At 40.3% G+C, this 71,377-nt stretch overlaps 4 protein-coding genes across 9 annotated transcripts; all 4 read right to left on the bottom strand.

The window, feature by feature from the left end:
* Nucleotides 1–23,132: 23,132 nt before the first annotated feature.
* On the bottom strand, nt 23,133–44,677 carry LOC309707447 (ras-related protein Rap-1A-like). Of its 5 annotated transcripts, none has more exons than XM_082534782.1 (8): nt 44,551–44,676; nt 37,281–37,369; nt 35,174–35,242; nt 34,806–34,862; nt 33,527–33,667; nt 29,239–29,382; nt 28,781–28,911; nt 23,133–24,155 (listed from the first exon to the last, which is right to left on the bottom strand). In XM_082534782.1, exons 2-7 carry the CDS (start codon nt 37,335–37,337, stop codon nt 28,822–28,824), a joined length of 558 nt encoding a protein of 185 aa, XP_082390908.1. In that variant the 5' UTR covers nt 37,338–37,369; nt 44,551–44,676; the 3' UTR covers nt 23,133–24,155; nt 28,781–28,821. The 5 variants fall into 5 exon arrangements, 4 of the variants coding, with proteins under 4 accessions (XP_082390908.1, XP_082390909.1, XP_082390910.1 ...); XM_082534783.1 differs by having other exon boundaries at nt 37,281–37,374; nt 44,551–44,651; XM_082534784.1 differs by lacking the exon at nt 44,551–44,676 and adding an exon at nt 44,314–44,510 and having other exon boundaries at nt 37,281–37,374.
* Nucleotides 44,678–45,765: 1,088 nt separating this feature from the next.
* Nucleotides 45,766–52,098, bottom strand: timm17a (translocase of inner mitochondrial membrane 17 homolog A (yeast)). Its single transcript, XM_082534786.1, has 6 exons — nt 51,998–52,098; nt 49,964–50,063; nt 48,598–48,661; nt 48,115–48,243; nt 47,338–47,448; nt 45,766–46,650 (listed from the first exon to the last, which is right to left on the bottom strand). The coding sequence occupies exons 1-6, from the start codon at nt 52,021–52,023 to the stop codon at nt 46,574–46,576; spliced, it is 507 nt and encodes a 168-aa protein (XP_082390912.1). The 5' UTR covers nt 52,024–52,098; the 3' UTR covers nt 45,766–46,573.
* Nucleotides 52,099–53,530: 1,432 nt separating this feature from the next.
* lmod1b (leiomodin 1b (smooth muscle)) lies at nt 53,531–58,877 on the bottom strand. 2 transcript variants are annotated; one of them, XM_082534779.1, is made up of 4 exons: nt 58,709–58,875; nt 58,341–58,616; nt 55,333–57,021; nt 53,531–55,254 (listed from the first exon to the last, which is right to left on the bottom strand). In XM_082534779.1, the coding sequence occupies exons 2-4, from the start codon at nt 58,614–58,616 to the stop codon at nt 55,228–55,230; spliced, it is 1,992 nt and encodes a 663-aa protein (XP_082390905.1). In that variant the 5' UTR covers nt 58,709–58,875; the 3' UTR covers nt 53,531–55,227. The 2 variants fall into 2 exon arrangements, with proteins under 2 accessions (XP_082390905.1, XP_082390906.1); XM_082534780.1 differs by having other exon boundaries at nt 58,341–58,877.
* A 1,959-nt stretch (nt 58,878–60,836) lies between these two features.
* Nucleotides 60,837–70,943, bottom strand: shisa4 (shisa family member 4). The gene is made up of 5 exons (XM_082534781.1): nt 70,662–70,943; nt 67,366–67,543; nt 64,789–64,925; nt 64,505–64,696; nt 60,837–63,696 (listed from the first exon to the last, which is right to left on the bottom strand). Exons 1-5 carry the CDS (start codon nt 70,738–70,740, stop codon nt 63,656–63,658), a joined length of 627 nt encoding a protein of 208 aa, XP_082390907.1. The 5' UTR covers nt 70,741–70,943; the 3' UTR covers nt 60,837–63,655.
* Nucleotides 70,944–71,377: the final 434 nt, after the last annotated feature.

Here is a 71,377-nt window from a genome sequence, read left to right as displayed (position 1 = left end):
TTCTTGTAGGGAAAATAACATACCAAAGTTTCTTGATGGTATTGAGGTGATGTTTATTTCACACAAAGAAGTGAATTCTTCAAATTGAGTGAAACAAACAACCTAGTCTTCTCTAAAAGTACAGACATAAGGCAAGAATCGAAAAAATCTTCCTGACAATCAGCAAATGGTAGCATAAACTCTGGCCCAGTGAAACACTTCACTCATACAGAGAGAAAGACAACCATTCACACTTCATCCTCGCCTACAGCAGGTTTAGCATCGCCAAATAACCTAACAAGCATGTCTTTGGAGTGTGGGAGGAAACTGAAACCCCCACGCAGGCACAGGCAGAATGTGCAAACTGTGCAACACCGGGAGGTCAGCTGGGGAACCTTCTAGCTGTGAACCATCACACCTCTCTATTTTTCATATTATATTTATTTGCTTGACAATTTATTCATCTGTCATAATGTATTGTCCAACTTTTCTAAATGTTAATTTCAAAAATGTTCAACTGGCAGGGTTAAACCTGGTGGAAAAATCACTTCTGTTATTCCAGGAAACATGCAGGGGTATACTTACCAGCACAGGCAAGGTGTATGCAGATACCTGGCATGCATGTCTGTACACCTTGTCTTCACTTTTCTTCTTGCAAAGGTAATGTCAAGCTTTTTGCCAACAATTAAAATGCAGTTAGAAAAACATCTTTTATGGCGATGATGACATTTCTGGGACTTTTTGAATTCTGTCAGTTAAGGTGAAGCTGTTAGCCTGCAGGTCTGAGAGACCGCTGCAGGGAAGATGGGGCAGGAAGTGTGGCCACGGTTGTAAACATAGAGATGCCTCAGGTAAAGAGAGAAGCTACTGTATATGAAACTATGCTGGACTTATTTGGCTGGTCTAGCTGGATTTTAATAGAAACATAATGAATTCATAATAACAAGCTAACTTGTAGCTAGAATGTATTGCTGGTTGTAGTCTTACATTAGGGTGATTGTAAACTCTATAATATACTGGGATACTTTCAATCCTTGTTGCACATAAGATGTCAAAAGAAGCAGGCAGATGGCCTGAGGAAGATAAATACAGTGACCATCATGTGGTTAGTACCATAAATGAAACATAGTAAGATTTTATCTTTGTTTTTATTGAATCCTGCTCTGAAAATGAGAAATACACCCTGTAAGAAGAAGCAAAGGTGAAAGAGGACTCAAGGGAAAGAAGGAGAAGCATATCTGCCCTTTATTTTAATCTAAATATGAGGTGGGAGAGCAAGAAGAAGAGGAGGAGGAGGAGGAGGAGGATGATGACAGGATGAGATGAGACATTCACTACTACCCCTGAGGAGGAACAGCAGTACATGCTGAAGCCTGATGAGAAGTGAGGGCAGAGGATGTGAGTGTGTCCCTGTATGTGCGTGTGTGTGGGTATGCAGCATGTGTGCAAAGCACAGGGTAATGAATGACCCCCAGTTTACCTCAACGCTGCCCAGCCCTGTGATCAACGTCCCCACATACTTCCCAAATTAAACATATGGCTTTTTAACTTTGTGGAGCGGTTCAGCACAGTGCGACAGAGCCCTGCCCAGAGCCAGTGCAGCTGCTGCGGGTAGCGATTACAGGGCACTTCAGTTTGATCTGGAGCAAACCCAGAGTGGTGAAGCTAAGACTAAAGTCAGAGGAGAATACAGCTGCCAAGGACCCCCAAAATATCCTCTCACACTCATGGTGACCCTCCCTGAAGAGTAGAGCTGTATCTTCACACAAAGAAAAGAAAAAGAGAAACTCAGAAAACACAATTTTAGGTGTGTTTAATCTCTTATCAAATTTACATCTTTTGTTATGAGTTTTAAATAAAAGTGTCCTTTTTTAATAATAATAAATAAATGTGTAAGAAAAAATAAGAATGTGGCCACTTTTAATTAGAAAGTCATTACGAGATGGTCTTAAGGACTAAACAGAAATGTTCACTAAAGGTCAGTTTGTCACACAGGATCATTTCTGACATTCACATTTTTTCTGGGGTGAGTTCTGATGTCCACACTGGGTGATGTTTGTCTGCTTATGGCTTATAAAACTAATGGAGTTTCAAAGTAAATGCTAAAGATAACCCATGTAAAGAATTTTCAAATGAAACCAGCTTTATTCTTATATCCTTAAATCACAATTTGTCACATAAGTTGTACAACTTGCACAGTTGTACCAAGTTGTACATGAATTTTTGATTAACTTAATTACCCAGAACTCATGTAACATGACATGAGCTACAAGTGCAATCCTCCGGGAAGCACTTGAAACAGGAAAAATGTGGATCAGGAGTTTAAAGGAATAATTTTAGCACTTCCTGTGGATGACATTCTGCCATTTGTCTCATCAGACAGCAGGGAACTCTGTCATGTTTCAAAGTGACAGGAACGAGAGCTTCCTTATTGCAAAATTGGGGACAGAAACATTATCTGTTTGTGGTGTTGTTGGGTATCTTACAAAGACTATTTGTGTCATGCTTTAGAGGAGGAAGGGGTTCCCTGGGGAAACTTGCACTTCTTCCATCTGGACCTTCATCTCCTCATGGTTCATCCTGAAAGTTCAGCAAAGCAGCAGCCATTAAACATTTAGCATCAGACTTTTACTATTTTCTCAGTGCAACAAAATCCTTTTCCCTCTGCACATGAATATGCAAGAAGGCTGTCTTTGCTGGAGCAATATGAAGGCAGACCAGGGCACTATTACACTGCTGGCTGAGAGCTGCTGTTGTGTAGCCTTACATCACATCATCTCCTGGTGCAGAAAGGCACATCACTGGAACACTAACCCATTAGGCTACAATCTCAGCTGGGGGGTTTTCTGTGTCATGGCTTTCTTTTCTGTGTCATCACAGCTGAAATTCATGTGGTTATCCCCAAATGGGGGAGTCTCTTGACTTGCACCCAGAGAAATTCATTTATGTGTCATGACTGTAGAAGAAGTCAAAAGTCCAACACTCTGCAACTGTGACAGGATTTTCCAAACAGCTCCTCTAAGTAGGTGACCCAGTGACCGATAGATGTATTTTACCATATTTATTTTCCTGCCTTCTCAGAATATTTTTGTAACGTCAAAAAATATTTGCTTTAAGTGAAATGTAGATCTAACGTTGCCCTGCTTGTCTGAAACCATTTCTCTGCATTTAAATAGTTAATCCACATTGCTCACATCTCACTGCTGTAAGCATGTAAGAAGAGAACGGCCATGCTAATGGCTCTGTGGAGTTGTCAGCAGGTTTGCCGTGTCTGTGGTTTCTCCAGAGTGTTGCAGGGGTTGAATTTTTTGTTGGGTAGGACTATGAAAGTTAAATGAATGTCTATAAATAAAAATCCACATTTTCTAAGAGGGGTCTCATAGGGATGACCCCGCCCACCTCCCTCCCCACTCTTGTTTGCTAGTTTTGTATAGGAGGTGGGCAGAGTGGTAGCAATGGATCCAAACAGGAGCTACATCTGAAATGCATTCACCTACATTCTCCACGATAGGCTGTATAGATGCTTTTGTCCACCACTGAAAGAAAAACAGATTTGACTTACATAAGTCAAACTTTTGGGTCATTATCTCAAAATTTAGATTTACTCACTCAAACATCCGAGAAAATTATTTGAAATTTTGAGAAAATAACTCTATATTATGCACAAAAAAGGCAGGGGTTTGGTCGGCTTGGTTTTTGGATTTCTTTGTTTGATTTTAATTCAATTCACAATTCTCTATGTGGTATAATTTTTTTTAATTTTTTTTAGCTGTAGCTGTAGGATACTTAGACGTATGTTGTTCCTTATTAATAGACTACAAAAGTAATTCTTCATAGCCATTGTTGGATGGATATTTACTGCTCAAGAATCTATTCATGGCTATTTAGCAAATCTAAAATATGACATGTTGATGTAAAAAAATAAAAAGACAACCGGTTCCAGGAATTCATTAAATTAATCAATAAATTTAATTAATTTAACTAATTTATGACAAACAATCAAATTGTGATTGAATTGCAGACTTTTAGCTTTAATTTAATATGTTTACCAAAGCATTGCAGTAACTCTTAAACATTTTCAGAGAATTATTTAACAACTAACATAATCTTTAAAAAACAGAATTGCTTTTAATACTTGGGTGTAATTCCTTTGCAGTCAATCTGAAGCCTATAGAACCCAAATACTGCATTTCCTCTTTTCAGATGCTCTGCAAGACCTTTACAGCAGCTACCCTCAGTGGCTAATTATTTGCGGATCTCTCTGTTCTTAGTTTTATCCTGAGTAACTGACCAGCACGAACTGATGATCTGAGATCAGGTGACTGACTTGGTAATCCAGTTTCACTGCCTTAAGAAACTCTGGTTGCTTTTGCAGAAAGCTTTGGATCATTATAATTTGTACTGTGAATCACTGCCTGATCAGTTCAGCAGCATTTTTCAGATTCTGAGCAAACTTTGCCCTTGAACACTTCAGATTTCATGCGGCTACTTCAATCAGCAGGCACATCGTCACTAAACACGAGTCATGGATCATGACTTGTTTTTATCCTTCTCCATATTTTTTTCTTTCCTTCATTCTGATACAAGCTAGTTTTGGTTCTTTAGAAGATTATATCATCATGCTAACATAATCAGTGCTGTGGACAGCAACTGCAGCTGGCGTAATGCAGCTGGCAGAAACACACTGTATACACTGCATAGTTAAGTGATTTATGTGCTTGACATCGACAAAGTGAAAACCCTGCAGTTTATCAAATGGTGTGTATGGTCTGTATAGCAGAGGATCAATACCTCAACTGATCCTTGAAAAACATCAGCCACAATCCTGTAATGAGTACAAATGAGTGAAAAACAACAAACAACTCTAATAGAAATCCACAAAACTCCAGAGGTGGGACCAAGTCATTGTTTTGCAAGTCTCAAGTAAGTCTCAAGTCTTTATCCTCAAGTCTCAAGTCAAGTCTCAAGTAATGTCAGGCAAGTCAGAGTCGAGTCTCAAGTCACTGGTGTAAAAGTCCAAGTAAAGTCACAAGTCTGAAATTTTGAATTTCAAGTCCTTTCGAGTCTTTAAAAAAAAAACGAAAAAAAGCATGTTGCAGTTATATGCTAAATGTAAATATTAGACCATGTAATTTTTAAATCTGTGTTTTTCTCAACACATGACAAAATAGTGAACTTAGAAAATATACACAAATTGTGAAATTGCACCTCTTTAAAATGCAGCTCAATTAAACCTAGCTCCAAGAATAATTTTCACCGATAGTTCTGAGATAAGCTGCATGTTATTCTTGGATGCGCTTGTAGGACCGGCTTTAAAATCGCATGACAAAAATATCATACATAAATAAATGATATTTTAAAAAATATATAATTTAAAAAAAAACTGCATCACCAACGTAGCCTGGAAAACATTTGCTAGTTAGATGAAGTCAGCTATCTCATTGTAGCATATTTATATGCATATTTATAATTATATGCTTCTTGGAGTGAGTGCATACACTCATGAAGTTTAGTAACTTCCGGTCACTGCAACAAGCCCAGGTACAGTTTACCGACGGATGGGTGCAGGACCTTGAAATGCACCGTGTAGAAAGTAAAGACCATCGTACGTATCATAAGTTTACCAGTCTCACAAATCATCGTCATAAATACACATTCGTTAACCGTTTATTAATAGGACCTTTGAGCTCAACGGTAGTTAATTAGCAGTGGAAATAATTTCTGGTAGCATCACAGAAATGTAGCAGTGACAATAATATTGTATGCTGTAATCGCACTGGACAATTAGTGATACAAAACAACTGTTTTACCCTGTGAATAAAAGTATATGTTTTTGTCAATGTACCATAATAACAGAAGCGAAACGCAATATTGTGTCAGGACAATTCACTATTTATGCACAATAAATAAAGGAGCATAGCGCGACAATTTCTGTTCAGCGCCAGACTTGCTTGTAACCTATATCACCAATTATGTTAAGAAAAATTAACTACAACAGCAGACTGACCTTTGTGGAAATGCTTGGAGCAGACTAACCTGTGAGCTGGAGGGTTCTGGGACGTTATAATTGGTCTTTGAATGGCTGCAATCCAGTCGCATCTTTGTTACTTCGGAAACATGGCTCGAACAATTTCTCTTCAACGACGTAATCCGATAACAACCGATCTCTTTACCCGTCGGCTTCCCGTGGCTGTCATGCGACCAGCTATTGCAGTTAATAATACAACAGCTTCTTGACATTTTTGTGTTTCTTTTTATCGCTGTGTGACTGGTTTCAATTGAAAGCCTGCGTGCGCTAGTACCGCTTGCCACGAGTTTCCAGAATCCTTTGCGGTTCTACCCGTGAATGACGTCACATTTTCAATCTCTATATAATATGCATGTTAAATTTTATATTTGGGGTAAAATATCAAGTCTTTTCAAGTAAACCGGTTCAAGTCCAATTCAAGTCCCAAGTCATTGGTGTAAAAGTCCAAGTCAAGTCACAAGTCTTAGAACATTTTTTCAAGTCAAGTCTAAAGTCATAAAATTAATGACTCGAGTCTGACTCGAGTCCAAGTCATGTGACTCGAGTCCACACCTCTGCAAAACTCTACTAAAAACAGAAAAATGAAGGCCAGCTACAAACAGGAACCAAAGGCACTGGCCATGAACATCACAACGCTGTACCATTGTGTGACTTGCTCAAAGGCACCACTGTGCTATGGGGGAGAGTTACTCATTCGTACGATCCCCCATTTATTTCCAGTTGGCACACACACACACACACGTCACAAACACACTTTTTTCTAACCTTTAGGCTTTCACTGCCCTATTTGAAGAAGAAAATGAGTCAGGAAATCGGTACTCTCGCTTATGGCTGAATTTAATTGAATATGCAAAATTTAAAGTGCTGTGTATTTATTTGCCACCAGTTTGGAGATACATAATAAAGTGTTCAATGCCACATGACAAAATAAGCGAGACATCAGGTCTGAAGTTTACCTGAAATTTTATCAGTTGTGAGAAAGCTGCAGGGTGAGGTGATTGATATTGATTGTTTTAGGGGAATGTTTTATGCAGTACTGAGACCCTCAGTGAGCAGAAAATAGCAACATGAGGCTCCAACAAACCACAAAGGTCACATAAAAATAGCTCATAGTCACAATGGGTATTCGTTTTCCTAAGCAAGATCCACCAAACTCTTTATGCATCACTGCAGTCAGGTGTAAAATTGAAATATTAAAGCTTTGCATGGCCTGAGATGCTCTCAGCTGCCATACCTATGCATGCCTGTGTGCATATGCACACACACACACACACACACACACACACACACGAAAGCCCTTCGCTTGAGTGCACGCCTGTCCTTTATGTGCACGCACATGAACCTGTAAGTGTGTGTGATTGTGTGTTTACTGCATGCCCATGTCGGTATGCGTGTCTGTGCAGTCAGCCTGTCCCCAGAGGGCTCATAGTGTTACAGACTGTCCTACTGGCTTTATTAACCAGTTGCTGCTCGGGGCAACATGAAAACATAGCTCAACGTGTGTTCAGCAGACAGAGCTTCGCAGTGTCGTCGCTCTCCTGGGTTACTCTGGTTCAAATAATCTCTCAGTCTGTCTCCATACTCAACAAAAAGAGGTATTCATATCAAAACTTTATTTTTCACATGTCTGGCACATACACCTGCCTTTATAAAGAGCCTTTTTCTTTGCAGTGGAGTAAGTACATTCCCTCAAGTATCCAAGTAGAATTTCTGTACATATGTAAATATTTATGTTACTGTAACATTATTGTACTTTTTATAACAAACTGCAGTGAGCTTTGTATACTGTAACTGATTTCTTTTTGGGTTTATTAAACCACTTGACACTCACCTATCCTTTAGGCATAAAAGACTTCTAACTCAAGGGATCAATCAGTGTTGTGTCTACACATTACAGATAGCTTAGCAATTTTTTAATTGTGCCTTTAGGCATTTTGTCACTAGCAGCCAATTGCAGAATCCCATAACTTGTTCCTATTTCTTTTCTTTTTTTTTTATAATCTATAAAAACACCAAAGATAACACAGTTTGACAGGCACAAAAGAGCCCTTTGCACCACTAAGGTGATTCCCAAAAACCTTCTGACAGCCTGGCATATCTCAGTGTGGTGTGCAGTATGTCCTGGTCTCCATTTGAGACAGTGGGATCTTGTAAAAATAGGAACACATTATAAATGAAGAAAAGTATTTTGATCCATCACGCAGTAACATGTGGGAAGCATCTGATTTAAAGCAGCTTTTTCATTATGCCTGTGACTCCAAACCCAATTCCAATGCAGTAAAATCATACCTGAATAGAAAAACACACTGGAACAATATCAGTCATGGATGGTCCTCGCAGAGCTCAAACATCAACGTTACTGATAGAGAGAATGATAGAGAACAGAAACAGAGGCAGACAACATCCAATAAAGAGCTTTGAATCTTCTTCCAGAAGCCTGGAGAACTATTCCTGAAGACTACAGAAAGGAATTACACAGAAATTTGCTTAAGGCTGTGTTGAAGAATAAAGGTGGTCCCACAGAATATTGATTTTCAAGCTCATTAGAGTAGTAAAAACTCTATTTCTGCCTTATGTTATTCTATTATAATGATATTTCTAATTTAATGCAGGGCTCTTACTAGTAGATGAGTGTGGTGTATTTTAACACAGTGGCTCAAAGGTTATTTTCTCTGGGCTTGTGGGCTTTGGGTTTATGGTCAGAGTTCCTGCTTTGTAAATAAACAGCCACTGTTCTGCTTTTACTTCACCAAAGGGAATATTTTCATCGAGCCTCACATTAGCCAACATTTACAAAACAGGACGCCTCATCACGAGAAATTATGCCCTCCTACTGTATGATTGATAATGCTTTTGTTTGTTATCCTTCCCACGGCTTCATTGTGGGTTGTTTTGTTTTTTTTAAATACCCTATTTATCATTGATAAAACTGTCTGATAGCATGTGTGGATCATATTTGGATGCGGTGGCAGATGGAGTGCTCTCAGTGCTCACCGCATCTCCAGCAACACTGGAGGAGAGAGAGGCGATGGCAGCACAAGGTGCAGAAAGGACATGTGACAGTGGGTTATTAAAAAAAACCCTGTAGCTGCTACCATCCCCCCCTCCAAGCTCCTCCAGCCTTGCTTGTCTGAATTTAATGGGGCCCGTCTTCATTCTCGCAGCTGTGACTGAGCTGTAACACTGCAAAATGAGTGACAGACACACGTATTGTTCCTCACCCACAGTGCTCCCTATTGTGCATACACTCTTGCAGAAATGTTGTGTCATTTTACCATTTTCAGCACCTAAACAATTAAGCCTCGTATATGTTGTTAATAATAATAACACACTGACAGATGCAATTGTTGCTATTAACAGTTCTCGTCTTTGAAAAAAGCAGCACGGTGTGTTAAACATGACAAGTCCTTTTAAAAAGTGACTGAATGTATTTTTGGTGGCTGTCTGAAAAATGACTGCTATTATTTGCAGGGAAACCAGACAACTGCACGGGCTCATTCGCACAGCACACCCAAAATGCCTGCATGTACACAAACACTCTAGTAGACACATAAGTCAACTAAAACATTAATTAGACCCACATAAAGTCCCAAACACACATGTACAAGCGCAGATTCACATTCATTAAACTCGATGAAAATATTCCCTTTGGTGAAGTAAAAGCAGAACAGTGGCTGTTTATTTACAAAGCAGGAACTCAGACCATAAACCCAATGCCCAGAGGCCCAGAGAAAATGATGAGGGGATGGTGTACCTCTTTGTTTTTCATCCAAACCACTTTCAAGTTCACTCAAATTAGTCTTTAATGAGGTAAATACCAAACGAAGGTGGTAATTCAAGCAAAGACTCGATTATTTTAGTGGAGCTGGATGCAGCATTGCTCTCGTCTAAGCACTGAGTTTAAACTCTGTTGCCGGTGTGATGTTCCCAATGGAGTTTCGCTGTGCTCTGATGATGTTAGCAGATGACACAGTTTCAAACATCAGTGCATCTTCAGCAGAAACACGTGTGCACACTGAAAGGAACAGAAGCTTTCATATGCTTATCTGGGCCACAAAAGCCAAAAGGAAAATCCATCCAAGGAGAGAAATTAAGTCTTCTTTCATGGCCATCTTAGCCAATTTGCCTTTGTGAACATGAACAGCCCACTCGTTGCGAAGCCACAGTGCAGCCACTAATCAAGGATTTCCCCCCAGCAGAAACTAGAGCTGCTTTGTTCTTTGACATCCAAACGAGCTGTCCTCACAACTGAACTGTGTGAACCAGAAAATGCCCATGTCCCCTTAAACTCCCCTCAGTATGTCCCCAATCTTAACAGACATCTCACTAAAACTTACCATCATCTTGCTTTTAGCTTGGCATGTATTTTGTTCATGAAACAGTAATAAGACTCACCCTAAAAATGCATTGAAAGGTTGCACGGTACAGACAATTGTGGAGTGTTTTGTGTTTCGGCATGAAATGTCCCAGAAAATTTCACTATACAGATGAACATGTCAGACAGTGGCATCAGCATGCCCACAGTAGTTATGTTATAATGTTAGCATGATGATGTAACCTTGTGCATCACAGCATGGCTATAGACTTTTAGCATGTGACAGGGTAGTTTTACAAAAAGCAACATATTTTTAAAAACGTAACCTCAATGTTTCCAATCAATAGTCGCCGGTAGTTACTCAACACAAAGAGAATGCTGTGCTACCTCTGTCATCTTTCATTTTTAAAGAGCAGCTCTCTTTGAACTTTCATTGTAAAATGAGATTTTAAACACAGAAAAAAATCACATTAATCTCCACCTGTTGCCTGGTTTATACGATATTTGTTGGATGTAGAAGAACCAAAGATAAACCTGCACCAACGCAGGAAATCAGAAATAAACATCAAATAAGCATGTTTCAGATGTACCAGATGTCATCAAAGTTTAGGAAAACTAATGTGCATATTAATGTAGTAACTGACAGCAGAAGCTCCGTGTAGTAACAACTGCAGCTATTAGTACTTAAGCATTCAGGTAGAATAACTGTGATAAGAACCATGAGAATGACTAAATCTCAATGTTTAGCTAGCTGTTCAAATTTTAAATGTCTCAGTAAAATATCCACTATTTAAAATAAGCTGCTGTCAGTGCCTCTCTGCCATAGTTAGTGAATACATTAGAGCCTCTACAGCCTGCACAAAGCCCATATCGTATCATTGTAGAAATGAAAACATGATAGGAGCAGACAGACTGACAGAAACCCCTAGAAGCTAAAATCAGCTTCCATCGACCTTCAAGCAGGAGGAGCACCAAACTCCTATGAATTATAGGATGTATGTATCAGATGGACATTGCTACCAAGTTTGCATTTTTTACCATACTCATGTTTTTGTCGTTGTTTTTAGACTGGACGTGACCATATTTGGACAAAAGGACAGAACTGAGGAATTTTTAGCTAGCACTAGCACTAGCTAGCTAGCTAACTTATCAACTCCATCTGTAATTCACTTTAATATTAAATGGGAAGCTAAAAACAAACAGTAAACCAGAACTTACTGGTAGGTATTCTACTTATTTATTGTTGGACATTTGTCCCAATACATATTTTAAGATTTCAAGTTGAGGGTACTGATTTCTATTCATGTAGTCGTTCTTTTCCACTTACCCTTATCAAGGTCGCGGTGAGGCTGGAACCTCCACCTAACATCATTTGTTGTATTATATTTTAAATACATTGTTACCATTGGACAATTGTTTTAAAAAAGAGATTCAAAACAAAGTACAATAACTGAAGAGACTGAATATCCACCTCCACAGAGCATCTTTTAGTACAATCTAACACAACAATCCAACTAATATGAAATGAAAATCCATCTGTCGCCTGGCCACTGATTATGCATAATTCTAAGCTTTAATAGAAGTTGAGCAGGTAGTTACATAAAGCTATCATGAACAAGTATCTTACTGCCAATCTGTCTACATTTTTCATTTTTATCAAATCACAAGAGATAGATGCCATTTTTGAAGCCATTTCCATATGTCTGTAGGCTCAGCAATTTATCCATGATAATCAGTATGCATGACTGCGCAATGTAACCATTAAAGGTTTTGTTCAGAGCACATACACACACATGCAGTTTAAAAGCTGTTGTGTACACAAACACACACTCTGTGCAGCAGGGCTCTACAGAGATATTACACACTTGGAGAAGGATCCCAGTTTTGGCTGATTGGCGCCATAGAAGCAGATTTGTTGAATTTCAATGCGGATTCTTCAAATATTCAGACTCCATGCTGGGCTGTTGTACCAAAAAGCTGGGTGGTTATTAGTAAGTGAGAGCTACAGTAAGACACTACGGCACAGTGAGAAGTTATGCAATTCAGTGCAACAGCTCTGCAACAAGTACTTCAAAGATAAGGCTTATCCTGGTGAATATTTGTTGTGCCAGAGAGGATATGAGCCTCTTGGTGATTTGTGGTCTTAAAAAATATTTCATTTAATTGGTGCTTCTTTGTGTGTTCTGTTTTATCAAGGACAACTTTGGTGTTTTCATGGTAAAGGACAAAAGTGTGCTGTTGTCTGGTGTTAGCTCCTGTTGTTTCTTACTCAAAAATCAAGCTTTTAAGTGCTCAGTTGGTGTATGATCATCTTCTCTTGACTCATGTCTGGACACTAATAGGCTCTCAGAGGCGATGGCTTTACTTTTATGCAATTGTTTTTCTTTTGATGCAGAATTTGACCATGATGTGCCTCACGTGCTTTGTTTATACAACACTGTGTATCCTTGTGACTCTGCAGGATCATCTGTTGAAATCTTTCGCAGTTTGGAGCTCCTAAGTAACATACCAGGAGCATTGTACCCAGTCCTCACTGTACTACAGGAAATTAGAGCCATTCAGACCACTTAACGCGCACAACAGCTGTGAATACTCAGTTCTTGAGAGCCCCTTTTGAATGAAATATCAACCTGCGCCGTTTCAATAGGCCCCAGCGCCGCCTTTGAAAAGCTGCATACTGTGTTCAATTAGCTATTGTTGGGGGGAAAATGGCTGTTCATGTGGGTGATATTTAGCTGCGGGTCTTTTAGTGTGTAATCATGCTCCAATAAGCCGTTCAGTATTCAGAGCAGTCATCTTTCTGTGTGTAGAGAGCCACATGAGGACTACGACACAGTTATTATTGTGTGTGTGGAGGAGTGGTGATGAGAACTCTGTGATGAGAAGCCAGTTGGCCGCAACCTCCTCTTCCTCCCACCCTTTGACATGAGGCACATGAGTCTGGAGATGGATTTAGGGTAAATGGATTTCTTCAGTGTGGTCATGAATCAAAATATTAATAATAAAATCTGTTTTTATTGGTCTGTTTTTATTTTTTACAAAAGTAATTTAATATCTCGTTGAAAGATTGCATAAAATACTGGCATTTAACATCATAGCAGCATTGAAGCTATTCACTATTACATTTACAGTTTGAGTTTTTCTCTTCTGACCTCGGTTACCATCAGCACATGAAATTGGAGCAGGTCGTGGGCTCAAGCAGCACCCTTCGGGGCTGAAAACTGAAGCCAGTGCAGAAGTGCAAAAACAGTTCTTGGAGTGGCTACTTGAAGTTGCTTCACAGACAATATAAAAGATGGATGTAGATTCCAGGTCTGAAAAGTAAAGCCAATGTGGAAATGCCTTAAACCTGCATTCTTTTAAAAGACCCACATGAAGACAGGAACCTGCAAAAAGACTAGAAGTCTGTGGGAAAACGTTTCTCTGCCAGGACCTAATGTTATTATTTTACATATAAGTGGGTAGAGACTATCCAAGAAATGTATTTTCAAGTTTTGGTGAGAGAAGTTCTTCTGTTGTATTACTCTTGTTGTTTAGCACTAATTCAGTGATGTGTGTCAAAGTTTGTGGATGTAGGCTGCTTTACTACAGCTCGTTTCCAAATATGATCAGTACTGCTTCGCAAAAACTAAGGGAGATGATGAGTAGTCCAAGACCAGTTTAACTACTTTACATGCAGTTATACAGTTTAATATACAAGTTCTCCAAACACTAGAAGGTATTATTTGTAATTCGAGTATGTTGCTGAGTGTTAGAAATGGAAGAGCTGGTAGGATTATACACAGCTTGTTAATGAAGGCTATTGTGAAAAAGAGAAATTATAAATCCATTTTGTGATGTCCTTGATAGACACATCAGGAGAAGCTACAGTGTAAGTGGATAATTAATTACTGAATTGTGTATTTGCTGGTGTTTTTGTTCTTGTTTCACCAAAGGCACGGTGTAACCAAGGTGTGCACTGGAAGTCTAAGAAACTGGTTTTCTCTGAGCTGATTTATCTCCACTGTGCAGTGTGGGCAGATTATGAAACCAAGCCAGCTCTCAATAAAACTCATTTTCCACAAGCAATGAATTTCATCAAATAGCAGAGCAGGAGAACAGAAAAAATATCCAAACATCCATCTGTACAGTCAAAGAGTCTACCTTGTGTTGAGCTGTATGTGAATACAGAGCAGCCCGGGGAAGCCTCCACAATCCCTGGCAAGGTATTCATTACACCCACAAACCTCCAAGTCAGCAGAAAAAGAGGAGGACACAATTGAGCGAGCAGCAATCTCCAGTGGCTCTGATTTCATGCTCTGTGTTGCATTTCCATGGCTGCAGAAACCCATTCCTCTAAACCCCCACTTTTGTTTTTTCATTGTCCCACCATTTTTCCCCTCAATGTCGGCCCACAATCGTGACTGGAGGCAGCAACTGGCCATCGCACTCAGGAGGGTAAACCTATCCTACATGCGATGCCAAGAGGGCTGGGATAAGGTTTCATTACTGGATGAGAGGCTTTATTGGCCAGCGTGTGCCCTTAATGTGTTTTCATCCATGAGGAAAAATGCTCCTCTATCCCCATAATATAAAGTCATGTGATAATATGAGCTCCCCTCTGCTCTCTAGGGATTTTAAATCAGCGGCATAGTGCTCTGCAGCCTTGACTCCAATTCAAGGTGGATAATGGCATCAAGAGTCAATGAGTACGGTTTGTTGTGCACCGGTTTTTCTCCAGCGTACATTGCTAGGTCGCCATCACGGTGTGTCACCTCAGTTTTTAAGCCTTTTGTGTACAAAGAACACAAGCAGCTGCTTCGTGTCTCTGCTTTGAGCATCACAATTAAAGATCACATTGCCTACCTGGTGTGCTCCAACAGTAACATAGAAAAAAGCAAAAAAAATGATGTGCAACATAACTACACACTTTGTTTGCCTTTGTTTCTCTAAGATAGTAGTCAAATTAATTCTTCACTGATACATATTATGTATATAACATATAAGAATAAATCTTATTCTTCCTGCAGAGCATATAGATAGATATAGATGGAAATATAAAATACTTTTAAAAAGGATGGGAAACACTCCTGATTAGAGACCCTGCATAAATGTGGTGACAGATATGCATAAAGCCTCTTCAGCATCACCTCCATGAAACATATTCAGGTCACTGACCTGCTAAAATATCACAGGGGGGTGAGGACGGGGTTAGATTAGCAAAGAGGGAGACCATCCGAGACTCGGGCTTTGGAGTAAATTGATATTGAAACATCACTAACACCTCTGCAGCCATCAACCCCTCTCTAAAGACCAGGCACATAGACACAAACACACAGCCATATCAGCACTTACACACAAACACACACACACTCATTGTGTTGCAGACATGTGGGAGCTAGTGACCAGGAGGGAGAATGAGGTAATGATGAAAAAGCCAGAAGAGAAGAGAGCCTCCTCTAATGAGCTATTGACATTTTCAGATGATGAGTTAGGGGAGATGTACTTAGCTGCTGGATTGAAAAACACGAGATGTGCCGTGGAGAAAATAGTAATGATTAACGTTTAAAGCTAAAAAAGATGGCCCAAACACTCAAATGAAAAAATACAGCAGAGAAAAGAAATAATAGATTTTATGTAACAATAGAAATTTTAGACAAAGAGGGAAAAAACCCTCATAACTCAAATTAAATTATGGATAAATAAATAAATATAACGTCATGGGGAAAAGTCAAAGATAATATAATAAACTTGACATGAATTAAGATACAAATTGTAAACAGTTAAGAAGCATAAAAAATAACTGCAGAGTGATATGAAGTCTCATAAGGCAAATGTGTTTTATAGTATGAGGGTCAGCTTGTCCTGAATAATCACGCATTCTGCATACAGGCCCTACTGACTGTGTAATTTATGTTAATGAAGAAAGTTACACTGAACCCATCACACACACATTTTTATTACAACATGGCTTTATTTGTCGTCTTTTTTTAAAACAACATAGTTTTATGAGTCGGATGAACTGCATATAATCATATTTACAGGACATATATGTATTTGCTAGCCTGTTATTAGATAAAATGGTTCTGTTTTGGTTGCCATTCCTTTGGCATTAACATCTACTGTATTTCCATTATTGTGTCTATTCTGGGTCTAAGGTTAAAACCAGCATTACACTCTCTGCTCCAGTATAGATGCATCATATCTATATGGTATAGTGTTGGACCACACCTCTTAAACTTTGAATGTGGGTGTTTTTAGTCTTTGGTTGCCACAGGTGTGTAAAATAAAGCACTTTCAGCCTGCCTTCATAAACATTTGTCAAATACTGGATCACTCCAAAGAGCGTAGTAAATCTGAGTGTGCTACTGGTATCAGCGCCTCCTTTGGTGAAACTTCTTCCCTCTTAGATATTCCATGTTCAGCTGTTAAAAAAAAAAGCTTATCAATCAAAGCAGCTCAGACACCAGGTGGATGACCACCAAATAAAGTTACAGAGCGCTGGGGTATGACAGTCTCCAATGCTCTCCAATGTTCTGCAGAGTCCCAAACCTTTTCTACAATTAACATCAGCACAAAACCTGTGCACAGGGAGCTTCATGACACAGGTTTCTATGCTCAAGCTAGTCCTCTATTTGAATTGTATAGGTGGCTGCAATACTGTTGTCCATATAGTGCATATGAGCAAACAAGGAATAGCACAAATTTCCTATACTGAGGTAAAAGGCTTGAACTCAAATCAGCTCTTTAAAAAAAATAGACAACCCTAACTAAACACACGTTTTCTTCATTGCTCTTTTCCAGAGTTTTCACTACAGAAGTGGAAAGTGGAAATTCAAATCATCCTGGCTCACCCACAAAGCCCCAGTAGGCTTTTTAATGACTGCTCTTTTAATGTTTTCATGGAGCTTAAGTGCCCAGTATTTTGGTTTATGAACACATACTCCACTTTTGTTTTAAGCTAATTAATAAAAACAAAGAGGCAAACAATACTATGCTAACATGCTGAAATATGGTGTTAAAGATTTATCTTCATCGTGTTGGTATGCTGGCATTAGACTTTAGCTCAAAAGATTTGTTGTGTCCAAGTAGAGCCTCAGAGAACTGCTGACACAGCGACTCTGTGAGGCTTGTTGTGGGTTTGCTTTTGTGACCACAATTATTTGTGGTTATTCTTTTTCCGTCAAGGCCTGTAATTTCATCATTTGCTACAGCCATATGCTTGCATTTCCTAGCGCTCCTCATTTCTTTGAATATCTGTAATAAACAGTCACAAATGTTGCCTGGACATGTCGCAGTCTACTCATAGCGGAGGAAGGAAGCAATAGCAATGAAAACATTTATAGCATGAGTAAGAGCTTTTTCAAGACGAAGCGAAAGGCCTAGCTGGAAAGACAAGAAGCTGATTCTTGCTTGTGTTGATGGAAAACCTGTTGTGGATGCTTTTGTGAATGATTTCACTCTCACTGTTAAACATTTGTACAAAACATTGTGTCTTAAAAGAAGAAGAAACCCCGAAAGATGTTAACACTCTAAATAGGGTGCTGGATTTTTGCCGTCAACTAATCCAGCCACCTGTCTGTCTGTTGCATGTGATAAAACTACTTTTCAAAGGTGGCATAATGTGAGTCATTTTTCATTCACTGTCAGTCCAACAGTGATGCATCAGCTCAGTCTCCAGTCAGACACATAGCACTGCTGAGACCAAAGAGTAATTGACTGGAACTCAAGCCAACGGGCACAGGAAGGTCCCCGAAGATCGGCTGCCGCTCTGCTCCTTAAATACATTGACATTGATTTTTTTTTTCACTGTGCTCTTGTCATCACATACTGTTCAGGTCATGGATCAGAATACACTTTAGGTACTGGACCAGGAGGGAGAATTTCTGATATACAAACAGTGCTGTGCAAAAGTCTCGAGCCACCACATTTATATATATTTTGTTTCCAAGGCTTTCTGGAGCTCTTTTACAAGTTTTTCTTTGTGCATCGGCTGCTTTTTCACTCACTTTCATTCCAGTCCTTGTATCTGACCATTTTTATAGGATTATTTTTTGTTATTTAAGCCACTTGCTGTAACTAACTCACTCACCTATGAATCATTCAAGGGATGAACCAATGTTGGTACTATACACAACAGATAACTTAGCAAAGAACCAATTTTAAATGGCATCTTTAGGCCTTTTTTACCCGCAGCTTGTCACAATAATACATTTTGTTCCCATTTCTTTAGGTGAATCTATGAAAAATGTCAAAGTCACAGTTTCTCAGGCATAAGATAACATTTTTGAACCAACATCAAGATTCCTAAAGAGTTGTTAGCCAAAAACATTGCATATTTCAGCGTGGTGTGCAGTGCATTCTTGAACAAGTGGCAGGCCTGAAAAACTACAGCAGATGAACACTATCTGAAGGTCTTGAAGAAATAAGAAAAAAACTGCAAAAACCTCACACAGGTCTACTGTTCGACAAAGGCTCTTCAAGGATGGTGTCAGTGGAAGGGTAAAGAAGTCAAATTATAAATTATACAAAAACTGGACTTAAAATCAGTTCTTACAGAACCTAAATTGAACATTTTTGGTTCAAATCATCATCAATATGTACAGAGAAGGTCAGGAGAGAGGCGCAATTCATCTGTAAAACACGGTGTTGCCTCACAGCAAGACGTTCCTGACCATCAGGCCAGGGTCTTTCTGTGTGGAGTTTGCATGGTCTCCCTGTGTCTGCATGGTTCTCACCCACTACTCTGGCTTCCTCCCACAGTCCAAAGACATGTAGTTAGTGGGGTTAGGTTAACTGGTAACTTGGTAAGCCCATAGTTGTGATTGTGAGTGCAAATGGTTGTCTGTCTCTATGTGTTAGACCTGCGACAGACTGGCGACCTGTCCTGGGTGTACCCTGCCTCTCGCCCAAAGGCAGATGGGATAGGCTCCGCCCCCCGCGAGAGTAGAAGAGGATGGATATATTATGTGGGACTTTCTGCCTTTTACTTTGATGATGTGAATATTAAATAAAATATTCACACCAACAGACTCTCTACACTACTCCCAGTGATCTGCTCTGGACTAAAAGTAGCATCAAAATAAAAAGAGGCAAACTTCTGTCAAAACAGTCATACCACAAAGCTGCTAAATATATACTGCTGTATTTTTTTGTGAGCGTGTGTGTAAACAAAGACAGTGACTGTGCTGCACGGCTGCCTGTGTAAATACATGAGGAATTCAGTGTAAAAACATGGGCTCTTGTTTCTTATGTAAACAGCTGATAATGACAACTGGAGGCCTTCAATTTAATTACAAAACCGTGTGATTGCAATCACAGTGAGGCAGACTGCCCGTGCTAATGAAAATATTATACATTTAACAGTGCGTGGAAGGGAATGAAGCAAACCAATGTAACTGAAGTATAATCGCCAAATCAGTAAAGAAAAAAGAAAAAATTATGAGTTTTCTGCACAATCTTTTGTGTGCATCATTGCAAAAATAATAAACCTTACAATTAAAAAAAACAGCTAGAAAAGGGCTTATTCTCAGTAAATCATGTGGCATATAAGAGAATTATCTGAACATCAGAACAGCATCAATATGCATTATCAAAATAAATATATTACAGACAGGAAATGGCAGATGATGAATCCTTGGAGGGCAGACATAACCTTGCACTCCAACCTGTCAATATTCCCCCGAGAGTAAAGCTCATGCTCACTCTCTCTACAGAAAATGCATTAGACAGAGACGATATCCTGGACTCGCGCCTTCAATCTATCACACACAACCACTAATCTGTTAATTGATCTGGCAAGGGGAAAGGAAAAGTGTGTGTGTTGTGTGCATGTGTGGGGGATACGGTGCTGAGGGATGACACGACTGAATAAATATATAATCTTTTATAATGGGTTCAGGGACCTTGAGTGGATGAGAGCTTGCTTTTGTTTGGAGTCCCCCTTTAAGGATTCATCCAAACCTGTTTGTTGTTGGCAGCCTACAGCTAAGACCAGAAACAATATAGAAAGATTTCCCTCTAAATAAATATGTGTGCATACATCAGTGACGAGATTCCAGTAAAACGTAGGAGAAGATCATGCTTATGTAGGATAATGTGGGACTCTCTGTTTGGTATTTCTGACTTAAAACATTAACACACAAAGTGTTGCAAACATTACCCACCCGAGGATAAATGTACAGCATGTAAGTATTTGGTAAATAAGTGCAGAAGGCTAGAACTGCTTAGGCTAGAATTGCCTCTATTTGCTTAATCCAGTCAAAAGTGGAGAATTTTTTAACTCAATTATAGCTTTATTTCCTTTTATTTATGGTAGTTTACATGAGATTTGCTGAAACACTAAACCTTTTATCAAAATGGAAACCCCACAATTACATCTTATTCGGCGCAGATGTCTTTACATGCCACACTGCCCTCATTCACAGTACAGGTGTGTTTATGGTGCTGCATTATAAGTAAGGGAGGTCATGCTTGCAGGGCCATTGCTAATTTTACCTGGGCTTTCCCTACTGTGAAAAGTCAAATCTCAAATGTGAAAAAGGTCGATGGTTATGGGAATAACGTCTTTTAAAAACTCAAATGTTAACCTGATGTAAAAATAACACGAATAATAAAATGGGGAGAATCCGACAAGTGTGCATGTCTAAAAGCTTTCAGCGTATCTCTAAAGTAGGCTACATATTGACATACTTCATCCAGTAAATGCAAACTTGGACCTCCAGGAGATGATACTGGAGTGAAAGAACGACACTAATGACTCTGATCATTTCAGTCAAAAGACGACGGTCAATAATATGCTGCAGAAAATGTCATCAAGCGTTGCTTTACAAATGCAGCAGTGTTTAAAGGAAATATTAGAGCAGTGCCAGGAATCGTGCCAGCCGATTGGCCAAACGTACATTGACTCATTTAAAGCGGTCAGCATCGTGTTAACGCCTTTAAAGGACCTTTAAAGCTGTTCTTTTCAGATAAATAAGGACATTCCAACATTTCTATTTCAGTGTTTTTATACTCTGTATGCATGTGGTCCATGCTGTTGCCTTCTAGGATAAAAGTGCAGGTACAACTGGTTTCATAAGCAGATAATGTACTTTGTACAGCCTTCACGTGGCTCATACTACAAAGAACAAAGATTAAATGAAATGACTGGTGTGTTACCACGTTTGATCCATTGTGAGGACGATCACATTTTGCATGGGTGTGCTTTGATTTTACTCAAGCCCACTTGGTACCAACGAGTCTTTCTTACTTTTCCGAGGGGAGTCGGAGAAGCTGAAGGAAGCTCAGAGTTTAGAGTCAGGCGGATGGCAGCGGGCATTCTTTCAATAAGAGTGTAATGAATGCAAAAGTGTTTTTTTTGATATTACTCCGCTTCTCAGCCACTAAAGGGATTAGGAGCCTGATGAAGGCTGGGGTGTTGGTGATAAGAGTCAAAAACAAGAAGAAGTGAGTCATACGCTCTGATCCTTTCACCACAGTCCTCACCAGCAGATTTTTAGCATCCTCCTCTGCGTGACACAGACATCCCCCTCGGAGGCATAAGGAGCTTAGATGAGGAAGCATTTTTTTCCTCCCTCCTACAAGAAAAACTTGAAGGAGACTTGCACTAATAGCAAGCTGGCTGCTTCTTGTTGACTTGTCAAGCATTTAACATGAAGAATCTGCCTAAGGAGAAAGAAATCACTGTACCACAGTGAATGCTAACCAAATTAGTTTATCAACTATTTTCACTACAGAATAATTAAGAAATCATATGCTATTTGGTTTTCGTCATTCCACTGTTATAAGTGAATGGATGTTTTTATTAAACATGACAAATCTGAACCAAAAGCCCAACATTAAGACTGCTCTAAGTGCTTGGTCGAAGAGGAGTTGAACTTAATACAGTCATCTTAAGGACTCGGTTCTGGGTGTGAGCACAGACGGCCGACACACCTGATGTTTAAGCCTTCTGTTTAAGAGGGCCATCCAATCAAACAATGGGGCAGTGGCCTTATAGTGAAGAGAGTTAAAGCAACTCAAGTAAAGACCAAATATAAAAGTAGGTCAAAATAAGTATACTGTATTCCATATATATATATATATATATATATATATGGTTGAAAAATTATGATCACAGTTGCATGTTGTGGTTAAAACAGGTCAGGCTGTAATTTTATATGTTAACTATTTAATCATGACTTAGCATTACAAAAGAGTACAAGCACGCACTTATTTTCTTGAGGTTAGAAAAACCTACATGTATGCTGCTTCACCTCCACGCAATGCACGATTTAACCTTTCATCGTTTGTTGTATTTATATCTCTGCTCTTTCCTTTGCTCTGGAAATCAGAGAGAAGAGATTACAGAAAATCCCGTCTTTCAGGTGAGAAAGTGGGATTAAAAAGCAGGCTCAGAGTACAAGGTGTGAAAAATGCTCACAGTGTTTGGTGTGAAGCAGGATGTTGAAGATGCACTGTGTGCAGTTTCATTATCCGATTAAAAGCAGCATTATACGTTAAAAATGAACTGCTGGCTTTGCATTGGTTTACTGTGAGAGCTTCTAGGAGGTAGCGTGTCCATGTGTTATTCTTGTTCATATACTGACACCTAATGGCCATCGAGAGTACAGCAAAGCATGTGGAATAACAGTGCACTGAACAGTTTCTCCATTCAAAATCACTGGGTAACTGATTCCCACCAACATTACATTCCCATACAATTCCTATTTTTGTTCAATGTGGAATTCCAGAAAACAAGAAAATCTTGTGATCTCATATTTCATCCCAAATAAGTCAAATCCACTTTGAATAAAAGTTTAATTCACAAAAATACATTGACCAGTATAATGAAAATGTACTAAAATGTACTTTAATAATCCATAAAAGCTGGAACATTATTGACAGAAAAACACAAGAAGCATTATTAGAGTTGGTTTAGTATAATATATTTCAGCTTCGAGAGACATAGAAATCAATCCTTATTTTTCCCCATATTTCTTCTATAAAAGACCCATTTTTTCTGAAGCATTGTTATGCAAAAAGAAAAATGGCATTAGAATATATTATGGGAGCTATGAAATCCCGGTGACTGAGTATAAAATTAAGTCACATCAGAGAGAGATATCTGCAGAAGAGAAGTCCATGAACAAGAGGGCAAACAAAGAAAAAAATGTAATAAAAAAATAATAATACATATCATAGACCTCGATCTACCATCACTGACATGACAGGCATGGAGAATAGGTGTATGGCTATAAAAAAAAAAAAATTCTCACTTTTCCACTTTGATTTCACTTGAAAACATCTACACGTAATAACTGATGCTTTATTCATGCTCGTTTTTGAAGAATATTTATAATCATACAACTAAAGAGGTCAACTTCCATGTCTTTCAAATACAATATTGAAAAAGATGAAAAATACTGAATCCAAGTTCTAACTTTGTTTTCCTTCTTAAATGCTGTTATTTCTTTATGTTAAGCTGTCAAAAAATAAAAATAAGGGGCTGGCCATGTAGGCAGCTTGTGGACTTTTTTTTGTTTTTTTTTTAACTTTCAGAGGCTTTGCTGCATTTTAATCAGAACATCGTCAGTTTGTGGTGCTGTTGTTGGTGCAGAGGTGGACGCTTCCCGTTCAGCGTTCACACTCAAACTGAGACAGAGGAAGGTCCTCGGAGGCGAGAGACCAGAGTCTACTCTCTCTTACTGTCTTTCTCTTTTCATTCTCTCTGGTGTAGATCATCCTCATCTTTGATAGGAGCAGTTCAGTCAGCTGATTCACCGTTTATGGCTGATGGAGGAAGGGTAGGGTCAGGGCTGTTGGAATGCTGGCACGTTCCAATCAGGGCAACAGTTCTTCATTACAGCATTTCTGCAAGACAGCACACACTGTCAGTCCTTCCATAGCCAACTCAAATCACCCTCTGAAAGAAAATTAAGGCGGCAGTGCCCTCTACTGGCTGCTGAGCAGCATTGCAAGTGTTGCAATTTCATTAGAAAAAAAATACACGGGCATATAGCATATATTATACCACTTTAAAGTAAAAGCATTAATGATTACAAGAATGATGTGTATAAACCTGGGATTTTAAGGCTTAAAAATAAAATTAAAAACTTATAACCTGCTTTTTGGACCCTTAATACAAAGTTTTTCATTCTTAAACTTCTTAGCGCTTTTCTTACATCTTAACCAGACCTTGGAAAAGAGATCAAATGTCTAACACAAAGCCTCAGGGGAAAATCACACCTCAGAGCAGAAAGTGAAGCCAGCAGTCCAACAGGGAGCACAGAGAAGTACTCCTGCACTATGTTCCTCAGAGGCACTTTCAGTGCCAAAGGCTTTAGGAAGCCGAGTGATCAGCATTTTGTGGCTTCTCTCAGCTGAGCAAAACTTCAATCAGTCCGTGTGCCAAAAGTCATGTGATGAGGTCTGCCGAGTTTCTGCTTGGGATGTTTAAACACTGCTCAGGTGCCATCTTTCCATTAACAGTCTGAGCTCTTAGCTCATGCTCGCCCTGTGCTTAAGTGTAGCTGCTGCAATTAAATGAACGTCTGTCTGGGCGAACACCGAGAGCCGCTGGTGTTCAACTCACAAACACCAAAATGAGAACAGAACACAAATAACATAATAGGAGTATATGCATGATGCTACAAGTGCAACTAGCAGGCTCGTGATTCATTTGCAGGCCAAGCTACCTTTCAGAGAGGCAGTGACAATAAGTTGGTAATGAGCGCAATAACAGATGCCCTGCAGTAACCATTCTTATTTCAAGTGTTCATGCGGTCTACTCTCATGTTGCTATAATCACATTCTGGCTACAGCAAATCTTGTTTTTCTTATTAGTCTTACAGTTAGCTTTCATAACTTCCATATGTTGTTGCTCGGTTTCTGATGAAGTATTCATTAACAGACCTCTTCAGACACATAGTAGAGCTCCTTCAAGAATATTAATGATAGCTTTATTTCATTAAGGTGTTTGGAATCTAGGGCCATGCAAGCTAACAGCTCCCTAAATATATCCCTCTCCCAGTGAATACAGTGACAGATAAAACCAGAGACTCAAAGTTCATGAGCTCATCAGGTCAACATGCTGGAAGCCACAAACTGACATGTCCCATTAACTCTCTGCGTCCTGTCTGTGCCTGGCACTGTATCCCCTCTCTCCCTCTCGCAGCGTATGAGCTGGTGGGCTGTGAGCAGTGGAACAGCGAGGTTGAAATCCCGTTAGTGCTGGTTCATTGGGCTGGCCGGCGTGAGAGTCGGGTAGGGTGGAGGTGGGGGGTGCTGGGAGTGCTGACGCCACCCTGGGGCATGCTAACAGAGGCCCCCGCTCTCACACACTGGAGCTCTAACTGACCAACACAGATGGGTTCAGAGGAGGAACGCAGTGGGTGGTTCAGCGACCCTGCTGTCTGGGCTGGCTACAATGGCACTGTCTGTTTCACTAATCCAGTTTTATCTGCAAAATCAAAGTTTTATTCCTCCACCCTGGAAATTAAAAGTAACTGAAGACGTAAGATCTCTCTGTTGGCTGTGTGAACCTGTCAGGTCTGGCAACACTGGGGTTTTGTTCTGACAACAGAGCTCAAAATACCAGCTAACAGATTGTAAGAGCTTCTAAAAGCGACTGCACTCTAACCAAAATACTGGAGGGAGGAAGAAAAAAAAAAAAAAAAGTTGTGCAAACTGTCGCTTGTTCAGCTACACCCTTTTTAATTTCAAACAACAAAGAGGCCATATGAGCTCCATTTTGCTCTTTTAATGACATTTGATTGTTTTCACAATATCATTCACCAATTAACAGCGAATAAACTGTTTAAGCTTTTTATTCTTGCTCACAATTAGATTCGTTTTTTGCTCCAATCCTTATGGCAAAATATCCCATAGCCTTGTCAGTCCTTTATTATTTATCTGTAGGCTCTATGGATGTGTACTCCTTATTTGTGGGTTCAGTATACTTATTAAAAAAAAAAAAAAAAAAAAAAAAAAAAAACACATAGCCAACTACTGATCTGGAAACATTAAAGCAGACTCGGGAGAAGTAGTTCATGTTTGGAGATTATATTAAAGTCAGCTGTTTATTATTGCGGAAATGCAATGCCACTTTATTACTGACAGGGAAATGTATTGACCGACTGTGAAGAACTTATTTGTCTACTTAGAAAAAAAAAGCACAGATCCCTAAAAAAATGTTAAGGGTCAGAGTCCTGCTCAAGGACACATCAGCTTCACTGACACCCAGGCTTTAGTCCTAAAACCCACTCATGTTCCATCCTGCAGCCCTTCGATCACCAGCAGATTTAGTCCCCGAGCCCAAACCAAACGCTGGCAAATATTTGGGCATTTACTGCTTCAAAAATAGGCTCCTGTGCTGTCGGCACAGACCAAACAGCTCATGCAGAGTGTTACATCATTTGCAAATTCACAAAAGCTAACAGTTACATCTCCTTTGTACAGCGTCTGATCCAGATTCAACCTTTCACACAGCTACTTCAGCAAACAGGTTTAGCCTTTGACAGAAGGTCAAATGACACATCATGCAAACTAGTTTGTTTGAAGCATTCTGAACAGTTTACGCTTCACTACCTTCAAAGTTTGGAAACAATGAGGCCCAATTCAGTAATCTCCATGTGAGGGTGGCTGCACATCCTAAGTTCTTACAAGATTTCCTCAACTGAATAGATTGAGTTTCACCTGAAGGAAACGTTCTACATATGTAGTGGAAACGTTTGAAACTGGTGAGAGGTGGGTTAAATGGGCACAGTTCCATCGGGACATAATGAAAATTTTGACTTATTTTAGGTTACTGAAGATGTATGCCTGCAATATGACAAAAAGGATGGCTGCTCTCTGACCGCAGTTTTACTTAATTAGTAGTTTTTGCAGATTCTGATTAACAATGAAGCAAAAGCAAGTAGCTAACAGCTTACTCAATGTGCTGGCCATCTATTAAAATCTCATAAGATTTATACAACTGTAGAAGAAACAAGGAAACATGTCATTAGTGTTTACAGAAAATGCTTTGCAGCTCCAATCTGCTCTCATGTTGCAGTCCAGACTTTGACGAATTGACTTTAATTATTGCCTGCGGTCGTTCTAAAATTAACAGACAAGATTGTCTGTTTGGAAGGATTCACAGAAATAAGCACTTAGCGTGACAGTTTTCAGACTTCCTCATTACCACTGTTAAAAGGAGGCTGGAGTGCCGCGGCGGGAGAGGTCCTCGCGTTTCTCCTCATGACCCAGCAGTATACCTGTGGCAGCCGCTGGCTGCAGTGCTGTTTTGAAAGTTGTGGAAGTGGAGTGGGTAGGGTTGAGCTGCCGTTTCTTTTGATCACCAGTTTTCTCCAGTTAAGGAGGTCAGACTCAGTCTTTATTTTTGACTTTGTTTTGGTAAGGTCAGGGGTGCAGGATTTGTGTTGATTTGTTTTTGTTTATTATTTTGGCCTCGGCTCACCCTGAAGTGTTGACACTCCCGTTTTGTTGTCCGTCTTTACCACTTTATAAATAAATCACATTATAAAGAACGGATTTGTTTCCTGTGGCTGCTTGGGTCATTGGGGGGCAGGTGCCTCACTCATGTTATTGCCTGGCCCTAGACGGGTCGTAACACCACTCAACATGGGTTGTTTTGTTTTTTTTAAATCCTGTGAAAAAGATTTCAAAAGAAGCAGCTCTTCGTCTGGGAAACAACATGCTGACAGATCAGGATTTCCCAGACGTAACGAGCTGCTGCAGCTTGCTGAGGTCTGAAATTTATCTCCAGTTATCGCAGACTGACTCATTCATATTACAGGAATGAAGATTTAAAAAGCATTTCACAGGTCTGAAGGGTAATTCACGGATGCTTTCATTTCTAGACATTCACGGGGCCTATGCGTCATCAGTATCAATGAAATAATATTCACTGAATGACGAGTGAAGTTGTTTGTAGACTGTAAGAGAGCTAACGACAGATCAGTGTTGTGTATCTGCTGTTAGGTTGAAAAGTTCCTCTTCAGACCGTTTTAAACCAAGAACCTCTCTTGTAACCAGTTAAATGAATCACAGGGAGCCAGGTCAGGCATTACCTCATGTTGCTTGCTAATACACACACTATAATTGTGTAATCTATTGTCTCTACTTAAACCCTCAGTTATACCTCCAGCTACTTGGAGGGGGGGCTCCATCTCTAAACTGCATGTTTTGAGTTTATACAGGTACAATAACCACTGTGAACAGTTTATTTAGACTATAAAGTTAAAGTTGTTTCGACTTAACCGCACGCAAACAAACCCACATGACTAAAACGACAACTGATGTATGCAGTACCATCGGAGACAGCAGGAAGATCAAAGCCATTACATAACAATTAATCTGACAGCTTGTCTATGAATCATGAAGTTGTGAAGATGCCGGCTGCATGGGTATTTAAGACTAATGTGTTTTGAAACTGTAGACACAAACACACACACACACACACACACACACACACACACACACACACACACACACACCTGGCTCAGAGCTGCTGCAGGGGCTGAAGGGAGAAAGGTCTTTAAAGCAGGACACAGTTGGATTTCTTTTTTGCCTTCTTCTTTTCCACTGGCGTTTTCCTATTTATCTGTCTGACCAAGTCATAGAAGATCTAAGAGAGAGAGAGAGACAACACAGATAAAATAAATGTTAATAAAGCTCTAAACCTTATACCTTTAAGTACCCACACATAGCCTCGTCACTAAATGGATTTGTGTGACAGTTTGCAGACAGAAGGTTTAACAGGATGTAGCCCAGAGAATGAAGTATAATCCATCTAAGCTCATTATTACCTACATGTCAGAGAAACCTTAATTATGTGTCTTAAATAAATACAATTCTACTGATGATTGCAGTACACACATCCATCTGTGACTGAGATGGAAAACAAACTGAAAATATATAGAGTTGCATTTTTGGAGGGGACGTTTGTACTCACATCAAGGACGTTGATCTTTGACTTAGCAGAGGACTCTAAAAAGGCACAGTGGTTCCACTGTCTGGCCAGGTTCTGGCCCTGCTCCTTCCCCACCACACGCTCATCCTCCAGGTCGCACTTGTTCCCTACAAGGATCATCGGCACCTGAGGACAGGTAAGAGCAAGCAGGTTCTGTTTGTGCCCACATGATTTATCCCCCATTGTCTGGTCACATATTCCTTGTTCATGCATTTTTAAAATTTATTTTAATGTAAAACTTAACATTTTATTCAGAAAAACTGTTCAGATTCCTCTAAATCCATTTGTCCTTACAACCTAGACTCCACTCTGTATGTCAGCAGGCTGTTTTAGGATTTAATATAAATCCTACAATTTGTATTATTCACAGCTGAGGCTGTAGTCCAGGTTCACATCCAACACAGATAAATTAGAAGTATACAGGATACACGTATACAGCTTGAATCACAAGACCGTACATAATGAGCCATGAATCAAAGTCTCCTCATGAAGGAGAAGAACCTTCCTTTTACTTTTGACTTTGTATAACTTCTTCGTTCATACCTTTTTGCCATTTTTCCCCTACAGAGAGGAAATTAGATATAGGAGAAAAGCAAACGTGTTTCCTATAAACACGTTTGCATTAAAAGGCTTCAGTAACTTTTCTTTTAGACTTTAAATACAAAATTTTAATACAAAAACTTTACTTTTTGTAAACTTAACCATAAACCTTTAAATGCCATCTTGCAGGGAGAAAAGGACCCTTCTTTGGGAGGTGCAGCTGGGAATGTTAGAAAACAAACATTATCAAGATTGTTTTAATCCATTTGTCACCCTTTAACTCTACCTCAGGGAACGGTTAACAGTATAAAGGCCCAGGCTTTTTTATTGAACACACCAGCCACACACACACATATAAACAAAGGGGTTAAATCTCTTGGAGTGAAAGGTAGTGAAAAAGCAATATCTGCAAACAAATGTACAACCCAAGTAAAAGACTGAAGAGATGAGTATTAACAGTCAATGAGTGTGCTTTTCTCTGAGGCCTGAATTGGAGGGTCACAAAGATGATCAATAAAAAAACGATCTCCTTCCCGGTGGGAAAGTAAAGAAAATCATTTAGGTTACACAACTGTGTCCAGAGAGATTAAAGAATCAATAGGAACTGACGAGGAAGGTGGTTTATTTTTAACTTTTGTTTCTTTAAAAGGGAAATAAATTAAAAGCAAAGCTGAGGGGACAGTCACTGAGATTAAGTGCAGCCAGTTTTGGAACCTCCTAAAACCAGCAATGCTGCTTCTTTTGTTCTCTCAAATGTTTTAATAACCAAAGGTCCCCTCAAAAAGAAAAGAAAACAGAAAAAAAAAAAAAAAAAGAAAGCCTGAGGAGGACAGTATTCTGGGCAAAACTTCAGCCTCAACTGTCAAAGTAGGCAGAGCTGGGCAGTCAGGGTGTCGGGATGAGTCTCATCCTGCCTGCTGTTTCCTGCCCGGCTATCTAGGGAGAATGCTGGCCCGGAGGAAGTTATGACAGCCCCGCCCAACCGGGATAACATCGCTTTCCTTCCTGAATATTTTCAAATGTTTCAGCTGGATTCCATGCTCCAGCTGCTCTCTGGAATTATATGACACAGAGAGGTCTGTGTGTGGATGTGTTCATTCAGCCTGGGCTGCATTTCCACATTGAAACTTGGCTTAATAAACTAATCACTGTAAAACTGTATGATGTTAGAAAACGTCTCAGATGTGAGGAAGACTTTAAGATGTTGTCACAGGGTTCGTTCACGGGATATCTGCGTTTGTGATACAGCTTAGGAATCAACTGATGGAAAAATTCTGCATGCAACAAAAGAGGCGCCAATAATATATCAGCCAGGAAAGTCTATTTGTGGCGCCAAATAAATTTATGCATGGGAAATCCTGCCTTCACTCTCTTCTGAGGACCTACAAATGCCCCCCAGACATGTCTTGTGGATGTGGAAAAGCTACATATTTTTAAGAAAAATACCAGTATCCTGACATGTGCTCACTTGTCCATACTCTTTCCCCCCCAGTAAGTCTTCTTTTCAGAGGTTGCTGTTGGAGCACTACCGTCAGGCTTCTTGAGACAAAGTAAGATATAGGGTGAGTATTTTGTGCCCTTTCTATGGGGCAGACGACAGGAAACTGAGATGTTTAGATTAACCCCACAGAAGTTGGTGGTTGATGTTTGATATCTAAACAAATCCTCAAGCTGAACTGCTGAATGACACTTCTCCCACAGGTCCCGGGAGAACCAGTGGTATGCCCTCCTAACATAAACTCTTGAGTCAAGCTGGGATAAAAAGAATGGTGAGATGGCTGAAAGGATGGAGGTATGCAGGGAAAAAGGAAAAAAAATGTTCAGCGTCAGCAGAACACAAGGCAGCATTAGCCTACTTGAAGAATCCACACAACCCACAGAATCTGTTCAGACTTTATTAACATGCTACAGACAGGTCGTATCCCGCCCACAATGGCACGCCGAAGATTGGATTGTGGGTAACAGTGAACAGGCGGGTACAGAACGACAAAAATGAATGGAGTTAGTTCTTTAAAATGGAGCAGTGAGTCACAAGCATTGGAGTCAGGCATTACTACCATCCTAGTCACACGGGCAGAGACTGAGGTGGCCCGGAAAAGTCATAAGACCTCTCTTACATAAGAAGTGTGAAAGGAAATGAAGGAAGTGAGCTTTTAATTCACTAGTGTCTGCTCACTTACTTTATTTTTGCCACTAATGGCTCTTCTAAAGAGATGGAATTTGACCCTACTGTGTTCAATGAATGTACAACCATTAAAAGCCCTTTTAATTGAGCCTGGTGATATTAGGTGCATCTGTACATTATACCCGCTTTGCAGTAAATGGTGCATGTCAGAGCTGAGAATAAGAACAGCTGTAGCAGCATCAACGGTTTCTGCTTTAGCTCTGCAGTCACTTGAAAGATTTCTCAAACTAAGAAATCTGCCTTCTTGGAAGAAAAAGGGAAAACATGCCCAGCATTTCCTTTGGTCATGCATTCTTGCAAGGGGCAAAAAAGGATAAACAGATATCATGGCTATCAAAGGTAAGGGCACAAATGACCAGTGGACTGATAGCTGGCAGAGTGGCCATAATAGCCAGATAAGCTGAACTGTTTAAACTAAAAGATGTTTTCAAAGGGAACAGATTTCCAGAAGAAAAGAAACAACTCTTTCCTTGCGTGTCGAGAAGCCACTGGTCCTGCAATCCATCTGTTAGCCTGAGGCTAACCTCAGCTCCCAAACCATGGAGAGCCTAATGAAGAACCACAGTCTCACAACCCAGTTTTTGATGAGCTGAGGCTCTCCTTGCACTTCATGCCTGACAGTCCAATCACCCACATAGAGTGCCAGACCACATCAACACCACAAGGTTGGCCATCAAACAGAGGGGGGGAAGAATGCAACAGAAGCTGAAAAGGCCAGTTCAAATAAAAGCAGCACAATAATTGCACAAATATAGAGTAAGGGGAGCAAGAAAAAGAGAAAAGAGAGGTAATTCTGCTCCAGGCTAGAGAGAGGCTTTGCAGATGGCTGACGGGGAACAGAGAGACGTAAGGAAGCAAAACCAAGAGGGTGGGTTATGGTAACATTCATTCCCTCAAGAGATCACCAAAAAAGGGCATCTTAGATCCTGCTGACGCACTATCGACTCGACCAGAGAGGGGATAGAGGGCTTACTCGCTCCAGCAGTCCCACAATTTAGCAGATATATAGAAAACTGGAAATGTGCTGGTGACAAACAACAAGCTTGGAAAATAAGGAGATGACACATGCTCTTATTTGCAGCGTCGATGTGAGGTAGGCCTGATGGAGAAAACCACACAGTATACAGAAAAATCCCCGTGAGCACGAGTGCTCGGTGTCTGCAACAAACACTGATGAAACCGCAGGGACATACCCACACAACGTTAATATTAATCAGTGCTCAGTTATGCAGAGTACACAAGTTTGCCACTGTTTATACTCTATAAACATAACACCGTGACACTGATTGTGTTATGTTCAGATAATACAAATCTGCAATTAATTGCATAACACAGAGTGATTATAGTGTTGAATGGTATCTATAGCAACAGTCTGATCAGGCCCCTGAAAAATGTAGGCGGCTGAGCCCACGGACACAGGGCGTTTAGGTCTAACTGTACTCGTTGCCACTACTCTGCTTTCCACAGCCTACGTGATTAAAGAAAATTTTAGCCACAAACTGATAAAATTATAAAACGCTTGTACGCTTATGCCAGTATACTTACATCCTCTGTGTCCTTTACTCGTAGAATCTGTTCTCTCAGGTCTTGGAGGTCGTTGAAGGTGGACTGTGCTGTGATGGAGTATACCAGGGCAAAGCCTTGGCCATTCTTCATGTACAAGTCCCTCATAGCTGTGAACTGTTCCTACACAAGGGGGGAAAAAAAAAAGATGGAGAGACTATGAGCGCTGTCCTAAAGCTTCCAACTTTTACTTATTGTTTTTTCTTTTTTTACTCTTTTATTCGCTGCACCAGTTTGACGATTACATTGCATATCTGTGACAAGATTACAAACTTTGCTGGATGGTTAAGTCTAAATAATCATTAAATCATTTGTCAAGCATAGATGTGTTGGCTCTAGATTGTCCCTTTTGTTTTGACTGGTCCATTTGTCAGAATTGAAACAGAAAAAAAAAAGAAAATAAGCAATTTCAGGCCAGTGTACGTCGATGAAACTGAACACCATTTTATTATCAACTGAATAATCACAGTGGATTGGTTGAAATCCCAGTGGATAAAGAAACAGTATTGTGCAGGATTACAATTCTTGGATGTCTGTCAGGTTTTTCAGCAAAGACACACACACAGTGCAATGCAACGTGGTCTGTTACCGACAAACGCACACTTAAAACAGTTTCTGCACATCTCTAGGATAAGAGATGATGTGTTTCTCAGTCGCCAGTTCCCACACAGACAAATGTTTCAGAAATGTTCTTGCACGAGGACACCAGTGGGGGGGCAGAATAAGACTAATGTTAGATTGGTGTACAAAATATTCTAAAACAATCATAGATACACCATAAAAAGGCATCACAGTGTCAGCTCATAACTGGATGTCATTTCAGCTACTAAAGATCTCATTGCCCAATGTATCTGTGAAATACAACTTGTTTTAATGTTTCACAGTGTGGGAGACCGTCACATCTTGTATCAAATATCATTTATGAATATGTAAAAACTGCAGGCGAGGAAAAAGATTTCTGGTGCCAGGAGTCTGTTTCTTTTCTCCCTGATCGAGCCCGAGTAGCGTTGACTAATAGCATCTGAGCAGGTCACGGTCGAATGCAGGTAAACAGTGTGTGCAGAGAGAATCGACTGCTTTCTGACTACAATTTAGCTTTAAATAAATAAGGCTGTTTTCCCTAGAGGCCAAATTACCAAACACTACCTAACGCATTGTCCGATCTGAAACGCCTCTAGATTTACTAAAATATATATTCAGGAGTGCATATGCCCAGCAAAGCTGAGCATTTGAAGATTTCAGTGGCAGTGAGTTTACTTACTGTGCCGGCTGTGTCAAGAATTTCAAGCATACATTGCTGTCCATCTACCTCCACTTGCTGTAAGAAAACATGTAAGAGCATCTTTAATTTCAGGTCACTGAGCAAACAAAATTCATAGGTTATATTCATAGGTCATACACTGAAGACTGAAAGAGACAGCTAACACTGAGGGGAAACATGAAAGCAACCACACCAGTAGTATGAAGTCACAGGAAAATATAAAGAATGAAAACTAGGAATGAGAGGGTAACAGAGTAGAAGCAGTTGAATGAGAAAATTTCCGAGCACAATAATATGTGAACCTGAGGAGCAGCTGGTAACAATCAGCTCATTTCAAGCCAGCACTCTGCCTCTCACGGGACACTCACCTTTCTGTATGAGTCTTCTATTGTAGGGTCATATTTTTCCACAAAGATTCCTTGTACAAACTGAACTGTCTGTAAGGGGAGACACACAGAAAGCCAACATCAAACTGCTGGAGTAGCGCATGCAGCCAAAGTGCCATATCATCTAACACTTTGTCCACCTACGATCATCACAACTAGACAGGAATGAGGATGTTCATGAAGCCCAGCTGTGACCAAAAGCACAACATAATTATTCTACTGGCACACTTCTAAATCTGCATTTGTTTGAACTTTTTTATTTATCAAAAAATATTCAGTTAGAATAGTAAAATGTAGAAAATACAAGGGCTGATCCCCAGTTTAGGATTTGTACTTGTTTAATCATTGCTGTGAACCCAGAAGATGCAGAGAGTTAAGAGCTTTCAGTGCAAGAAAAATTGAGTGGCGCAAAAAAAATAAAATAGAGTGGCCAAATCAACACTTTGCTACTTGAATGTAAAAAACAAAAAACGGCCTGCACATTCACATAAAACAATAGTGGAAGACAGGATCCTTTTCATGGTAAACAATCCTTTTCTTCACTTGGCTGGATGTACTAAAACTCTTCTAGATGTCTATTATCCAAGTCTACCACAATGAGAAGACTTCAAGACAGCAAACAGAGGGCAAACAAGGTAAAAACAATTTAGCCTCAAAAATGTTGAATATAGTATCCAGTAGTTTAGGCCAGATTAGACCTAGAAATGCAGAGGTGCCAGTTCAGTGTGGAAACAGCATTTTTTAGACCAATGAAATTAATCACTCAGTAAGAGAATAATGTGAAGAAATAAATATGGAGAAGGCTTGGAATGAGGCACACATCTCCATCTGTAAAAACATGCTGATGTCAATAGGACTACATTAGGATGTGTAGCTTCCAATAGCACTCACCATTTACCAGTGATATGACAAAAGACAGAGGCAGCTAACTCTGAAGCATATAGGAATATACTGTCAGCTCAGATCATTGACAGGCCAGTGTTTCAGAGTACAGATGGCCAGAAATCTTAACCACACTGCAAAACCAACCCAGAAGTTTTGGAGGTTGAAAAAAACAAAACAAAAACACAGAAATATTCTCCAATGGTCAAGGTAATCAGCTGATCTCAATCAAGAAAGGAATTTACATGAAGACAAAACTAAAGGCAGAAAGCCCCACAAACAAGCAACTACAGTCAGCTGCACCAAAGGCCTGGCAAAGCATCACAAAGAAGGAAAGCCATCTGTGGTGATGTGCATGGCTTCCAGACTTGGGCAGTATTAAAAAAATGAACTTTTTATATATAATTATATTAGTTTTTCCAAGTACATGTTAGGCCTGTGCATAAAAATGGTTATAATGCCAATGTTTCTGATCTTCAATCAGCATATCAGTTGCTTTATTTCAAATCTCATATGGTACATAGAGCCTAAATTATGATAAATGTGTCACTCTCCAAATAAACAGCAATGTCCAATTTTGGATTGTGTTAAAAGTGCTGTGCTGAGCGGCAGATTTACATTAGTGGGGTAGACCAAGTTCACCTGATAACATCTTAATCCTGCCTGTTTGAGGGATTAATCTGACACCTGGTTGAAATTAGCTGAGCAAAGCATACGACACATTTCACAGGCATCTGAGGTCTCCTGACAATAAAATACATCACTGCTCTGGTTCTGTTCTCTATCAACCTTAAGAAAAGTAAAAAAAAAACAGATTACGATGTCTATACATGTAAACACAGATGAGCTTAGGACTGGCACTCTTTGAACATTTCAAAAACCCTAACAATAAAACCATTATATGCATTATATGTATACAGGCAGCTAGTTTCGATAACACAGGCCTTGGAGATAGATTAAACCCTTGTCAGCAAACAAGCATGTTCTCAATAAATCCTTTAGGAAAAAATTTAAACAGTCAAAAGACAGTTTCATCTGTGCTCTATAAACCTCCATAATTAAAAATGTTTCACCGCATGCTTCCCTTCAAAAGCTAGCAAAGCCTCTTGCTGTTTTATTGACAATTATCTACAAAGTCTTTAGGGAACACATGGCAGGAGTAATAGAGGCAGCAGATGCAGGAAGAGGATTGGAAGGCCATACTCACCAAAGCAGACTTGCCCACACCTCCAGAGCCTAACACCACTAGCTTGTATTCACGCATGGCGGGATTGCTTCACTGGACAGCCCAACAGTCTGCACTGGACAAACAGGGAAAAATAAAAATTGGACAAACAAAATGAGCAAAGGTGTGAAAAAACAGTGGGGAAAAAGCAAAAAAGAAATCTCTTTTCAGGCAAATCAAAGGGATTTTTTTCCTGTCTGGTCTTTGAGTTTTTCCCACTCCAGAAAGAAAGGATTCTAGTCATTCCTGGAGGATATAGAGGAGAAGCAGGACAACAATGGAGGGAACACCCATAAGTGGAGCTGCTTCAGGGTGGAGGAGGTGAAGAGTATGTGACCCCCTCTCTAACAAAAACCAGCTGTGATGTGTATGTGTAGGGGGGAACTGAAGGAGAGAGGAGATGATACATTGATCTGGCAGATATTCCTCGTAATGACACAATCATTTGGCTTTCACACACAAAACACACCCTGCTTACAGATTTGTTAGTCACTGAGTCAATTTTTGGTTTTATAAAACAGCAATATGGTGGCGGTCTCCTTCGCTTATGACAGAAAACAGCTGAGGGAAGTGGAAAATGTGATGGAAGGAAATTGTGAAGTAAAAATATCCCTTTAAGAAACAAGGAGGTTACGAATCACTGGCACACACTGTGGCGTAAAGTCAGATTGGGTAGCCAACTGGGTCACTACAAGCTGGGCTACAGACTCAGAAGGGGTTTAGATGTAGCTAAGCAATGCGGGGATTTCTGATTCCTTATCTACTGATCTAACTTCATATCAAGCAGTGTCTCAGGGTTTTTCCTGGCTCAGAACAGGCCTGTGATGAGTGTCTACGCACAGCAATAAGAATAAACTGTGTACTTTAAAAGCAATCAGTCTGGTACCTTATTTGGCTGAAATCTTTGTTACTTCTCAACATTTTATACACAAACATGTCTATTATAGTTGAGGAAATTAAACCCCCATTAACAAAGCTGGTTTAGAAAAAACAATATTTTAAATAGGAGGAGATTTTCCAGTAATTGTCAAAGCTGCAGTCAAAAAAAGACATTCAACTTGAAATATAAACAATATTCTAAATTACTGATACAACCACAAAATGTGGTAGGGATGTATTTAGAGAACACTAAAACATTTTAATATCGGTTTTCTTCAAAGACACGGCAGCTGACTGCCAGCTTATGTTTTAATGAACCAAGCGCTTTTGGATCAAGGGCTAAAAAGTGCCGCTTGTTGACATCAAGGCTGTAACGAAAAAAATAAATAAAAATCAGATAGTAGCGCATGCTGAAATTAGGTCCCAAGGACAACTATATAGCCTCGATTAATCATCAACTCTTTTGCAAACATCAAAAGCCCAATCATCAGCTACTCTGGAAGCAGATGATCCTCTTCTGCACTGCTTTTTTTAAATAGCACACGCTAAACAAACTCTCAGGGGGAGTGGTCAAAGGACGAAGGACCTCCAGCTTCAATCACAAGCAGGGACCATGTGGGACATGAAGGCCAGAGTGTGCATAATTCATATTCTCTAATCCTCTGCACTCAAAGAGAAGTTCTCCTTGCATGATTAAGGGAGAGGAGCCAATGGGCGGTGAAGAAAAAGAACAGGGATGCACGAGTGCTATCCAAACGTGCGCCCCTGTACGCTCATGTAAACATTCAAGCACAAAGTCAAGTGCATGCAGTGTGTCACATATACAATGTGGTACAGACAATGTCACACTAAGATTTAGGCTACACTTCACTTGTCAGCTATGTGCACATCACAATTCCACTGTGAATGCTGTGGACTGACCCTTGCTAAGACGGATGACGTCAGGGGCTCGCTCTGTGACAGAGGCAGTCAGATTATTATGTGCCAGCTTCAAAGGTCATTATGGAGGATGAGTGTTCCTCCAAAAAAGTGCAGTCAAATTCCAGCTCCCATCTTTACCATTTCAAACCTCAGTTTGCAGCCTGTGCATATGAAGCAATTGTTTCTAAGGGTCCATTCCTCGCATGTGTCAACAAATAAAGTAACTACATGTTTTTAAAAAGGTGTAGAAAGGTTTAAAAAGACAGTTTTCTTTATTTGGACAGGCTGCCTAGCAAGGATATTTAACATGTTATTATCAGCACCGGGTAGGATACGAAAATGTTAGGAGGAATGCACCTACAAACTGTCTGCCAACAAAAATTAAGATGACAATAGGAAAGAAAGCACCACAAACTACCAGGCAGATTAACTACTGTACAAAAAAAAAAAAAAAAAAAAAAAAAAAAAAGAAGTGTGCAAAGCCGAATATGACAACAAAACAAGGTCTGTGTGGATCACCCTCAAAAAAAAAAAAAAAAAAAAAAAAAAAAAAAAAGATAAACCAGAATAAGAGCCAGTCCAGACTTATTTCGAAGGATCAGTTACTAGTAACTAGCCATCCTTGGCCCTTCTTGTCTCAAGTCTCACTAATCCCTGGCTCGGTAAACAGGTTGATGTTCAATATCATTCATCTGCCTTTCCAAAGAGAAGCTCTTTCCACAATCAGAAACTCCAAAAAACTCCAACTCTGCCTTTATGAATTGCAGCTGGTGACAGCAGTCCTTTTTCTGCTCTTTAGAGGTGCTGTAAGCTGGAGGGACCCCTAACAAGAAGGGGGACAACACGACCAAGAGCCACTACACCAAGAACTCCAAGGATGCACAGCAGAACAAGGACTGCTGGTTGAGACAAAAGTCAAATTAGAAAGTAAAAGCACAAAAAAAAGAATCCAAATCTGTCATGTACATCTGGAGTTTTCAGCACTGTAAGAATTACTTCTGACGTTAGCAGAGAGATTCCTCATTTCACAAGAGATGGAGATGTCGCCAAAATTTTGTTTCCTCTAAGAGTTTGCTGTTCAGCAAGTTAAAAATAATCTTTTCATTTACTGGACTAGTTTAGCATTAGTTCCGATCTCATATCCCCTTTTTCACACAAATGTGATGCTATTTTCAGAACAAAATGGAAATTAAGCCCTACAATCCGTGTTTCAGGGTTTTTCACAGTCTCTCTGATACTGGAAAGAAGTTAAGTTTAAAGTTACTGACATTTAAAGGAGTTTTGTAATCACCTACCTAACTGTAAGCAAATCTGACAGGGTATGGTTTCCCTTATTGCAATTATGGGTGCTTACCACAGCATATAAACAAATATATATTTAAAAAGAAAAAAAAAGTCACAGGCCATCATGTGCTGGAAATAAAAGTAACTGAACTGCCAATAAGTACTGAGACCACACCCAACTTCTAAAAAAATTATTTTACATAATTTCAAATTAATAAAAATAATACAGAACAGAGGCATGCAGCTGAGAATGAAATGCAACCTCATGGGCCTCTCTTACTAAATATTATATAGGTCAAACCATAACCGTCAAACCTAACCTTCATTTTGATCTTAGTCAGACCAGGGATTTCCCCCTCGTATACAATATTGCAGTGTCCCATCAAAAGGTTTTCTCCATTATTCAATGCCATACTGATAAAATTATTTTTCAACATTTCAATTTACTCTATCTTGAAATAATGGCCACAAATAAAAGACACCTCATTTTTCTAGCCAGGGGAAAACCGTGTACACACCTGTAAAGTTTTGTGGCTATTTCTTGTACAGTTGTGATACTGTCACACTGACAAATCCTGTCCTGAACACCAGGCAAAGAACCTAAAACCGTTTTGGTGGTAGTTCCCCCTACATGACCTGTCACTGGGAGCACATTTCTTTAGCATTATGACTCGCGCACAGAGATTCTCACAGTGAAAACAGTACCAGACAAACTACTGCAGCTGCTAAACATAGGTGACAGTCACCCAGCCGGCACTTTCTCACCAATTAGCACTGTTGGCAGCACTGATATATTTTTTTGTTTCAGTTCCTACCTTCAGGCAGGAGCTTCACAACCATCCATGCATGCACAAACAAACAAGCTGAAACACAGCTTTTACCCGTGACATTGATGAACACAGCCTGTCAATAACATATCAATAATCTTAGTGTAAAGTAATGTATGTGCCGCATTTTTTATTTATTTAATAATTTTACAGTTGTGTTGCTACTTATGCACGTGCACCATCAGTAGTTGTCCTTTTGTTGCACTTGTGCCAAAATAAATATAAAAAGGTCTTAAATCTCAAATCTGATTGCTTTCCCAAATTTTCATATGGCAGTCTATGTATGAAAACAATGAGTCAAAGTGCTGGTGAACTAACACGGAAGCTCAAATACAAATGAAGAGCAAAAAACCACTAAAAAAAAAAAAAAAAAAAAGAAGTAAATACTGCTACTAATAAAGTATTGAGAAACAGACCAAATTTCTTAGCTCAGAGTGTCTTAATTGATGCTAGAATCACTGGACTTGGTGCCATCTTTCACACCCCAAATGAACATATTGATTACAGCTCAAAGAGACTCTGCTTCATGTTTAATTTGCCAGCAACACAATTTTTGTTTCTTTTTGAGTTTTCCTTGAACTTGCAGCTACCTGCAGCCTGTTCTGCAAAAAGGTACTAAAGTGAGTGAAAAGAATACTCTCGTTCTGACACCTTGCCTGCATGATATCAGGGAAACTACACACAGCACAAGCCTGCAAACACAGTCACAATACCCGCAAAAATACACATAGGGCCATTTAAGGACATCAGCTTTTAAAACCAAACCAGTCTCTTTCCACTGCCCTCAACTACACACTGTCATTCCCAAGAAAACAAACACACCACTGCTGTTAATCTGCTTTCGTAGTAACCCCAGCAAATAAGGAGCGGGAGAAGGCCACATGCCACAGAAAACATGCTCCTCTATGACATCACTGCATCACTCACCCTCTACAGCCAAAGGTATGTATCCATCTAAGGCTGGGAATTGGATTAGGTGGCGCCGGTAGCAAGAGCATGCAACGAATGCAAGTCTGGATAAACTGCAAAACTTAATTTAGTGAACAGGAGGCTGTTCAGCTAAAGTACAACCTCCCAGGATCCACAATTTCCTGGTCTACTGAGATTAATCCAACAGCAACGAAGCTGTCACACAAACTGACTCAGCAGGATGGGATGACTGACAGCTGCCCTCCGTATCCTCCACCCAGTGCGGATGGTGAACATGCACACATCCGCTGGTTACGCTAGCAGCACAATACCAACTCTTGTGGGTTTTCGCTTGCTTGACAAACTACATGTTGATGAGCTACGCTGTCAAAAAAAAAAAAAAACCTACTTGTGGTTTAGGGTGAGATAACAGTTGCTCCAACAGTTTCTGCTAATAGGTGTTTTTATGTGTTCAAAAGTGCTTGCTCCTATGTTACCTCGACTAAAAACCGCAGTTCACTACACATAAGAAAGAAAAAAGAAGAAGAAAAAAAAAAAAAAAAGTACTAACTTTAGAGGCTGCTGACAAAAAATATCTACAAACATTCCTTTGATCTTAGTTTAGTTGGGTCTAAGTTTGTCTTTACATGAAATTTCACCTGTAACAGATTTTCAAGTCCTGCTGTATAAGTAGCTTGGCAATTAATTGTAACTAATTAATTTGAAGTGTATCAACTTAAACTTGTCTGTAATTTCCTGCAATTACTACCAAATTACAAACCTCGCTAGGAAATTAGGAATTTACAAGCTTGTAAAATAAACGCTTACCACCAGAGTTACAATAAAGGGGAATTCCATGTTTTCACAGGTAACTAGAGTAAAATACTTTTTGAAGAAATTGTTTTGTGTTATCAATTAAACTAACTTCATTCAAGAAATAAAGACAGGTGTCAAAGAGTTTTTAGCTGCACTCGCCGATCACTCTTCTCTTACAAAAACATGAACTAACATAAAATAACCCAATAATCCAATAATCAAGTTATACAACTCTCTTTTTTTTCTTATCTCCTACAACCTTAAATGCCCCCATGAGTCAGAGCTAAACTGCAGCCAGGCACACAAACTCTGTGACTTAATTATGACAAAGACCCGTAACTGACAAGCCTTGTCAGCTGAATGCATCTGTGTTACTGGGGCCCTGACCTGTAACCACATCCTCTTTCCTAAGCGCAAAAAGGCTTCATGCTGATAGGATGGAAAAGGAGTAGCTACCTACTAAAATAACCTCTTCCAGTCTCTGTTCCTGTTCAAGAATCCTGACAGCAGGCTGGCTTGCTTACTAAGAGGGAGGGTAGGGGTTATTGGCATAGATGGCATCTTTAAAGTCAGGTTCGGGGAAGTGTGTAATTTCAACAAAGAAAAAGTGAAATAAAGTACCCTTGAGGCAGTGAGCCTCTTTGTAAAAAGGGCCGATTAACTGGGAAAGTGACCTGCTGTGTGTTTACAGTTTCAAGGATGGGGCACACACCTTTCCTGCTTCACATCTCTCCCCCTGAAGCAGAAATAATATGCGATAGGCTGTCACGAAGCTTGGAGTCAGACAAGAGAAAGTAATTTGAGCTCTTTGGTTATCTCACTGTGAATCTACCTAATTTGCTTAAGGCAGCGGCATATGCTTATCACTTCAGGTCATGCCAAGTCCCTGCAATCTGTGGCTCGGACTAAACCACACAGCACAACACTGTCGATGTGTGATTATTACAACATGAGCTCCAGCAACATTAATCAAATTCTGGTCAAATCATAAGCCCGCTTACAGATAAACCCTTAAAATGGCATAATCTATAATCCACGCGAGTGAGGCCGGCATGTGTCCGCAAGCAGTCTAGTTTCAAACCAGCAACTAGCCTAAGTCCCGTTATCAAGCTTGTTAGCAAAATGCCGCTAACTAGCTAGCTTTAACTGCCTGCTGCGGGCCGCCGACACTTCACAAACCGCTAGCCGCGGCTCGTTAGCAAGCGAGCTAACTAGCCGACACATTCCCGACCTCTGCGCACTATCAAAACACAACCACCCTGTCAGAAGCCCGCCTCAAACAACCCTACCTTACTATTCCCGACCAAACCAGACGTGGCAAGCACTAAATCAAGCCACACTGCAGTGTATTTTCTCGGGAAAGCCACAGCTAACGTTACCTGCCCTTCCGTCTGGCCTTGACTAAAATGGGAGTGCACACTCCGGTATGTACTTGCGGGCAATTCCTCTCCTTTATTCGGCGAAAAAACACACACGCATACACACACAGACACACACGGCGTGTGATGATGAATTCGCTAATGGCCACGCAAGCGTCGGCGCTACGTAGTCCCGTGCAAATGACTTATTATTCGACCGCATTCAGCACGTAGTAAAGTTTGGCTTTCTGCACTTACCGTATCTTGCTCGCTGTCTCCTCGCCGCTCCGCAAGTGTCAGTTTGCCTCGGGCCCGTGCGCGCAGCAGACGTCACTCCCCGCTGATTCTCATTTTTCTTAAAAGGGCATGACACATCGGCCGCGCGCCCCGCGTCATTTGCATGATAACGGACTGCACAGTAACGCTAAGTACTAACACACTCACGTAACCTGGATTCATGCATTATAACTGTTTTATAGCAAATAACCTTTGTTGTACAATTAAGCAGTGCTCAAAGTCAAGCACTTTCTGGTTGTGAGTTATGTGAAAAATGCAAACAAATGTAAAAAAACAAAACATAAAAAACAAAGTTTGTGTACAAAATAATTTCTTTTCACTAAGATTATAAATTGTGTGAGATAAAGTCTAAATCAAGTCTCAAGAGCCCCACGAAGACACTTAAAATTTATTTTAATTGAAAAGCAGTCAAAGCTGATTCTTAAAACTTTACCAGCCATCAATTATAAGACTTTAATGATTATTGATGACTTTATAGGGGGAAAAGGTCCTTGAAAGCAGTTAATATAAAAATGACCTACTCCCTTTAATGATTGAGCCAAAGTAGAGCTGACAGCTGACACAACAAATTAACAGTAAACTAATCACCAACAAGTTTTGGGACTGATTAAGCATGCTTTGTGTGTCACTGTGTTAAAAATGTGTTTTGGCTTCCCAAAACTAAACATTATGGTTGGGAAGGTTGCTTATGATGGGTATTTTACACAATTTCCTGACCATTTATAATTAAATATTTTTAGGGGAAGCTGCTGTTGCTTTCCCTATCTTTATTTATTGTTCTGGGATTTTATCAGCTTCAGAAGTAAAGTCTGAAACTTTGCCACGAGTACGGTTCTAAAAATCAAACAGCCCACTTGCCGTGCGAGCTGCATAATTGTCCCCTTTAATGTCCAGTTTCTCATCCGGTGTCCACCTGTAAATTTGAAGCACTGGCTCTAGAAGAGATAACTGGTGCGTGACACGCACATGCAAGAATGTGAGAGGAAAATGCTTCCTTATGTGTCCTTTGTAAACACATCTTTAAAGAGTCAGCTGCACCAAGCTGGGCAGGCAAAGAGGGCAAAAGTGGGGTTTTTTTGTTTGTTTTGCAAGGAGTTCCCTCTAGTGGAGAAGCAAAATCCTGCTCTAGCTTGTAATCTACAGTCCATAAATGTATTCATAAAGGTCCAAAAGACATACTTTACAACTTATTTCTTTAATGTACCAGAGTACAATCTGTCATACAGATTTAATACAGAATACATCAATCCCTTGCTTGAGTTCTCCATTTAATATTAAATGTCTGCCTCAGTTTGTCATTAGCAGTCTTTTTCTCACTTGTGCTGAATGTAAAAACCACCATCACATAAAATAGAACAATCTGACACAACTCCTTACCATTGAAAAATAAATAAATCACCGTAAAACAAACTAAAATATTCCAGGAATGGCATCTGTGTGTCTGTGGTAAGATGCTTGCCTTCATAACTCTGAATAAAGTCAAAAAATTAAAAAAAAAAAAAAAAAAAGGCCAACCAAGTGTTGCTGGCCAACCCAAGCATGACAAAAAAGGCAAATATAGATTAACATAAGTGAAAGCTTTACTGTATGTACATATAATTAATTATGTTCCATGTGTGACATATTTTTGATAGATTCAACATCTCAGATTCTCTATCAAGATACATGCAGTTTATACTGTATGTAAACAAAATAGAAAAGCACATCTCATCCTCACAACAACTCTCAGCTGTCTGTATTTTACCACAGCTAGGTGAAACAGATGCACACGACAAGCCTGACAATGGCAAAAGGCAGATGTGTACATGGCTCCTGAAAGAAGGAAAATGGTGACGTGTTTTGTCGTTCGCTTCTCCGACAGTCCATAAAGTTGGGTGCACTTTCTACCGTTTGATGTGTGGTACTCTGCACCGCCATTTCTTCTTTTTAACTTCAGCAAGGAATTCACAAAAGGCCTAGAGGATAAAGAGGTGAGGACTTCCTCTCACTGATATTGTCTGTAGTCTCCAAAGGGAGAGGTGGGCATGGGAGCAGGGGCAGGTTCCTCTGCAAACTGAGGTCCTAAGGAGGAAAAAATAAAACTCAGAGTGAGATCGGTGCCAAAAGTCTAAAAGAGCAAACTGATGAATCAAAAAGACTTCCCAAAGGTCCTCACTGACATATGACGACTGAGTGTTTTTTTCCAATTATTTAAAAACAGTCACAAATTAAAATAGTCAGTTTCTTCAGAAAGCTGACTCAATCTTCAAATATTCGCATTTTGCCATAACTGTAGTATCATCACTGATAAACACTGTTTCAGAATAAATTTTATAATTTGATAATTTTTGTCCCACAATTCAAACACAAGCAGTAAAATTTAGAAAATTTGCAGAAGAATCAGATGAGATTTATCACACATATTAGACCTGATGTTTATAATCCATGCTACTGTGTGGTGACTGAATACTGTTTTCGGCAAAGCATGTGAGCAAGCTGGGGGTTGACTAACACTCCTAAAGTACAGTCAACAAAGATAAACATATCAGGTGCTGGGCAACAAGAGGTGAAGTCGCAGTACATTCAGTGTTTTTTTTCTTTGCCGCAGTCATGTCATCTTTCATCTAAGTATTCTTTCACGCCTGATGGCTTCTGGTGGTTAGGTAGACTTTTATGTACAGTAATTTATCACAATGGGTGCTCGTTACATAAAACACTCTTCAGTCTCTTTCACTGAATTTATAAAAAGATCACCAAAGTATTACTCACCAGTTGGAAGCTGTGAAGAGGCAAACCTAGTAAGCAGGATTCCAGCGCCCTCTATCAATGCCAGCAGGATACCCCCCATGGCGGCAGAGCCAAACATGGCTACCGGTCCATCTATGGACAAACCAAGGGCATTAATTGACTAAAATCACATAAAACATTCATTTCTGCACTTAAAAGGTATATTCAACAAGACTGAGATGGTACTGTTTGTTAGAAAATGTTCCCACCATCAATTTTTGTATCAGTTTTATTCCACTATTTTTGGATACAACTTATTATAATCCATTTCAATGAAAGGTATATAGCACAAGTGTTTTCAAACTACTTTCGGCTGCTCACCATTGTCGGGCAAATATGTAAACCACTTCTGTCTATTCAATCTTTTGTTAAATTTGTTCAGAATTATATGAGGACCCCACAGTCCCTGTACAAATAAGCTTCAAGTTTTTCTGCTCCAGTAAAGTAAGCAAAATGACCAGAAAGTGATGCAAAAACGAATCTATAAATAGAAGTAGACAAAAATGAAAACATGCAGACCAGTTACAAGAATCAACAACTCCATTTCCTCATACTGATTGCAGGAAAGTCTGAAAACTGGGTTTACTGGACCAGCTGTTGCAGGTTTTGTTTCTTTTTTAAGAAACTCCCACAAGAAGCCACTGAAGAAAAAAGCCTGAAAATCTCACACTCAGGAGGGGTTGTAATAAATGTGGACATGCATGTGAAAGCACATTTGCTGTTTGTATGAGGTATGCAAGTTTTCTGTTGACTACTCACTTCTTGCAGCAAGAATAGCTCCTGTCATGGCCCCACTTGTTATTGAGTTCCATGGATCCTCCTTCCCTCGCACTTTTACTAAACCACAGTCAATCATGGAGAAGAGGCCTCCCCATACTGCGAAGCTACCTGCAACACGCCAAAGATTTGCATCAGCTGAAGAAGTTATCATTGAAGATACGCTTGTCACTTTGTCAAGCAATCACCCGCGTCACATATTTACATAAGTGACTTCTACCACTAACACACTTCAACAGCAAATAAAGTATTAATAATTCTGCACACAGATTATGCCTTCAGGCTCCAATAGCAGCTTATTTAATTAAACGATAATTACTTTAATATACAAAGTTGAAATATTTCCCAAGATTAATTTGTCACCATCGGAACTGCAGACGATGTACAACATGCTGCTGACTACAGCCCATGTTCTTTACAAAGGAAGAGAAATGACCTTTGAAACAGTTCAGCAATTGTTCTTACCCCCGAGCTGTGGGGCTCTGGTCTTGATAGCAGTTAAGCTACCCCTCATTCTGTGGCTCATCCCCTACAAAAAAGAGAGACAAAAAACATGCATCAGTGGAAATTCACTGTCAGGTCAGGATTTCTGAGACCAAAGATTCAGAATTTTCAGATTATGACTAATAACATAAGTTGAAAAAATTGTGGGTCTTTGAAATTCAGGTTGGATTAAAAAGAAAATTTCCTGTTTACAGGAACAGAAACACTGCTTTATCATCGAGTGTCTTTGAGTGTGACACTGACCTAGGGCTGCCACAAACGATTATTTTGATAGTCAACTAGTCACTGATTATTTTTGCGATTAGTCGACTAATCAGATCATCATCCATTGGAGGTAAAACTACAGCTTATTGCACCAGCAGCATCTGCTCTTATATAACTATCATTAGCTTACAGCTTTAACTGTTTAAGGTATGTGCTAACTAAAAATAAAGACAAGATGATAGTTTATTAAATTTTAATGAAATTTGCAGATTGTTTCGGTGAAGTTTAATAAACTCCTTGCTATCTAAAATATAACAGGACACCAGAGTAAATTCTCGAGCATCTCACACTTCTGATGATCAGCTGTCTGCTTGACATTTATTCAGCTGTGTAAAAACTATAACTTTAATCTCAGCCAAACCGATTTACTCAGGAACAAATAAAATACTAAAAAAAGCCAAACAATTACATTTTTAAGTTATCTAAGTGACTCATATATCATGTTTAACCTGAGTAGCGAAAGACGGCGGTGGGTTTGAAAAAGATTTGCCGGGAGTCCGGTGTTCTCACGGCTCTAGTTAGCCTAGCCCCCGGCTCGCTATCGAGCTAGTGGGTAACAGACCTCACCGAAAACGTCGGAGCGCTTTTGAAAATATGCGGTGTCTTGATAAACTGAGCAGATATTTGAGGTTTACACAGCTACATTCTCGCCTGAAAATATGTTAAATGTTTATTTTGTGACCCAGAAAGAATAATAAGAGCAATATTAAAACTAACTAGCTGCCACCATTGTTGGAAACTGCGCTGGGCTGCGCTATGAATTCTGGGACGCTGCTTCTTCTTCTTCGGGGTTTAACGGCAGCTGGTATCCTTGTACATGCAGTGCTGCCATCTTCTGTTTCAGTCCGTTATTACACTCTTAAATCCTGCTACTTATTCCTGCGTTTTTCAGGATCTTACAAAGCTTCAAACGACGCGTCGACTATTAAATCAGTCGTCGACGATTTTGATAGTCGACGTAATCGTGACTAGTCGACTAATCGTGGCAGCCCTACACTGACCCCAAGGACAGTACCTTGAATGTCAGCTTTGACTGAGGCCAGAAAACAGTCCTTGAACTTACCGAGGGTGCATTTCTGAAGCCTTTCACTGCCTGAAATATTCCTCCTCCAATAGCTCCCATGGTGAAAGCTCCCCCACAGTCATCCACAATCCTCCAGGGGCTAAAAGCAGAACACAGACATTTTAGTTTGTTTAAGTTAATAATGTCATGACATTTGAGATCTCTCATTGCATGTTCATAACAATCTCTTAATGTTCCCTGTAAGTCTAAATTAATCCAAAGGTAAAGGAAGAAGAACTAGTTTATTACTGGTAATATGACAATAAGATATAGGTCATCTGAAAACTCTAAAATCTAACTATACACACACACAGACTTGGCCTTTGAGAAGGAGACCGGTGTAACAGTGAAGCTGTGAAGAGTAGTCAGAGGAGTTTAAATATATCCAAAAGCAACCGACAGTGCACGAGAGAAGTGAAGAAGAGATTCAGCAGGGTGGTGGTGATGGAGACTAGTGTCAGCGCTGATTTATGACAGAAGCAAGAGTGAAAGGGAAGGTTTACAAAAGAATAGTAATGAGACCTGCTGAGATGTATGATGAGCAGACAATGGCACTAACAAAAAGACAGGAGGCTGAGCTGAAGATGTTAAGATTTCCACTGGCAGTGAACTAAGAGAGAATGGACGGGATTAGAAAGCTCAGTTTAAACAGAAACTAAGTTTGAGAGGCAAGGCTGAGATGGTCTGAACGTGTGCTGCGGACAGTTAGTGTGTATATATTTGACAAAAAAAAGATGCTGAATATGGACCTGCCAGACATGAGCAGAAGCAGAAGCCCTCAGAGAGGGGCAATGTAGTGGAGGAGGACATGCAGAGGGTTGGTGTGACAGAAAACGATGCTAGGGATAGGGTGAAATGGAGGCAGACGAAGAAAAACACACGTACGCGTGAACGCACACAAACTCACAGGGTCACTCTCTCTGTGTCCTATGTTAATAACCACCTCTGAACCAGCGTAAAACATGAAGTATTACAGCATTACAACATTTTGTTTGTTTGAGCAGTAAGGATTATACTTCACATGACCGCATCTCAAATTTAAACAAACAGACTGCACGTTTACTTCTCACATACGACTTTATTAGAAAGGGTTTACATGGTTAGATGGTTGCATACAATGTAATATGACTTCTGGTCAAAATCAGGAAAATGTAACCGTTTTAAATAATGTATGTAAAACTGGATCTTCTATTTACTCATAGCCATTCGTTTACGTAAACAGATGCACTACATCTTAAATCACGAAACGAACATTTTGCAGTGATATTGAAGGACAGTAACCTTGTGTCTCGTGTTTCTGACCATTAGTATGCGATCTTAAATTGTTATTAAAAGCTGGCCAAAATACTTAAAAACACAAGTGGGAGAAAAACAGCGAACCAGGCCAACCTTTTTGAACTTTTAAGAAGTTTATTTAGTTCACGGTTCTTATAAATTAAACCTAAACCAAAATAAGCATACACGAGGACAGCCACCGAGAAAAAATGTATGTATTTGTAAAAACATTTATTTTAAATCCTCAGTGACGCTGTTAAAAGTTCATAAACTATTTGAACAGGACATGTCTCAAGCTAGCTGAAGCCATCAGGCTGCAGTCTAGATAGCGCACAAGTAGCTAATCCAGCTAGCTTACTTGTGCGCCAAAGCAAAATAATACTAAAATAACTACTCCAACTTTTCCCGAATGGCTACCAGTATGCGGTTACAATAGATGTTATATGCCTTTTTTAAGCACCGGTTTGTGGGGTCAGTAAATTTAAAGCAATGACATGTGGCAATAAAACCGACAAGGTCACAACGTGACTTAGCCGTCCCGACGCAGTGCTCGCTCAAACTACCTTCACTTGTGTATGCGAAGTTAGCATTTCTGCTAACGGCAGCTAGCCGGCCGGTTTCGAGGTGTTTCGGTCGTGTCACGTGATATAAAATAAAAACATTAAACACAACTAACATGGCATGTATTCAAAACGCAGCCCACTGCAGTACACGCTGAAACGGTGTGGGAAACGGATTAATTTTAATTTTAGGACTCACCACGGCTCTCTGGCATACTCCTCCATTTTGTTCTTTGCTGTTCCGCCTGACGTAACGATTATCGAACACCTGACGTAACGACACTATAGAGACAACGTCATTTATTAAAGGAACAGAGCATGCAGGGACGAAGGATGAGCTTCAGGCTGCTGTCCTGAGAGTTTATTACAGCCTATTTCTTAAACCTATCCACAGAAATACAAAAAAAGATCTTGTAATGAATAGTGTAAAGTAAAAAAGTAGAACTGTTCAAGCACTATAGACTTGTATTATACTTGAGTGTTTGCTGATTCACATAACATGAAGCAAATTAAAGGACAGCCAGACAGGTATAAGAGAGTTTTGACATTTCTATCAACAGAAGCAATGTCACACTGATCACATAAAGTCTTATTTACAGTGACAAAGGTTAAGAAGCAGGTAGAAAAACAAAAGAACACCCCGTAATAAACTTTTTTTTTCACATTTCTGCAACACAAATAGAACTCTTCATAGCAAAATAATCACACTCTGCTGTGCTCCTAGTGTTTTCTTAGTAATAGCAATGCAATGTACTTAGAGGCCTTCTGATGGCACTGAAAACCAGTAATCTCAACATTTCATTCCTTCCCCTCTTTTTCTTCCTTCTGAGACTATTGGTCAGAGTAGCAGCTACAGCTAAAAGACAGAAGGCTGGCTCACTGCCCATTATTAGGAACAAGAAAGGAATGACTTACAGAGCAAGCCCTCATTGAGAAATGACCAAATATAGGCATTTTGTGGATGCAGAGACTGAGGCAAGGCTGCAGAGAGATAAACTGGCCTGCTGCTGCTGCTCTCTTTTTTCTCTGGATGATGGCTACCTTTCCAGCTGGTGGGTGGACACTAGACAGCTCCCAATGTTTCCACGTAGCTTTAAACACATTATGTAAAGAGCAACAGATAGAAGAAAAGTTCTTCATGGTCCACTGCAGAAGCACAGATATGCATGCTACGAAAACATTCACTAGTTGATATAATGTTTTGTGTCTGGTAAAGGTTCTGCCGTGCGGTTTTTAAAATTAATCCATCAAGAAATGCAGATACATAAATTTAAAAAATGTGAATCCATGTTTATTTCAGTAGTTAAAGTACGAGACACGAGAGGCCTCCTGCTTTCCTGGAAAGGTATTTTTTGGCATACGGACACCGCAAGTTTCCACCTTAGTCTAAGTAAGTCATGGGACCCCAACTAGCCACAAAAGTCATAGTGATGTCGTAAAATCCTGCTGCGAGTACAAGCCATTGCATTTTTGAATGTATATACAGCTGTGGTCAGAAGCTTCCATACACTCATCATAGGGATGAATGTGATGATCATTTGGGGCTCATAAGGATTTCTTCGAGCTGCTCCTTTTCCAGGGTGGAAGGATTGTACAGCATACATATTTATTTACTTTAAAATGCAAGAATTGGGTTTGCATTTCTTTTGGATTTTTTCCTATCCACACAGGGTCAAAATTATACACACAGGCTGAAAACAGACACAGACTCGAACCTTTTAATAAGCGCTGCTGAAGGTTTTAAAGTGTCTTTTAATTCGACAAGGCCGAGGCCTATTTGCTTCTTGTTAATGATCACGAGAGATTACAATTGGTAGATCCTCTTTGTCTCCATAAAAAGCATTTGTTAGACAGCAACCACTGAATTCCCCAATTCTAGGAATAATGGCAAAGTCCAAAGAACTCAATGAAGTTGAGGAGAATTGTAGATTTATACAAGTTGGGAACATTTCATGGAACCATTTCTAAGCATGCCATCACAATTGTCTGAGAGGGTCCCTGCTCCAAAATCAACACCTTAAAGCACAACTAAACTTCCCTGCTGACCCCATGGACAAACCAAATGCCTTCTGGAGAAATGTTTTATGGTCAGACAAGGAAAAAGATTGACCAATTGTGCTACACTGACAAGAGTTATATTTGAAAGATTAGAGGTGAGCCTTTCAAGTTCTTGTTTTTCAAAGTAATTAAAGCTGTGTGCTGTACAGTCATTGCATCATGGATAAAGAACAGTTAAAAGAAAACATTAAAAGCCTGAAACATGCCCATGATCAGTGATGTAAACGTCTGAGCACATCTTTACTTGTACAAATATAATCATATGCACATATATAGAGAATTAACAAGATTATCATATACATAATTTCATTTATTGTAGCTAAAAATTATAATATAATAACAGATTCCAATCACTTCTATCAGACGGGTAACATTAAACTTGCAAACATAGCAGAATCTTTTATTGAAAACATACAGGCTCTGTAAGAAAAACATGTAATAATGTATGTGCTTCATTACAACACTCAGGTTTTTGCTAATCACATTAAATTTCCTTTAGAACTGATATTCACTTTTAAATAGCACATTAACCAACAGTAGTGTTGATTTAATGGCGTTTCTGACATTTTGATGTAAAACCCAGGCTAGAATGATTCTGCACAAAACGCAACATCAGATGCTGAAACTTATCTCCCTGCACTTCCTGATAAAATGCACGATGTAATTATTTCCATGCTAAGACTCATTCGTTATGTCTCAGGACTCCTGGGACAATGGGCTGCTTTCGAAACCTGCCTGAGATGTCTTGAGATTTGAGACACACAATCAAAGACCACCTTGACCTTTTTGTTTTCTCCACCCACCCAGATTTTCTTAAGTCAGGCCGCCATGTTTGTTAATTCCCTGATATTCCCAGTTTGATTTACAGATTTACAGCTGATAGGATGGATTTCCTCTCCACAAATAAATAACTTTTCAAATTAATCTCAATTACATACTGTTGAATATTAGAGTTTTATAGAGTTGTTTGAATCTCTTGTTAAGCTCATCACACACTCTCCCACACACTCACATTCAGATGCATATACAAGCCAACATGTTATATGATCGGCCTCGTATTATCTAGTGCAAATAACCAGCCAAGCGTCAGTATGAATGGAAGACAAACAGCCTCAAACCCATGGCACTCTCTGCAGAGAGGCCTTCATCACTCATTCTCCACAGAGTCTTTTTGGTCCAGTGTTGTTGGGAGAACTCATAGTGATGGCTGTTCTTCCAAACGTCTCATGTTTCACTGTCTTCATCTGCCCCACTGCACTTTAACCGGCCAGGGGAATTTATAAAGGTTATCCCCTAGAAACCCTCTGGTGAGATGTCTGTTCTCCCTCCCTTGCTCTTCTTCTTCTTCACTTTATATTCCAGCAGGAAATATCACTGCAGCCACTTTGGCACCGGCACCTGTGAGAAAAATAAAACGTTAGTGAATCCAAACACAGCATCGGTGAGCTAACCTCTTCGTCAACCCTTCTGATGTACCTTCTTCAGCTGTTTCTTATTGGTTCCTCTGATAGAGGCAAGCAGTTGGTCCCTTGAGTTCTTCGTACCACCTGGGCGGTTTGCATCCAGCATAGGAGGTGGAGGAGGTGGTGGTCCACCCCCAGGAGGAGGCGGAGGTGGAGCCGGACCTCCAGCTCCTTTTCTTGGAGTAAGCTTTGGCGAAGGCACAGGTGAAGGGATGGGTGAAGGTTTAGGCGAAGCTTTGGGAGAACTCCTCAGAGATCCTCCACCTCCGCTCTTGGGCACCTCAAGTGTTCCCTTCTTCTCTCCATTGGCCTGGGCCTGCTTCTGCTCCTGCAGGCGCTTCTGCCTCTGCCTGTCCATGTTGCGACTCAGTATGTTTGTCGTGGTCATTCTTGGTCCTGCTAACTCAAAGTGGTAGCCCAGCTTGAGCAAGGTGGTGTTGTCTTTCAGGATCTTGACCATCTCCATCTCGGTTTTCCCTCCGCAGATGTGCCGCTGGTTCTGAAAGCGCAGCTCGGTCAGCGTGGAGTTGTGCTGCAACGCCTGGATGAGAGACAGGATGCCCTTCCCGGTGAGATGGTTGGAGTCGAGGTTAATGCTGGTGATAGTCTTGTTGCTGCGGATCGTGCCGGCAATGGCATAAGCGACATGGTCGTCTGCACGGCAGTTAGCGAGAGCGAACGTCTTGATGTGGGTGTTGTTGTGCAAAGCTTCTGCAAACTCGATGAGCGTTTTCGTCTTGATGACCTCTGAGTTGTTGACGTTGAGCTCAGTGAGGGAGGGGTTGTTGCTTCGCACCTGCTGCATGAGCTCATCAAACATGCTCGAGTCTTCGTCTTCCTCCTCTGCCTCCTTCGCCTTGCTGTTAGGGCTGTTTTTAGAAGCACAGTTAGCAAGTTTCCCACTATCCTCAGCTTTCTTAACCTTACCGTCCTCTCTTTGCACCTTCTCCTCTGGTTTCCGCTCAGCATTAAACTTCTCTTTCACATGGTCACTGTGGTTAACCAACTCTTCTCTGTCTGTTCTTTTCTCCATCTTGTCACGTTTCACCTCGTCTTTCTCAGAAGGTTGTCGTTCGAGTTTGACATCAGGTTTGTTTTTGTATTCAGATTTCTTCTCCTCTGCTTTAGCCTTCTTCTCTTCTGGTTTACACTCTTGAAGCTGGCTCTCCGATGCCTTGCTCTGCTTCACCATTTTAGAGACAAGCCCCTGTGTCTTGATACTCTCCGTTTTTCTTTCCTTTTCCTTGCCCACATCTTTCTCGCTTTTTTCTCGTAGCTTTGAGATAATGTCTTTGGTTTTGCTGTCATCTCGTCTCCTGCAGTCTTCCCTCCTTTCTTTCTCTTTGCTCTCATCCCTTTTCTCCTGTAACTTTGAGATCATGTCTTGTGTTTTGCTGCCTGTGCTCACTCTGTTTTCTCTTCTGTCTCTCAGCCTGTTGTCCTCATATTTCTCTTTGTCACGGGCCTCCTCTTTCGTGTCGCTCTCTCTGCTATCCAGCTTCCTGTTTCGACTTGAACACCAGCTCCCGTCTTCTTTTGAACTTTCAGGACCTTTGCTGTTTCTGTCCTCCGCCTTGATATCTCTTTCATTTGAGACACTAGCTTGTCTTTGCATTCCCACTTTCATATCGTCATTTCCCTCCTGGCTGAGACCCATCTTCCTCAGGTACTCCTGCTTCCGGCTCTCTTTCTTCGGCTCTCCCTGCAAGAAGATGAGGAGTGTGATAAGGAAATTTTTCCTCATCAGTATGACAAAACAAAAAATTACATGGGTCATTTAACGTCTGTGAAAAGCAGCATGTCAAATGATGCAGCGCTCTAAGCACAATAAATCACAGCAGAGTCTCAATTTATTAGCTACAGAGCACAGAAAAAGTAGTATCACAGAATTACAGCAAATATTGCATGACATGTAAAGTATGATAAGACATCTGATCGTGCAGATGTGCTGTCTTTTATTGTACAACAGCGTCTCACAATAGGGCATGTGTGTTTACAGTCAGCAAAAGGACACTATCCATTTTTTTTAGCACAGGGATACATTTGCAGTGAGGAGCTCGCTAAGTGTTTGATTTGTGAGCCTCCATCTGTTTTGCTTCGTGAGGCCGTGGCCCTGGCAGATGCATCCTTAAAAGGCAGTGAGCGTAGGAGCAATCAACCAAGGAATTCCACCAGGCCGGGATTAAGAAGCTCCGCAGAGCCGCTGCTCCAACCACTTAAGTGTCTCTCTTCTAAGCACACAAACTGATTGAAATCATGCTAATACTAATGGCAATAAATTTGTGTAGCATCTCCAATGAATTACACAAATGCCTCTTGGAGAAGATGTTTGTGCTTTGCTTGTTTGGCAGATGACAATTAAGGGTAAGGAGTGGATGTAGGCGGGTCATAGATGGGGACTCACTGCTTTTCCTGGCACAGGAGTCAACTCTGGGGACTACTATTTTTAAGCTGATGGGACTCGGGGTGCATGAGGTCCAGTTGCTTCAAGTGAAATGAAAAATAGACATGAAAGCTATCCAGGGGGCTGTGGGTATTATGCAATGCTGTAGCCTATCAGTCAGTTTGATTTCATAGCTCCTTTTAAATCTGGTTATAATAATAATGAATAATAATAATGGATTGCATTTTTAATAGTGCTTTTCGGGGCCCTCAAAGCACTTTACAATTCCACTATTCATTCACTCTCACATTCACACACTGGTGGAGGCAGCTACAGTTGTAGCCACAGCTGCCCTGGGGCAGACTGACAGAAGCGAGGCTGCCATATCGCGCCATCGGCCCCTCTGGCCATCACCAGTAGGTAAAGCGTCTTGCCCAAGGACACAACGACCGAGACTGTCCGAGCCAGGGCTCGAACCGGCAACCTTCCGGTTACAAGACGAACTGCCAACTCTTGAGCCACGATCGCTCAAAACTGGCAAAGGGAAGTCGAATATAAACATATGAAGAGAGAGATGAGGATCATACTTCATCATAAAACACTCATGAGTCAAAGCCAAAGCATATTTCCTCACAAACCTCAAATGATCGTTCCCTCTGGCTGAGCCTCCCTTTGGTGTCTCTCTGTTTCGTCGTTGCATCCCAGACATTGTTGCTCATAGGTGGCTGCGCAGGTTGGTTCTCCTCTGCAATGATGAGCCCCTCCTCGGGGTTAATGTCTGGCACCTTCATCATGTCCATCTTCAGCTCCTCTATTTCCTCGGGGGAGAGGGTGGACAGCAGGTTGTCCAGGTCTGGGTCCTCGCTGACCTGGCGACCTATACAGGTCAGGCCTTTCATCTTTCGTCTGGACATCTAGCTCAAGCAAATCCCACGATTTAAATTCAAATTATAAGCTGACTATTCCTATGTGCTGATGTCCTGCTGTTGTGTCGTGTCCCACTCACCAAAAAGCCACCAGAGGCATCAATCCTGGTGCAAAGAGGCTGGTCTCAGAGTCTTGCAGCGAGGGTTACAAGTGACGAACTGTGAGAGGCTCGCATCATCAAAGTGGACTGTGAGGCTGGGACATTCTTCGAAATCCTGTGAAAGTGCATGTCCATATTTAGTTCAGGGTACACACTCCTTTAAAGGTAATGGGAAGGGCTGGAGTTTACAGAGATGCCAGAGCAGGCTTACACAGACTTCCTATTACACAATCTGTATTTATATTGGAGCCCAGTTCAGTGATGTTTATACAGTCGCTCGCAAATAAAAAAGTTTTATAAGAGCTCGCTTTTAAACCAGTGGGGATCGCTACTCTATTGTAGTCACACAGTCAATAACGTTTTGCTGTAATACAAAGGCCAGTGTATGGTTAATAAAATATTGTATGGAATAAAAATAAATACAAATATAATGAATATATGTTTAAAATATGCATACTGTATATATGATACTAAATATTCCCATAATATATTAAACATATATTTAATTATTTAATACAAAGATGTGACACTGCATTAGTGTTTCACTGTATATTTACTATACTTAATTTGAGCTTTTTTACTTTTTAAAGACACTTTATGGTATTGTGCACTCGACAGACACTTCATTAGGCACACCTTGCTCATTCTGGGGTCAGACCTCCTTTTGTCTGCACAACTGCTTTGATTCAAGAAGGTGCTTGAAACGTGCCTCTAAGATTTTGGTCCATATTGACGTGAAGGCATCACACAGCTGCTGCAGATCTCTTGGTTGCACATCCATGATATGAATCTTCTGTTACACCACATCCCGAGAGTGCTCTATTGGACTGAGATCTAGTGACTGTGGAGGCCATTTGAGTACAATGGACTCACTGTCAAGATCAAGACACCAGTTTGAGATGAGAGACTTTTCACATGGCGCATTATCCTGCTGGAAGTGGCCATCAGAAGACAAGTACACTGTTATCATAAAGGGATAGATGTGGTCAGCAACAATATTCGGGTAAGCTGTGGTGTTTAAAAGACACAAAGTTGGTACAAAGGGGTCCAAAATGTGCCAAGAAATTACCCCTAACACTATTATTCCACGACCAGGGCGAACTGCTGATGCAGGGCAGGGCGGATCCATTTGTTGATGATGTTTTTACCAAATTATGATCGACCGTCTGAATGTCACAACAGAAATCAAGGCACATTTTTCTAATATTCTACAAATTTGAGTTACTGTCGCCTTCCTGTCACCCTGAAGTAGTCTGGTCACTCTCCTCTCACCCCAGAGAACTGCTGCTCACTGGATATTTTCTCTTTTTTGGACCACTCTCTGTAAACAGTAGAGATGGTTGTGTGGGAAAATCCCAGCTGGTCAGCATTTTCTGAACTACTCATACCAGCCCGTCTGGGACAAACAACCGTGCCGCATTCAAGGTTACTTAAATCCCCTCTCTTCCTCATTCTGATGCTTAATTTGAACCTCAGCAGGTCGTCTTGACCAAGTCTACTTAACTTCAGCTTATTTTGTTTTGCATTGTATTAAAAACTTCAAAAACAAAGTTATGTGAAAAAAAGTAATTTTGTTTGGAGAAGAATTTATTTAAACTAAAAGCCATGAATAACAGAATGGACAATAATGAAACTGTTTAATCCAGAGAGCATGTGAAGAGTAGAAATATTGGGACTTTTTAAAAATTATTATTACTTAACATAACTTATGTCATGTATAAAAAGCTGTAACTTCTGCCTCCAGTGAGTAATCCTGTGATCCTACATTGTTTTCTCATTTCTTTCCTCCCAATATTTACATGCAAATATTTACAGGCAAAATAAGTACATATATTTAAAAAAAAACAATTTAAAAAGGGGGGTTACTTTAATAAAGTTATGATAAAAAACAATTAAATAATGTTTTTTAGAATTATGATTGTATTTTGAATCACACTGTATTGCTGGTATGAACTCATCCAGTGTGTAAGTTCCCTGTTAATATATAAAACACTTTCAAACGCCACATTTAAGCTGTTTTGGGGGTGAATGCAGACATCTAGTGGCCAGTGTTGTAGATAAAAATCACACTTCTTTCTTTAAACTCAGAAAGAAACACAGACAGCAATTTGTTACATTCCAAAGTTAAATTTTATGTTAAAAGAAATAAACATTTTCCAGTCACTTTATTTTACAGTGTCATACCATCCATATGACGACAGACATGAAGCCATACCTAGACTCTGAACCTGATGTAAGTCATTAAAACACACTCATGGAGTTGGTTGGTTTAGAAGCACAAATGAACAGAAACATCACTGATGTTATATCAAACTACTTATGAAAGCATCTTTACAAAGAAAATCCCAGCGTCTTCCTTGTGCTTTACAAAGGCTCGACAAATCTGTACACTTGGACGTCGGCATCGGAGTGAGTAATTTATGCTGCAGACTAGCTGTGACAGTAATATTAGCTCTCAGGCATTAACATTATGTTTGAGCTGCTTAATACACTACACCTGAAAAGACAATCCAGGGATCACCTATTAGGAGGCATCGTGTTTTTCCAATTCGAACCTTTTAAAGAAGGATCAGGGATGCCCTCGAAGCTAAAGGAGATTACAGGTTACGGGCCCTGACCTCACTGGAGCCCAAACCTGCAAGGACAAATTGAAAAGGACAGTTTGACATTTTGGGAAATCCACCGTCTGCTTTCTTGCCAACTTAAAGCCAGATGAGAAGGCTGTTAGAGCCAGGAGCTGGCAGGTGGACGGCTAGAGGACGACTGGCTGGGGTTACGGATGGGAACATGTTGAGGTTATGATCAGGAGAAATTCACGCTGACAGAGGACAACAGACTTCACCTCCCCCAGAATCGAATCTCAAGGCCTGGAAACAGTGCCTGACACTTATTAACATATGTTTATTCTGTGCAACACCCTGTGCTAGCATTCAGATTTTTTTAAAAGTTTCGGTAGGAAGTTTCTTTTTTAAACCAAGACCTTTACCCTGCTTCTAGTCTGATGCTGAGGTAGGCTATCGGCCACTTGCTTCTCCTATAATTAACCACACATGTGCAGAAAGGGACTGACCTGATAGCAGAGTGTGGTGGGTACCACATGAGTGCATTTCCCAACAGCTCAACCGTTTACTGCAACTACAAGGCCTCGAAATTTCAAGATAAATGTACTTTTTACTACTTTTTTTTTTTGTTGCGGCTTGATGGCAACTGTTTCACATTTTTAAAACATAATCAGTGTACAAGTTTATTCAAATAAACTGACGTACCCAGGAAGCAGTTACGATGAGCAACACCATTATGAGCTGCAACACCTGTGTTAAGGAAGCCAAAAAGTCTTTATTAAAAAGTCTTTTAGGTTTAATTATTTTTGCATGTATTTATGCAGCACAAAATTAATACAACTACAGAAAATGTTACAGCTTGATTCAATGTAGAATTTTGTTTTGTTTTTAAGCAGAGGATTACAGACAATAACTACATTTTGCCAATATATCAAATGTGCCAATAAAGGGGGGAAAGCAACAAAAAAACCCAAAAAAACAAAAAACAAAAACAAAATGTGCACCCGTCAACAAGAAAGCAAACACCTTCTCCAAAATGTCAAACGAGTCCTTTAAAGAGAGGGGATCTTTCAGCAGTAGTCGTTTTTGGCTTCGTAGCTTAGTCCAGATGGTGAGAACCCATTCACAGTTAAAGGTAACTTAAATAGTAATAAATAGTAAATGGAAAGATGCCAAACGTCATATCTCATGGTACAATAAAAATACACGGTTTTAAAATAACTCGTTACAATATCATAAAATATTTAGTTGAAGAACAGATTTACAAAATATTCATTTAAATAGTTAATCTCTTTTTTCCCATGGTTAGTTACTGTAAGGCGGGATATTTTATTTTAATCAAACAGCGTGACCTGCAACTCCCCTGTCCTGATATGTTAGAAGGAATAGACGTTAACACGGATTTCACTGTGAAACACCCTACCCGTCACTATGGAATTAATCAAGACTAATTTCTAATTTATTTTAAAATCAGAAAAGAAGCAGAAGCGGACAGGTATCTCTGACCAGGAAGCATGCTGATGTTGAGATCGTAAAAAAGGGTGCCACTAATAAACTACTTCAAAGTAATTACTTGTGTCAGATATTAGAAAGACGAGACAAAGTTCAAACCAACAGTTGACAAAGGGCTTCTTACAAAGAACTGGGAGAACCGTTTAGATCTATAAAGCCACCTGCCTTAGATCCAAACATCACTTTTGCAATCAAACGTGGATCCCTTTTTTCCAGTTTATTTTTTTTTGCTTAGTTAGAAACATCAAAGACAAAGAAGAAGCACGTGATGCTATGATAACCGGAGAAAGTGGATCAGTGGCAGAGATTACCTGGAATGGAACCACAGGCAGTTATCAATTTATTCAAACTTAACAAGGGGGAGGAGGTAAAACATTTTTTTTTCTTTTACCAAATAAAGAGGGACAGCATTCTTTTCTAGAAGGTAACAAGCACTCTCTTTTGGCGACAACCTGTCACTGAGGTGAGTGTTTCAGATCACGAGGCTGATGAAACAGCGCCAAGACGCAGAAGTCGCCTCGCTTTCAGGATCATGTGACGCCTGCCCAGGAGTCAGGCGTCAGGTTGCAGGACAGACTTTGATTTACATTAATACTGTGGAAAAGTAGGACGACGCTGCAAATGAACAACTAAAACAGAACTTAAAGTGCCTCCTGTTTTCTTTCACAGGCAACCCACTGCTAATCGAGCCGTAGCGGTTATTTTAGCGTGTGACTGTGTGCTTAACTGCATCTGCGTGTGTGTGCATGTGTGTGTGTGTCTGTGTGTGGGAGAAAGTGCTGCTGCCTTCTTTTGAAACAGTCCCTTTGCTCAGCTGCAGTAGTGTCTCGCTGTGTGCGTGAAGAGGAGCCCATCAGTGACCAGGATACTGAGGTGGAGAGTACGGTGGTGGGGCTGAAAAACAAGTAGAAAAAGAAGACACACATGCACACACACAGTCAGCCTTTCACTGTAAATCTAGAAGTTTTTGCCCAGATTATACCAGTATTTTAGCTCAGAGCTAGGCATGTTCATGAAACAGACTACAACTACACAGAATACACATGGCTGGGAAACCAAAATAGTGACAGGGTAAGAGTGAGAGAGAGTTTTAAATGTCACTGACATTTATGTATTTGGTGATTTAATGAAGCTGATGAAAACAAAGTTATAAATATTCATACTGAGGGCACGAAAAACATCCATGCTAAATTTTACAGTTTATGGGAACAGTTGCTGGAGAATAAAAAAAACATGATTAAACACAAGTCAGCTGGAAAATTGTCCCAATCTGTTCAAAGGATTAGTGAAAGTTTTAATCAGCTGGGAGCATTAGGGGAAAAGTCCTCAAATTTAGCAAGACTCACTATTAAAATATGACACAATGTTGTGAAAGTAGCAAAGATGTGAAACTAGTGAAGAGACTATACAGTTCTCCTCTGAGGGAGGAAATGTTCCTAATCAGAGAGGACAATGTCCAACCATTGGACAGAACAAAATTCAACACATGCTGGGGTGAACTGCACTAAAGTCTCTAATATTTAAAAAAAACATTATCAGGTGATCACCCAAAGAACCACGTACACAGTATGTTGGCACATCATTTTTTGCTTTACATGCAAAAGCAGTTTTTGTTCTTGATTGTGATTTGACATATACTGACATGACCAGGAAACCCTGCAGCCATGTGAGCTCACTCTGAGGGAAGTTATGCAGGTCTTACCCTGGCTGTATGCAGGATCCATGGGGCGTGGTACGTACGGTCCAGGCTGCATCATTGGGTACTGTGGAGGCATGCCAGGATACTGGGGCGCCATAGGGTAACCAACGGGTGGATACTCTGAGGGGCAAATTGGTTTACCATAAGCGTCGTACATGGGCTCAACCGGGTAGCTGGCCATGGGGATCTGCTGAGCTGTGGGTTGAAGAAGATCGCACAGTTACGAAGGAAAATCCATACTTCATGGTCGTCTGCATAGACATCGACATGACAACGAGAGGTCTCACCATCATAAGGTGTCCTGCCCCTCTGCTGCCTTCTCTGGTAAAGGTAACAGCAGGAACACATAAAGCAGCAGACCATGGTCGCAATGATGGCCACAAAGAGGAGGATGGAAGACGCAATTCCAGCTAAAGTGGTGGGGCTGAGGAGAAGAAGAGTGGAGGATGTAAGTTAAAAAGGATTCATTTCTTCCTTTGATCATTCAGCCTCATGTTGTTCCTCCCCCCTCTGTGCTGCTAATTATGACTCACTCTGGAGGGAATTAAAGCCGAGTTGGCTGTGATGTGAAGCTTTCGATTTAGCAAAGACTGACCCCAACGTCGCATCCCAGCAAATGCCTCAAACTCTCCACCTCTCTGTCTCGACCCGATTCCACCACCTCATGATCTCAGAGAAGCAACAAAGCCCTCCATTTTATCTTAGCCTCCTCTGCCCACTGATCTGATCTCCCACCAGGCTCAATAAGCCACACGTTATCTGCTGGGTGCTGAACAGTGCCGAATGGTTTAAAATGCTGTGGAGAAAAACTGTCATGCTGCAGCCTCAGATACAAACATGCTTAGACTAGCATCAGTATTTTTCCCAGCTAAATGATTTCTCTCATTACAGGAGACTCACAGAAAGATGAGCCACCACTGACCAGATATTATAGTCAACAGAACAGGCCGTGCACAAGTCTGTGCATGATCATAAACCTCATCCAGCTGTTCCCAACATAACACAACAAGAGGGGACACAGTGACATTTGTAACAAAGTCTAACCCCTTTGTCATTTCGTGTTTGTGGCAGGACTTTTACTTGCGCATTCTTGACTCTGTTATGGTTTGTGTGAAAAACAAACTCAAAGGTCTACTTGTTAATTTTCTTCTAAACTACATTTTTTACTTCCTGATTGAAAACCAGGGGAGGAAGCTAAATGCTCCAAATAAGTAACTAAGTAGAGTTAAGGTGTAATGACTTTACTCCATTTCACTGCAACACACAGAAAACATGTTTTACAATTATTGTGTCCTACATTTTACCATTTTTAACAAGTGTTATCATTTGGCTTTAGTTATGAATCTACAGCTAACATCCATTTTCAATATCCTTTTGTTTGCAGTGCCATGAGAGCGTATAAGTAGATGCTTCCTCTACGGTTCCTGTGTGTTCTCAGAGTCCAAAGATACGTTAGGTTAATTTGTAGGTTTAAATCATCGGCCTATAGATGTGGATGTGAGACTGCGTGGCTGTCTGTCTCTCACTACGATGTAATCCACATAAGTGGCCGACGCCATGTCCAGCCCTTGTGCATTTGCGTGGTGTTTTATGTGTTGATTACCTTGTGGTTGTGTCACAGTGTTTAATATGCGGTGCCAGCCATGACATAAACAAATAAACTGTCACGGTTCTTTTACCGTCCTGGGTTTCCTCTCTTGGCTGAGGTCAGTTTTTTGTTCCCTCCAGAGTTGAAAGTATTTCTCCCTCAAGTTTTTCCACTTCTGCGTAGATTTCTTCAACTTCATTCTGATGGTTTCAGCCATCTACCTCCAGGAATTTCCTGACATCTGTGAATCCTTATATTGTGGCTATGATTATTATTCCTTATACCAATGTGACGATTTATGTTGAAAAACTGCAGTGAAGAATTAGCCAGAAATGCACAGGAGTCGACGACAGTACAGAACCGGCCAATCATAATCACTGTGGGCTGTTACATTTCCAGAGAGGTTCACAGCGTAGGTTACAAAGTGGGATTTCAGAGAAGTTTGTGGTTACGATGCACCTACAGCAGGGGTGCCCAATCCCGGTCCTCGAGAGCTACCGTCCTGCAGCTTTCAGATGCATCCTTGTTCCCACACACCTGAATCAAATGAATGGCTTGTTATCAGGCCTTTGCCAAACATGATGGCATGCTGAAGAGATCAAATCATTTGATTCAGCTGTGTTGGAGTAGGGATGCATCTAAAAGCTGCAGGACGGTAGCTCTCGAGGACCGGGATTGGGCACCCCTGACCTACAGCATAGATTTAACTCATTAGCGTGTGACGGTGCACATGGACTTTCACCCTATGTCAGCAGCCATCAGCTTCAGCCCCCACTATAACCCTAAGTTTGATAAGCATCTAAGAAGATGGATGAGTATACAGTTTCAGCTTTTCTAGGATAACTGTCCATTGCTAATTATCCTAAACTTTGATCGATCCATTAGCTGTTTTCGTGGCTTTACACAACCTTTCCGGTCTTTAAGGCCCCATCCCAATCCTTTCAGTAATACTGTTTCTCACTTTCAACATTTTATAGGTTTGCACTAAAGCTAACAATCTGCAAATCCTCCTTTCTCAGTTTATTTAACCAAGTGTCACAAATTATTTGGAAATAATGACATTTCACAGACTTTCTGAGAGTTGCCCAGAAGCTGAGCGTCGATGCTTAAGGTCTGGAATCTAAGTTGGAGCTTTGTGGAAAACCATGCTTCGAGGGGATAAAAAGCTCCTGCAGTGATTGCCTTGACTCGAGAACACAAACCGTGACGCTTGGTGTCAAGTAAATGAATAAATAAGTAATAAACCTGAAGCCCCTGCTGCTGCGTCTACACCCACCTGAACTGGAAGAGCATGCAGCGTTTCTGCTCTCTCTCCGTGATCATCTTGAAGGCGTCCAGGCAGCAGTAGCGTCGGTTGCAGTTCCCACAGCAGAACGTGATGAGAGGGCAGTCGAAGCCGTTGTGCCAGGTGCCATTTTTATCCACATACCACAGACACTGCTCGTTCCCACTGACTGCAAAACAACAAGAGCAACACAAAGTGAAAGGGAGGATGACACAACAGGGGAAGTGATCAAATAACTGGCTATGGAAGGAAGCAGAGAAATGAGGAAAACAGCAAGCGCTACTTCACATGGCTCTTTAAAGTGATTATCTTCCTTTTTATCTCTCCTTTTTGACACGCCGTTGTTTGTTTGTATCAAAGTCCTGACTGTTAATTTACAGATCCAGCTCAGGGTTGCCTCGAGCAAATCATAAATATGTATTTTGAACATTTCCTGGCACTTCTTTCTTATATTTTTCTTATTCCAGACCAGACAGTCACAATGCATTATTCAGCAGTTCCCTGTGGCAGAGGCTGAAAACTGATTCGGGCTCCAGTACTGGAAGGTACCCAGGAGATTTAAAGGACCTGAATGACTGCAACTAAAGATCACTTTCACTCTCAGTAAATCTGACAGTTACCTCTTCTATTAAAAGACGAGGTAAAGCACCAAAGTCCTTCATCTGAATATGAAGTACGTATTAAATATTTGGCATTTTTGAGTGAAAACTGACCTTAACGGTTAATTTAAGGCCTTAATTTTTGCCATTATTAAGGAAGATCCACACACAGCCACCACAAAATCTGGATGAAAGAAAACTCAGTTTATTTTCCGCAGTCGACAGGCTTACAAAAAAATGATGATTCACACAAACCTGCGAAACACATGCTGTCTCCTCAAAGAATAAACACATTATAAGCCCTTAATTAAGCTGAAAAACGAACGCATGATTATCCTTTCCACATCGTATAATTTAAGGCAGCGCTAAATTACAGGTCACAGTGTGTTTGTGAAGGCTTCACTGCTTTTTTATCCATCAGTTTACATGTGGAGCCTGGGAGAAAACCGACACACTCTGGGTTTTTCTGCTTCACATTTGGCTTTTGGGGGGTTGACTACACACGACTGGTTCACATACTGCAAAACCAAGAGTTTTACAACACAACCAATGTGTGCTACGCTTAAATAAATGAAAGGCATTTTAATAAAACTGTGTTCACATTTTAAAAAAAACATAACTTTACTACAGTACTGGTGATTTTGTTTTCCACACAGAAACATTACACTAGGTCATCCAACCCGAGCTGCAGCCCGTATGTAAATAAGATGACACATTTAGCCCGAGAGAGCTGCTTTTCCATACTGAGCAGAGCACATTAAACTGATGGAAACTTCACAAAGGCCGTCTAGGCCACAGTATCGAGCCAAGACTTGTATAGACTTGGCTCCTGACACTAGCTGACACTAAATTTGGTTCATGACCTTTGAGTGTTAGCCCTGACAATGCAAGTTGTCCAGCTTTATACAAGCTTTCATTTAAAAAAAAAAAAAAAAAATCTATTACTGTTTGCTGTTAGCATCATTTAGATGCTTGCACTGGTGTGGCCCGTCTCTAAAGCACCACTGGGCCAACTGCGACACAGCTTAACTTGCTGAGTAACAGAAGCAGCCCGGCTGCAGTGAATCCTACCTCTGTTACAATATTCTGTACTTGAAACCATTTAAAGAGGTTTTAATTTAACTTTATGAGCCAAAGTTTAACACATCATACTGGCAGGAGTTTTACTTGATTGTATTAATCAGTCCACGCCATTTAAACCAGCGTGGTCTGTACAATACAGTGTAGTTCATTCTACAAACTGCAATTACTACGGCAATAAACATTTAAACTTTTAAATTTAAGCCCGAGTTTGAGTCACAGACTGTATAAAAAGACAGACGTGGCCAACGTGACGTCACATATTATGCAAACTTGGGGATTGAAAAATAAACCACATATATATTTAATCTTTATTTCACCAGTGCTTTAAACCGTATCACAGAGATAGATCGTAATTCAGCTTTATCTGACATTTTTTTAAGATCTACCAGGTTCTGCAGAAATCCTGGGTGCCGTGAAGACAAGCGAAAATCAAACAGAACAGCTGTTTGCAAGTGATAGGGAGATTTCACAGATAAGCAGGGAGCATTGTAGCTTTATATATAAAAATATGTCAATGTTGTAGTCCCCTTAGGCTGTCTAAAGGGCCAGGAAGCCAGATCATAAAGTGCACAGGGATGTATACTGCTCACTGAATCTGCTATGCTACACAGAGTCCAGGCAGCAGCTGATGCAGATCTAAAAGCGCAAAAATGATTCAGATCTTGATATATATACTACCTGGTATTATCTGTGCATTCATACAGTTTTTTTTAAGTTATATTAAAAAGTAGTTTTAAGTATTAGCCTTCCAGCACTGTCTTTAAACTCTAGTCTGAGCAGTTCTGCTGGAGAAAACATCTTTTTTTGCTTTGTGTTACCACATATTAGACACTATATATAACAATAGCGATATACCAGGTTATTTCCTGCGTATAAAATATATAAAGACTTGGAAAAGACTCTTTGCATCGACTACATGTGGACAACTCTTGCTTAAATGCAAAAAGCTTGTATATTATCAGCCAACTTATACGTCACCCAACTCCACTAAAAGGTCATATATGCATTTTTCTATATGAATGCTTAATATTAATTATTATTTTTAAATATGAAATAAAGCTTTTTTTATTTTTATTTCTATTGATATATTAAGCTTTAACACACTTCTAATTTTGCTCCAGTATGTACAAACACGTCTGAGTCCCTTAGCGCGGTATCAGCCATGAGTTACATGAAGATAAATCAGATTTTCACCTGAACAGGTATCTTAACGGTAAAGCACGAGTCAAAACTAGCTAGCTCCCGGTTCTCCGCTAACTATAGTAGATTTAACGAGCAACGGCAGTTCAGTTCATTTAAACATGAACTGCTGCACGATAGTTCCCGTCATAAAGGAGCCAGTGAAAGCTAAACGTGTCCGCTGAACAGCGTTTAGTTCCAGTGATTTAGGCCTAAAATAAACACCGAGGCTCCGGGCCAACAATTAAACAGCCAAAAGCGCTTTGAGATCACGGTGACTGCGGCTCGGTGTGCGGGATAAATAAGCAGCAGTGCCGCAGAAAAGAAAGGGGAAATAGAAAAGGAAAAAAAACGGAGGCAGGGATCAACCGTTACTCCGTTGCCGTTAGCTAGCGGCGGGGCCTGGATGGAAAGCTACAATCTTACCCTGAGAAGTGCTGAGGACGACGGCGAGCACCGCCAAAGTCACCGAGATGAGGGGCATGTTTCCCCCCGGAAAGATCATTCCCGTTTGGATTTAAAACCGAGTAATTTTAAAGAGCAGGTGTTCTCATCGGTGTGCACGAGCAGAAAGAGGCGCGCTAACGGTCGTTCTCGTGCATTATCCTGGCCAGGGAACAGCACGGGGGACGGGACGGCTCTGACAGTCCGTAATTTATCCGTGGAAATGACAGAGCGCTGCTGTGACGCCGCTCACCCGGGACGAGGGGTGTGCTGCCTTCACGGAACGACTGAAACGTTAGAATTATGCCCCATCACTCGGCCGTCGACAGTTACCAACAACAAAAACCAAACCGCGTCACCAGTATAATTACAAATCATAATGGAACGGAAATACATCTTTTTACTCAAGTACGCAAATACACAGTAAGCCTTTCACATTTAACAAAAAGATAATTATTATTAGCAATAAACATATCAAAGGTACTCATTATGCACAGTGGTCTTTATCTGCATGATGCGCAGTATATCAAAAAGCATAATCACTGACTATGGGTCGCCAGGACTGACGTAATGAATGAATTAAATACACCATTAAATAATTTGTGGCAATAATTAATTAAAATTGGTAAGAATTAACTTAAATGGGAACTAATTAAATGAATATTTTTGACATATTTAATTAATCAATTATTGACACA

This window comes from Aulonocara stuartgranti, assembly GCF_965226115.1.
Source record: "Aulonocara stuartgranti genome assembly, chromosome: 5".
Classification (NCBI taxonomy): Eukaryota; Metazoa; Chordata; class Actinopteri; order Cichliformes; family Cichlidae; genus Aulonocara; species Aulonocara stuartgranti.
The sequence above is the reverse complement of the archived record's forward strand: the minus strand, read 5'-3'. Positions and strand labels throughout refer to the sequence as shown.

What these genes read in the sequence shown, in the direction of transcription:
- lmod1b (XM_082534780.1), bottom strand. Translation starts at nt 58,616, where the DNA reads ATGTCCAGACGAAAGATGAAAGGCCTGACCTGTATAGGTCGCCAGGTC. An exon ending in AGAGGGAACGATCATTTGAG is followed by an intron (nt 57,022 to 58,340) that starts GTTTGTGAGGAA and finishes ATCTTCTTGCAG; the next exon opens with GGAGAGCCGAAGAAAGAGAG. An exon ending in ATAAGAAACAGCTGAAGAAG is followed by an intron (nt 55,255 to 55,332) that starts GTACATCAGAAG and finishes TTTTTCTCACAG; the next exon opens with GTGCCGGTGCCAAAGTGGCT.
- LOC309707447 (XM_082534782.1), bottom strand. Translation starts at nt 37,337, where the DNA reads ATGCGTGAATACAAGCTAGTGGTGTTAGGCTCTGGAGGTGTGGGCAAG. An exon ending in GTGTGGGCAAGTCTGCTTTG is followed by an intron (nt 35,243 to 37,280) that starts GTGAGTATGGCC and finishes CTCCCCTTACAG; the next exon opens with ACAGTTCAGTTTGTACAAGG. An exon ending in TTCTTGACACAGCCGGCACA is followed by an intron (nt 33,668 to 34,805) that starts GTAAGTAAACTC and finishes CCCCTTGTGTAG; the next exon opens with GAACAGTTCACAGCTATGAG.
- shisa4 (XM_082534781.1), bottom strand. Translation starts at nt 70,740, where the DNA reads ATGATCTTTCCGGGGGGAAACATGCCCCTCATCTCGGTGACTTTGGCG. An exon ending in GGGCAGGACACCTTATGATG is followed by an intron (nt 64,697 to 64,788) that starts GTGAGACCTCTC and finishes TTCAACCCACAG; the next exon opens with CTCAGCAGATCCCCATGGCC. An exon ending in GGATCCTGCATACAGCCAGG is followed by an intron (nt 63,697 to 64,504) that starts GTAAGACCTGCA and finishes CTTGTTTTTCAG; the next exon opens with CCCCACCACCGTACTCTCCA.
- timm17a (XM_082534786.1), bottom strand. Translation starts at nt 52,023, where the DNA reads ATGGAGGAGTATGCCAGAGAGCCGTG. An exon ending in CAGAGCCCCACAGCTCGGGG is followed by an intron (nt 48,244 to 48,597) that starts GTAAGAACAATT and finishes GGCGTGTTGCAG; the next exon opens with GTAGCTTCGCAGTATGGGGA. An exon ending in AGCTATTCTTGCTGCAAGAA is followed by an intron (nt 47,449 to 48,114) that starts GTGAGTAGTCAA and finishes GTTTGTCCATAG; the next exon opens with ATGGACCGGTAGCCATGTTT.